The following is a 71098-nucleotide window of genomic DNA, read 5'->3' as shown; positions in this document are numbered from 1 at the left end:
ACCAAACAAACAAAAAACCCCCCAAACTAAAAGAATTTGCAAACACCAAACCAGCCCTACAAAAAATATTGAAAAGGGTCCTCTAAGCAAAGAGAGAGCCTAAAAGTAACTGACCAGAAAGGAACAGAGACAATATACAGTAACAGTCATCTTACAGGCAATACAATGGCAATAAATTCAAATCTTTCAATAGTTATCCTGAATGTAAATAGGCTAAATGCCCCCAATCAAAAGGCGTAGGGTATCAGAATGGATTTAAAAAAAAAAAAAAGACCTATTGATATGCTGTCTACAAGAAACTCATTTTAGACCCAAAGACACCTCCAGATTTAAGGTGAGGGGATGGAAAACAATTTACCAACTAATGGACACCAAAAGAAAACTGGGGTGGCAATCCTTATATCAGATAAATTAGATTTTAAGCCAAAGACTATAATAAGAGATGAGGAAGGGCACTATATCATACTTAAAGGGTCTGTCCAACAGGAAGATCTAACAATTTTAAATATCTATGCCCCTAACATGGGAGCAGCCAATTATAAAAACCAATTAATAACAAAATCAAAGGAACACATTGACAGTAATACAATAATAGTAGGGAAATTTAATATCCCTTCACTGGAATGGACAAATTATCTTAGCAAAAGATCAAAAAGGAAATAAAGGCTTTAAATGACACACTGGACCAGATGGACATCACAGATATATTCAGAACATTGTATGCCAAAGCAACAGAATACACATTCTTCTCCAGTGTACATGGAACAGTCTCCAGAATAGATCACATCCTGGGTCACAAATGAGGTCTCAACTGGTACCAAAGATTGAGATCATTCCCTGCATATTTTCAGACCACAATGCTCTGAAACTAGAACTCAATCACGAGAGGAAAGTTGGAAAGAACTCCAATACATGGAGGCTAAAGAGGATCTTACTAAAGAATGAGTGGGTAAACCAGGAAATTAAAGAAGAACTGAAAAACATCATGGGAACAAATGATAATGAAAACACAACTGTTCAAAATCTCTGGGACACAGCAAAGGTGGTCCTGAGAGGAAAGTATATAGCCATACAAGCCTTTTTCAAGAAACAAGAAAGGTCTCAAGTACACAACTTAACCCTACACCTAAAGGAGTTGGAGAAAGAACAGCAAAGAAAGCCTAAACCCAGCAGGAGAAGAGAAATAATAAAGATCAGAGCAGAAATCAACGAAGTAGAAGCCAGGAGAATACTAGAACAGGTCAATGAAACTAGGAGCTGGTTCTTTGAAAGAATTAATAAGATTGATAAACCCCTGGTCAGACTTATCAAAAAGAAAAGAGAAAGGACCCAAATTAATAAAATTATAAATGAAAGAGGGGAGATCACAACCAACACCAAAGAAATACAAACAATTATATGAACATATTATGAACAACTATATGCCAGCAAATTTGACAATCTGGAAGAAATGGATGCGTTCCTAGAGATATATAAATTACCAAAATTAAACCAGGAAGAAATAGAAAACCTGATCAGACCCATAATCAGTAAAGAGATTGAAGCAGTCATCAAAAATCTCCCAGCAAACAAGAGCTCAGGGCCAGATGGCTTCCCAGGGAAATTCTACCAAACACTTAAAGAAGAATTAATACCTATTCTCCTGAAACTGTTCCAAAACAAAAACAGAAGGAAAACTTCCAAATTCATTCTATGAGGCCAGCATTACCTTGATCCTAAAACCAAACAAAGACCCCATCATAAAGGAGAATTACAGAACAATATCCTTGATGAACATGAATGCAAAAATTCTCAGCAAAATACTAGCCAATAGGATCCAACAGTACATTAAAAGGATGATTCACCACAACCAAGTGAGATTTATTTCTGGGCTGCAAGGTTGGTTCAATGTCTGCAAATCAATCAATGTGATACAATACATTCATAAAAGAAAGAACAAGAATCATAAGATACTCTCAATAGATGCTGAAAAAGCATTTGACAAAGTACAGCATCCTTTCTTGATAAAAACTCTTCAAAGTGTAGGGATGAGAGTACATACCTCAATATCATCAAAGCCGTCTATGAAAAACCCACAGTGAATATCATTCTTAATGGGGAAAAACTGAGAGCTTTTCTCCTAATGTCAGGAACATGGCAAGGATGCCCACTATCACCACTGCTATTCAACATAGTACTAGAAGTCCTAGCCTTAGCAATCAGACAACAAAAGGAAACAAAAGGCATCCAAATCAACAAAGAAGTCAAACTCACTCTTTGCAGATGATATGATACTTTATGTGGAAAACCCAAAAGACTCCACTCCAAAACTGCTAGAACTCATAGAGGAATTCAGTAAAGTGTCAAGTTATAAAATGCACAGAAATCAGTTGCATTTCTATACACCAACAGCAAGATAGAAGAAAAAGATATTAAGGAGTTGATTCCATTTACAATTGCACCCATAACCATAAGATATGTAGGAATAAGCCTAACCAAAGAGGCAAAGAATCTGTACTCAGAAAACAATAAAGTACTCATGAAAGAAATTGAGGAAGACACAAAGAAATAGAAAAACGTTCCATGCTCATGGATTGGAAGAACAAATATTGTGAAAAGCAATCTACACATTTAACACAATATCAAAATGCCATCAATTTTTTTCAAAGAAATGGAACAAATAATCCTAAAATTTATATGAAACTAGAAAAGATCCCAAATAGCCAGAGGAATGTTGAAAAAGAAAACCAAAGTTGGTGGCATCACAACTCCAGACTTCAAGCTCTATTAAAAAGCTGTCATCATCAAGACAGTATGGTACTGGGAAAGAAACAGACACTTAGATCAATAGAACAGAATAGAGATCCCAGAAATAGACCCTCAGCTCTGTGGTTAAATAATCTTTGACAAAACAGGAAAGAATGTCCAATGGAAAAAAAGACCGTCTCTTCAACAAATGGTGTTGAGAAAATTGGACAGCCATATGCAGAGGAATGAAACTGGACCATTTCCTTCAGCACACATTAAAATACACTCAAAATGGATTAAAGACATCAATGTGAGATACGAATCCATCACATCCTTGAGGAGAACACAGGCAGCAACCTTTTCGACCTCGGTCAAAGCAACTTCCTCCTAGAAACATCACCAAAGGCAAGGGAAGTAAGGGCAAAAATGAACTCTTGGGACTTCATCAAGATCAAAAGCTTATGCACAAAGGAAACAGTCAACAAAACTGAAAGACAATTGACAGGATGGGAGAATATATTCGCAAATGACATATCAGATAAAGTGCTAGTATCCAATATCTATAAAGAGCTTATCAAACTCAACACCCAAAGAGCAAATAATCCAATCAAGAAATGGGCAGAAGACAGGAACAGACATTTCGGCAAAGAAAACATCCTAATGGCTAACAGACACGTGAAAAAGTGCTCAACATTACTCAGCATCAGGGAAATACAAATCAAAACCACAGTGAGATACCACCTCACACCAGTCAGAATGGCTAAAATTAAACAGTCAGAAAATGATAGGTGTTGGTGAGGTTGCAGAGAAAAGTGAACCCTCCTACACTGTTAGTGGGAATGCAAGCTGGTGCAGCCACTCTGGAAAACAGCATAGAGGCTCCTTAAAAAGTTGAAAATAGAGCTACCCTATGACCCAAAAATCACACTACTGGGTATTTATCCTAAAGATACAAATGTAGTGATCCAAAGGGGCATGTGCACCTGAATGTTTATAGCAGTATGTCCACAATAGCCAAGCTATGGAAAGAATCTAGATGTCCATCAATAGATGAATGGACAAAGAAGAGGTGGTGTATATATATACACAATGGAATATTATGCAGCCATCAAAACTCCAAAATCTTGCCATTTGGAAGGTGGTGGATGGAACTAGAGGGTATGATGCTAAGCGAAATAAGTCAATCAGAGAAAGACAATTATCATATGATGTCTCTGATATGAAGAATTTGAGAGGCAGGGCAGGGGTCACAGGGGCTAGGGAGGGAAAAAATGAAATAAGATGGGATTGGGAGGGAGACAAACATAAGAGACTCTTAATCTCATGAAACAAACTGAGGGTTCCTGGGGTTTGGGGGGGTAGGGATAGGGTGGCTGGGTTATGAACATTGGGGAGGATATGTGCTATGGTGAGTGCTGTGAAATGTGTAAGCCTGATGATTCACAGACTTGTACCCCTGGGGCAAATAATACATTATATGTTAATTTAAAAATTATGTTTTGTGGGGCACCTGGGTGGCTCAGTGGGTTAAAGCCTCTGCCTTCGGCTCAGGTCATGATCCCAGGGTCCTGGGATCGAGCCCCGTATCAGGCTCTCTGCTCGGTGGGGAGCCTGCTTCCTCCTCTCTCTCTCTCTGCCTGCCTCTCCGCCTACTTGTGATCTCTCTCTCTCTGTCAAATAAATAAAATCTTAAAAAAAAATTATGTTTTGTAATACACTGAACTGGGCTCAATCCCATGACCATAAGATCATGACCTGAGCCAAAATCAAGAATCAGATGCTTAATCAACTCAGTCACCCAGGTGCCCCAAATATTGCTCATTTTTACTAAAATTTTTAAAAAGGTGGAAAAAACCCAGAAAAACTTGATTGACAATAAAAAGAAGAGTAGGAATGAAAATAGTCCTAATTAATCCCAATAAACATAAATGAAAGTATTTGTTGGAAGAAAGGGATTTTAGATAGAATTTTTAAAAACAAGATATAACTTACTAATCAAGGATCATGTTGAGGGGCAACTGACTGACTCAGTCAGTGGAATATGTGACTTGAACTCAGGGTTGTGGGTTTGAGCCCTACATTTTGTGTAGGGATTACTTAAAAAATAAAATCTTAGAAAAAAAAAAGAATCATGTCTAAAATTTACATAGAATGTTTGAGAATAAAAAGATAGAGAAAGACATACCAGGGTGCCTGGGTGGCTCAGTTGGTTAAGTGTCTGCCTTTAGCTCAGGTCGTGATCCCGGGATCCTGGGATCGAACCCCTCACTGGGTTCCCCGCTCCACCCTCTCTGTCTGCTGCTGCCCTTGCTTATGTTCTCTGTCAAAGAAATAAATAAAATCTTTTTTTAAAAAAAGGGGGAAAAAGACATACCAGAAAAATACTCATGAAAGCATATTTTGTTTCCTTCCTCAAATGGCAAAATATCAGCCTTGGAGCTACTTTGTTAGCTTAAGTGCTTTGTCATTCATGCAATTCCCCTAGTTAGCACAGGGCCTTACACATAGAAGGTTTTCAATAAATGCTCACAGAGGGTCAATAGAAAAGTTTGGGAGAGTATTTGAAATACTCTTAATTTTACATATAAAGTGAATATGGGGTGGGAAATAGTTGACTTTCCCAAAGGCCCCGGGGGGGTCATACCGCCCCTGGCAAATAAACATCCTATGCTTTCCAGTTTACAGTGCACTCTTAAAATGTTTGTTTAGGTATATTTATGTAAATATATTTATGTAGTACATGTAAATACATTTATGTAGTCTATTATGTAAAATGGACTGTGTGCATTGAAAGTGTACAACTTGATGAGTTTTGACAACTGTGTATGCCTGTGAAAACACCAACACGATCAAGACACAACGTTTTTACTACCTCCAGGAGAGTGTTCCTGCCCCTTTGCAGTTTACCCCTCCCTTCACCTTCGGCCCTGTGTGATCATTGATCTGTCGTTTGACACTTAGATTGGTTTGCATTTTCTAGAATTTTATATAGATGAAATTGAACAGTACGTTCTCTCTCTCTGTGTCTCACTTCTTTTGCTGAGCATGATTTCGAGATTTATCCATGTTGACTGTATCAGTCATTCATTCCTCCCCGCCATCCCCTGCCCCCGAGTTGTATTCTGTTTGTGGAATTGTGATATACCACAATTGTTTAGCATTTGCCAGCTAACGAACATTTGGGCTATTTCTAGCTTGTGGTTGTTATGAATAAAGCTGCTTTGCATATTTATGGGCAAGTCTTTGTGTGGACAGACATACGTTCTCATTTCCTTTGGGTAAATACTTAGAAATGGAATGGTTGCATTGTGTAGTGTTTTGTTTTTTTTTAACAGCTTTATTAAGATAGAATCCACATACCATACCATTTGTCCATTTAAAGTGTATAATTCAGTGGCTCTTAATGTATTCACAGAATGATCTGGCGGCTGACAAAACCAAGATGGCCGCTAGATGTGCCACCTTCCTTATGAATGCCAGAGCCAAGGGCCTGTGCCGGTGAAGTCCTTCACCATCGGGGGCCTTGCTGTAATTCTGCCCCCACTCAGCCCCCACATCATGATCAACATCATGATCAACTGAGCCACCCAGGGCCCTTCTGAGATGATGGGAATGTGCTCCACATGCCAACCACCCTAGGATCCCCAGGTCCAAGCATGGAATGGCTGAAGAAACTATGAGGCCCCCCTTCCCTGTCAGAGGCACCCATAAACGTGTAAAAACCAACCACAAGGGGCTGGGAAGGAGAGAATGATGTGGTAGAGTTACATATGACCCACCAGTTACACTCCTGGGTATATATCAAAGAGCAAGGAGAACATATGTCCCTGAAAAAGTTTATACAGGAATGTTCATAACACTATTCATAATAGCCAAAATGCAGGGGAAAAAAACCCCAAAATGTCCATTGCTGATGAATGGACAAATTAAATGTGGGATATCCTTACCATGGAATACAATTCAGCAATGGTAAGGAATGAAGTAAAGATTCATGCTACAATAGGAATGAATCTTGAAAACATTTTGCGAAGTGAAAGAAGTCTGTCAGAAAGGCCACATAGGGTGTGATTTGATATGAAATGTCTGGAACAGGAAAGCCTATAGAGGCAGAACGTGGATCAGTGATTGCTGGGGCAGTGGAGGAAGGGAGCTGGGGAAACATAGAGTTTTGAGTGCTAAGGGGCGGGAGGGGGGATGGAAGTGTCCTTAAACTCATTATGGCAATAGTTGCACAACTCCGTGAATATACTTTAAAAACCACTGATTTGCACATGTCAGTCATGCTGTTATAGAAAATAAGAATAATCTGGAGTTTCTTGGAGGTGAGAGTGGAGCCTAGCCCGTGTTGACCAGTGTTCTGTTCCTTAGAGCCAAGTAGGGCTAAGCTAAGGGAAGTCAAGCTCATTGACTCCTCCACCCCTAGAGCTAGGGCAGGGGCCCTGCTAGTGGGTCCTGTGGGCTGCAGGGTGGCAGGCGATGGCACCCCAAAATGGGACGGTAGGAGGTCAGGATGTGCTGCCCCAGGAAATGCAGCCTTGGCAGACCGATCATGTTGAGTTGAGCTTGAAAAACAGCAAATACAGGGAGAGGCTTTCTTCAAATTCTCCCCATCTACCTGAAGACAGATTTTCCAAAGAAACTCAATTGTCATAAATCTTCTCGCTGGGAGTGCCATCAACCACATAAGATTGGCTCTTATCACAGGAGAGGAGTTTAGAAGTCAACCCCACACCAGACAAAGTAGGTCACAAACTATCATACCTCTCATCTGTTCTTTTAAGGGCCCATTCATCTTGCTGAAAAATCAATTTCCTTCCCCTAAGATCATGAACATCTCCCTTCCCCTTTCTTATTAAGATATTTAATCCTGAATTCTGAGCCCCCTTGGGGAGTTATTCATTTTCCCCCAGTTATCTCCCGTGTATCCATGAAATATATACATTAATAATAAAGTTCTGTTTGTTTTTCTCTTGTCACTCTGTCCTTTATTACCGGGGTCACAGCCAAGAGCTTAGAAGGGTAGAGGGAAATTCTTCTTCCCCTTCCACAGGGCTTCTGCCTCAGAGGAATTCCTCCCACGCCCTTCAGGGCCAGGAGTGAGTGCTGCTGGTGTTCCAGAAATGAGGAGGGCTGTGGCACTTTCTTCCCTTCCCAAAAAGCCGAGGGGCTCTCCCAGGACGGGTGTTTGGGGCGGGGGAGAGGATAGCACAGGGCAAGGGAGTATAAAGCAATTTCAGGAATTACACAACTTCTCTGGTTATGCATCTGGCATGAGGTGACATGCAGTGCAACTGGGAAGCAATGAAAGAGAGGAGTTTCTCTGGCTTGGAAAATCTTGTTGAGACTGGCTGGACACTGACAATGAGAGAATTGAGAGAGTATGGTTTGAAAGAGGGTGTGCCTGTGGGTACGCTGAACCACATGGAAGACACGGGAAGGTGGGTGTCCATTCCTACAAGGAGCTGCAGGCCATCAGCACGGCCACCATTGCTGGGAGTGTGATACTGGCCTCGAGGACTCTCTTCCTAAGGGGGACCCTCCATGCAGCGGTGCTGGGACTGCGCAGCCTGGGTGCCATGTATCCGACTTTGGATTCTGGAAGCCCATAGTTCCAGGACTGGATGAATGAGAATTGTGGACAGAACTTGCCCAACAATATAAAGGTGACTGGGGTCCCTGGCCAGCCCCGCAGTGTTGGTAGAACTGCTGAGGGAGCTCAATGTTTAAAAATCTCTGCTGCATCTCAAGTCTATAACATTTCCAGTGCATCCCAGCTTACGCAAAGGTTTCTGGGCTGTGAACAACTCATCTGTAAGAAAGCGTGTTCCAAATTTTTTTTTTTTTAATTTTATTTATTTATTTGACAGACAGAGATCACAAGTAGGCAGAGAGGCAGGCAGAGAGAGAGGAAGGGAAGCAGGCTCCCTGCTGAGCAGAGAGCCGGATGTGGGACTCGATCCCAGGACCCTGGGATCATGACCTGAGCCGAAGGCAGCGGCTTAACGCACTGAGCCACCCAGGCGCCCGCGTGTTCCAAATTTTAAGTCAACAAATCTTTGGAGCACAACATCTTTGCTGGCAAATTAGACACTTGCAGTAGCTGGGTCCCAGAAAAGTTGCTCTAAATACTCAAAGGACCTGAGCCACTTGTGGCCAGACACAATGTGGGAGAAGGCTCCCCAGGTCTTTCATGGGCAGCTGGAGGGGTGCCTGTCCCAAAGGTCCCAGCTTCCTTCAAGTCACTCTTTTTCATCTCACCTGGCTGTGACCCCGGTGGGACTGGGAGGACTCAGCATGCCCACAGTCAAGAACAGGAGATCCACGGGACCTCAGGGTCCCGCCTCCACATGACTCTGGTCCAGCTGGGTCCCTCGTGCCAGGACCACGTGCTTCGAGAAGAAGAGGGGAGCTGACGCAGGGACCACAGAACATCATAATGGCAGAAACTACCTCAGCGCTAAGAACAGAAGCTGTAATTACAGGAGAACAAACCCACAACAAATTCCAAAACGTGACCCTTATGATCTCCAGGCCGGAAAGGGGGAAGTTAAGTGGAGGTTCTCCGTATCCTGGTGAAAGTGACAGCATGAGGAGCGCTGTGCACTCAGGCTGAAAATTAAACAGATGCGAGTTTCTTTAATTCGAAAGCTTAATTATTCTGACGTTTTCCATAACTTAATCTGAGCCATCACTTCAACTTTAATTAGGCATAATGAAATGGATTATTTACAGTAACTAATATGACAGGAAAAACTGAGAGGTGAGAACTGGTAACTTGGCAACTGTTTCTTCTTACGTGTCCAGCCCGCGTTTAGGGAGGACCTCCTAGCTTTTCGCCTTTGCTGTGGCCCTAGAGATGTCCTACTAGGAAAAAATAGTATCGCCAGAGCATATCCAAGGGCCGGTTTCTTTCTCTTCGTTATCTTATTGCTGCTGGCAAGAATACGGCATGACTGGCGTTATCCTCCTGGATTTATAGAAGCAGAACTGAGATTCTGGAACGTTAGGTAATTTGCCTAAGGTCACACGGCAAAATGGGGAAAGGGGTCTCAGGTGGTACAGTGGAGGCTGGAAGGGGCTTGACGAAGGTTTGGATGCCGTGGCGAGGAGGAGGCCAGTTTTACTTTTGCTTCCATCTCATACTGGACCAAAGTCCCATTTCAAGGCTCGTGCAGCAGGAGCTGGGACTCGGAGAGCCTGGGGCCTGGACGTGGGGTGTGGTCAGGCCTCTCCCCTCTGTGAGGGAGCAGAAGGACAGGGAGGAGGCAGAGGGGAAGCGACTGGTGTGTCCACCTAGTGGGCCCTCATGGCTGTCTCTCTCGATGGGCCTTCCTCTGGCTCAGACCGACTAACTGGCCAGTGGTGACCTCTGAGTGGCCAAGTACTGGTTCAATGGTGGGGTGCCCCCACTCCTGCCACCAGCCTTGGGCTCCTGGGCACCCCTCATGTAGCAGGCAGTTTTCGAGTGTGAGGAGCAGGAGGGAGGGTCCAAGTCTGACTTCCTTCTGCTATGTCAGCTACTATCCACTCCCCCCCTCCCTCTGTGCCACAATTGCTCCTGCTCTGAGCAGAGGCTGGACCCCAGCCCACCTGTGTCTCACTCACCAGGCCTAGGGGCCTGGCCTGGGGCCACATTACTCTCCAGTGGGCGGAAGCCTCACTACCCCAGTCATCTTAAAGCCACAGACTTCTTTAAAGGCTAGAGGGCCGGTGGTGATGGGCGGGGGTCTATCACAGCCAGTCTGCCTTGAGGAGGGGTCTGGTCCCAACTCTGAGCCCTGCTCCTTAATTCAGAGCAGCAGAAAAATTCCCACACAGCCCCGGCCTCTGGGAATGACGAGATGCCTGGCTCCAGGGTGGTGGGGACCATCGCGGACATCGATGCTTACGGTCATCTTTTACCACCATCTCCGGGCTTCTGCTTTCTTTGCTCTTGCGGACTTTTAAGAATGGCTCTGTGAACTCACCAGGGCTGGCTGGTTGGCCTTTTGGGTACCATGAGGTCACTGAAGCAGGTAATCAAAGAACAAACAGTCCCATGGTGTTTGGAGTCTCCCTGAGTTACCAGCAAAGCCTCTGTTTGATTTCTCACATGGCAACAAAGCCAGGAGCTGCAGATGAGTGGCATCTGGAATAAAGTCTGGGTGTTGGGCGGGACTCTGCTGCTGGATAATATGCTGGAAGTGCCTACAGACGTGAACTCTCCAAGATGCAGGGAGCAGTTTTTCTCCTGGGTCTCCTGGGGGCCATGTCAGGTAGGGACGCCATGTTGCCGCCTCCCTCGGTCTAGTTACTATCACTGAGTGATAATGCCCCCAAAGAGGAAATGGCCTCTGGGAGGTCTTCTTCAAAGGTGGGCTCATTGGCATTGGTGAATGAGATGATGCAGCAACAGGGAGCTCTCAGAGGCTGGGGTGGGGCTGTCCTGGAGAAGAGGGGCGCCAAACGAAGCCACAGTCTAGTCTCTGGTCTCGCAGACTTCACTTTCTCTCCTTGCCTACTGGCCTGTGCCAGATGTCCTTCCAAGATATAAGGTTGGGAAAATGAGTTTCACAGCAGAGCTTTGTGTGTATGTCAAGTCAGCCTTTGTGGAGACTCTGGCTTTTCTCTGGAGCCTTCTGGAGGCAACCGGAAGTTGGCAAGTCATCCTATGGGAAAACCGAGGTATCAAGGGGCTCTTGTCTCAGCCTTGAGCAAAGAAAACATCTTCTGATTGAAGAACCAGATTCACTCTAGAGCGTCTTGTACTCCCGCTTCCTTATTCAAGAGTTTGGAGAATCTTGGGTGATCCTTTTAATGTTGTCAGGTTGGGTTATGGAAATTTAGCTTTTTAAATTCAATCTTATTTTTGAATAGGTAGTATATGCATAATGTATGGAATTCAATCATGCTAAATTTGCAGATTAGTTTGGGGTAATTTACATATTTGATGAGTTATATAGTAACACACTTGGAAGAGGTACATGGTAAATGCTTAGTAAATGTTAGTGATTATTACGTAGGACGTTGAGCCTTCCTGTTCGACAGTTCTAGATACTTATTCAAGTCTTTGTTTTCCTCTGGAGTAGTTTAAGATTTCCTTCACAGAGATCTTGCACATTCTGATTACATTTGTTTCTAGTTCTTCGATTTTTTTCTTTTTCTGTATTTGTGAATAACATCTTTTCTTCCCTTGTCTGTTTTCTTTTTTTTTCCTTTGTAGAAGTATTGTTTTATAATTTTTTAAAATTTATTTTCAGCATAACAGTATTCATTGTTTTTGTACCACACCCAGTGCTCCATGCAGTCCGTGCCCTCTCTAATACCCACCACCTGGTTCCCCCAACCTCCCACCCCCCCACCTCTTCAAACCCTTCAGATTGTTTTTCAGAGTCCATAGTCTCTCATTGTTCACCTCCCCTTCCAATTTCCCCCAACTGTTTTCATTGATTATCATACAATGGATGAATGTCTCCTAATGCCTTTTCTTATTAATTGTCATGGTTTTCCAGGTGCCTCTCATGCATTTCCCACGTTTGAAAATAATCAACATTTATACTTCTCCTTGCCTATTTTTCTGTCTTGTATTTCTTTCTCTTATCTAATTAACCAGGCCCATACTTTCAGGCTGTTGTTGAATAATGATAAGAATGTACGCTCTTGTCTTATTCGCCATTAAGCATGATGTCAACCTTTGGTGTGAAGCAGAAATGGTTTATATGTTAAGGAGATACTTTTGTTTTTTTTTTTTTTTCTGGTATTTATTTCTGAACCACAGTGGATTTTTAAATCAAATGTTTTTTCCAGATTTATTGAAACGGCCACTTAATTTTCCCCTTTGATCTGTTAATAACATAAGTAAATGACTGGGTTTCCTTATACTGAACCCTCTTTAATCTTGGGCTTCTCTTCCTGGCAGAGGGCAAGAGGAGCAGGGGATGTGAGGCCGGGTCTTGAGCAGCTCAGACTTTCCCTTGAAGCAAACATTTGAGATTTTCCCGGGATTATAGGCTTTTTGGACCATGATCATTTGAGTTAAGAGGTGACATTTGTTGCCACTGGGGGAAGAGTGAGGTTAGGAAGAACCCAGTGGCTCACGCTGAACATTATCATTTGGAACTTAATCATCAGACATGTGTGTGAAAGGGACAGATCACAAAGGTTTGCAAGCATATTTGAAATTCCTTGACAAAACCATGCTCACATCCCTCTGTTTCCAAAAGACCATGCACTGTACCCTGCTTTTGCTTCCATGGGGGCAAATCCTGGTTTGTTGAAGGTCTGCTGTGATGCAGGCTGTTTCCCTCTCACCTTCTTTTGTGAGTCTGGGAACGTGATTCTCATCCTGGCTCTCCAACACCAGAGTCCCATGGCATGGAGGGGAGGGGCGGGCAGCCACACTGGTAGCTGCCTTAAGGCTGTTGGAAGCAGGCATCACCATAATAATCTCAAACAAACTAACATGCTCCAGTGTCTTCTTTCCTCTCATTTTCTCTAAGTCCTCTGCACCCCTCAACAACCAAGTCAAGCCCCACCTCCCCCACGGAGCCTTCCCGGATTGCCCCAACTCCCAGTGGGTAGTCTTCCCGCCACACCATTGGCGCTCCTTTTGCCTATACACGGAATGTATGCCAAGGTTTGGTTACAGTGCCCAACACAGAATAAGTGCTCAAGAACAGGCAGCATGGGTTATAGAATTCATCTGCCACGTTTCCACGAGGAGAATGTGGGCCCTACAGTCACAGGTTTTGCTTCTCATATTGCTCTGTGGTCCCCGCATGCCACACATATATATGGGACTCAATAAATATTTGTTGGTTTCATTGATCATCATCCCTTTTGGGGTCTTTTTTTTTTTCATATTTATTGAGACCCCTCCAAATGCAGAAATTTACATCTCATGTCAGCATTTTTTTAAAAAAGATTTTATTTATTTATTTGAGAAAGAGACAATGAGAGACAGCATGAGCAAGGAGAAGGTCAGAGGGAGAAGCAGAATCCCCGTGGAGCTGGGAGCCCGATACGGGACTCGATCTGGGAACTCCGGGATCATGACCTGAGCCAAAGGCAGTCGTCCAACCAACTGAGCCACCCAGGCGTCCCTCATGTTGGCATTTAAATTAGCTTCTGTCCTTCCCACCTCCTACGAAGATGAGAGAAATGAAACCATTTCTCTTCAAGACTTTGCGGATGCCGCAGTGTCCCATTCCCCCCATGGCTTACACAGGAAGGCCCCAGGAGAACATAAACTAGACAAACCCTCCCAAGCACAGTGGTGGGAGAGTTGGGTTAAAACAGTCTTCTGGTTCCATCGGTTCTGAAGGAGCGAGCATCATTCACGAAGCTGGAGGACTTAGCGAGGACCCCTCGCTGTGTTTAAATCCACCACATCCTAAAGTTGTCTACATTTTTGAGAAAGTTCCTCCAGGAAACTAACTTTTATATCACTCTCTTGGAAATAAACAAATGCCAGGGTGTTTAATGAGAGAAGGGTTCCCCAGTAGCTAGAACATCCATGTGAGCCCGAGAAAGGTAGAAACCTCACTGGTTTGAATTTTCCTGGCCGAGCACCGGGTAGGAGGCTAACTCGTGTCTCTGTAGGAAGAACTCCTCCCCCAAGCCTGCCATCGCGCCTGGCCCCCTGTGAGGCAATGTTGGGAAATCAAAAAGAGGCCCAAGACTCAATGTCTCAGCCTCCTTGAGGAACAAGGAGCAACCCTTCCTTATCCAGGCTCCCCTCATTTGAAAAGTCAGGAAGATGGAGTCCATCTCCAGAAAATCTTGTTGGCTGATTAATACTGTATGGGGGGGGGGGTCCAGTGAACATTGCAAAAGGTTTCTACTTTTCCTATGGTGTCACTTTTCCTGTTCAGAGTTGACGTCAGAAGGAGAAAAGGTGTCCCTCTTCTTGGCTTTCCTCCCACCCCCTTTCTGTGGCAATCTGGCTGTCTTCCCCTCTCCAGCTCCAAGACAGACTACTGCTCCAAAACAAACACATCTTTCTCCTGCTACTTGTGACCCAGGGTAATGTACAGAATCGCAAGTAGAGTCACCGTCTTCCCTTCTGCGTCCTCCTATGAGCTCCCCACCATTAACCTTGCCTGGCATGGATCAGCCCTCCCAAAGAACGCGGGTGAGCGTCCCATCCAGGGAAGTAGATATCATGTAAATTAAAGTAGGAGAAGGCACTGCAAGTAATGAAACCACATTCTATAATGTTTTATGGTTTATCGAGTATATGCATGTTCAGGATATGGTATCTGTGCTGGGAGAGTGAATTCTAGCGGCCCGGAACTAGCCTGAGTTGCTTTGCTAAAATAAAGTTCCTGCCCAGAACGGACTTAGGGTCAAGGCCAGAAGTGTGCTGATAAACAGTGCTGCTTTGGAGCCCTGGGTCCAGGGAGTTTTGCAACGGTTTGTAGGGGCTTGTAAGCTTGTTCGTGGATAACGGTGAGATTGATGATTTGCACCTGGCTTGGAAGGCTCTGCCGCTGAGGCCGGTTACGTAACGGTTACGTAACGAGATGGTGCTTACATGACCAACAGAATATAAAAATGTCCAGCCGAGACTCTATTTTGGGCTCCCTGGTTTTGAGGCTACATCGATGGTTTCTGATCGGAGCGAGTGCATTCTGTTATGGCCCCGAGAGAAAAGAGGATGATGGAGGCTGGCCCCTGGCCTCTTCAGTCCTAAGGTCCTAGGAGGCAGCCCTCAGCTGTGGGGCATACGAACACACCTCCTTTCTCTGTAATAAACCATAGACGTGTAAGCTTTCCCTTCGGGTCCTAGGCGCCTTCTTGAGCAGTTAAGCTCTGTTTCATGGGCACTGGTGGTGTGGCACCACAGCGCTGAGGGACAGAGCTGACAGAGGGCCCCAGAGAAGTTAAAGGACCAGCCTAAGGTCACACAGTCAAGCGGTGGCAGAGTCCACCTTGAAGCAAGAGCTCTAGTTGCCAGTCCTGTGCTCTTTTCCCAATACTCTCCCATCTCTCTCACTACCGTTTTCAGTACTTACTGGAGAGAATGAAAAGGTCTTTATGGAGTGACAGTCTTGGGCGAGGACTGCTCTGTGTATTGAAGTCACACTGTAAGTGACAGCTGCTGCGGCCCTGGGTTGGGGAGAGGGCGACAGCACCCATGCTTCCTAAACCCCACCACCGCTTTGGTGTCAGAGGTCCCGGCTGGCCGGCTTCTGCCCCCACAACTGAGGCTGTGGAGGCCTTGTGGGTCCATTTCTGGCAAGGTGATGATTTTGCTCATTTGGAAACAAGTGAACACATCATGTCCCCAGATCTCTACAGCAAGGAAGACATTTGAGTGGGCTCAGTGACTGATAATAAATCTTCTGCGTGCTCTTTCTTTTTCAAAGTGTACGCTTCAAGCAATTCTAATTTGATCCTTAATTAAGATGCATGTGTAAATCAAATTCCATTAAAGCCTCCTTCTTGGTCTCCAGCACTCAGACCACCAGAGAAAGTTCGGAAGACCAGCCTTGGAAGGCAAGTGTGTGTAGTGTCTTAGAGCCATTCCCTGGCTTCTAACCTTCCGTCTGCCCCTGATCAGCTGAGTACCTTTGGGCACATTCCTTAAACTGATTATATAATGAATGGTTTGAACATTTGGTGAGTTTTGTGTCTTATTAAATGCTCTATTTTGGGGGCATGGACCCTAGGCACCAGTCGTTATTATTACTATGGCTATTAATGCTGCTCCTACTACTTTTTGTAATAACAAAAGGGCTGGAGGAGCTTGTTGTTGACCCAAGAATCAGGAGATCTCAGCTCGACCACCTTTCTTACCAGGGTTTTTGGAGGATCTGCCACGAAGGCTTCAGGATTTGGTGGCATGCCCCTGGCACATGTGACCTTGCCCTGGGAACGGACGCCACGGGCTGAAGCACAGAATATCTCCAGCAAGAATGTGAGCAGAGGGCTGCACGGGTGGCTCAGTCGGCTAAGCGTCCAACTCTTGATCTCAGCTCAGGCCTTGATCTCAGGGTTGTAAGTTCAAGCCCCCAAGCCTACTTAAAAAACAAAACAGAAACAAAGAGCGAGAGAGAAAAGAATGCCAGAAGAAAGGACATATCCAAGGATACAGCCTGGCTTTAGCCATACATGAAACAGGCAGTCCCCAACACGAAGTGCTTGAAGGGCACAAATAGACCCACTCCTGCCCTCAACATATCTCTTTCACTCTGCCACGCAAAAAAATGGTCATTCAAGGAGGACTATGGAAAGGTCCATAATGTATGGAGCCATGCAAAGAGCCCGTCCTTGGAGTCTGATGCCTTGGATGGGAAGGCTGCTTCTTTCATGGAATTAGTTTCCAGAAACCAGGGCTTATCGAAGTTAAAATGAACACAACAAGATTGATGGACACACTCTCAGCAGAGCAAACTAGGAGTGATTGGCAGGGGATATTTGAAGAGCACAGTGTATCTGACCTTCTCAGTTCATTGAAGGAGATGCAGCCAGGCTGGTGGCCATGGCTCAGGGCAAGGCTGCGGAAAGCCTCTCACCAAGCCCCCTCCCCCCACCGAGCCCATGTCAAGCTGATACTGCAGCACAATCCCTTATCTTGTTCCCCTAGACAGCCTCCCCCAGATTGCATCAGCATGACCTAACATCTGGGTGGAGGGGCCAATGTCATACCAGACCCCGGCACCATCTGGCTACCATGTCACCGGGTCATAGAATAACCATAAAGCGTTATGTGTGTGTGGTCACCTGACAGGCCTGTGACAGACTGTCTGTAGTAGGTATGTGCCACCTGTTAGCGGGAAGCCCTGGATGCTGCGAGCCAGGCCTCCCGTGGCCCCTCGCTGTGCCGCCTCAGGCATGTGGAAGGGTGACAGTGACACTTGCACCACGGGCTTGTTGTTGAGAACGGCTGAGATCAGGCAGCAGAGCTGCACAAAACCTGGCGAATAGGTGCTCAGTCAAGGCAAGTAGTTACTTGTTTGGGTCCGTTCATCTGGGCTGGGCACGTACCTAACCACAGGCGATTCTTGAGAAAAATCCAGTGAGCTCTATCTTTGCTTAAATATGAGCAGAGTCTTCCTTCCTCCTTGGCGGGAGGGGCCCGGGTCACTGGGGTGAGTGGGAGGGGACAAGAGAAGGTGGGGGTTTCCTTGAAATTACCAACCTTCCACTTTGCTTATGACCATCCCTGTCTTGCTGAACAGAGAGGAAACAGTCTGAACAGAGGAAACACCAGCTCAGTGGGCCTGGTGACTTCCGGCCGCGGGATGAGTGGGCGTTGAGGGAATGATGTCTAAAAAAACCCCCAAGCACCAAAGCAACTGATTAATTTGCTCATTTAAGAAAACTATTTGGGGGGTGGAGCGCCTGGATGGCTCAGCGGGTTAAAGCCTCTGCCTTCTGCTCAGGTCATGATCCCAGGGTCCTGGGATTGAGCCCCACCTCAGGCTCTTTGCTCAGCAGGGAGCCTCCTTCCCTCTCTCTCCCTGCCTGCCTCTCTACCTACTTGTGATCTCTATCAAATGAATAAATAAAATCTTTAAAAAAAAAAAAACAAACTATTTAGGGGAACTTCTTTCTTTCTTTCTTTTCTTTTCTTTTTTTTTTTTTTTTGCCTTGAAATAGCTTATTATTTGGCTCCCAATTTTTACCACGAGAATGCTATAATATTAAAGTCAATTTTAATAGATTAAAAAAAATCTATTCCCATCCATGTCACCCTAAACCTCAGCTGCTTTGTTATTTCTGAGCCCTTGCTCTGTCTGTGTCCATAACTGGAACGTTCGGGGAGCAAAAATAACTTATGCATAATGAACTTTAGTCTCTAAACTAAAATGATTTTAGATTTATGAAAGCTTGTACCAATGTGTTTGTATTTCAACTTTTCCTACATGGCCATCTACTTCTCTACATCCCTTCCCCCAAGTCTGAATAAAAACATTCTCTGACAAAAGCCAGCACTTCCTCATGGCTCATTTGTTCCCAGAAGTTCTACACTTTTTGGTAGGACAGATCCTTTTCCTGTCCCCGGAACCTTCCTCCCATTCCAAGTGGCTTGTCCCCAAGGGCTAATGGGGGCCAAGATCAGGAAGCTGGCTTTACTTCTTAAAGTAGAGCTTCAGTATAAATTTTGGTTTTTTACTTATTATTATTCAGCTCCGTTTTCTTATCTGTAAAATGGTGCCACTAATACTCATCTCTGAAAGGATTGTTTTGGGGAGTAAGTGAGAGAAAGGATTTTACATTGTGTGCTTACTTGGAACAATGGATAAATGGTTTTTTGACTTTGACTTTTGACTTTGACTTCCTAGAGTGGCCATAATAAACCACACACCGGATGGCTATGAGCAACAGGAATGTGTTCTCTCATAGTTCAGGAGATCTGAGGTCTGACATCAAGGTGCTCGCAGGATTGGTTCCTTCTAGAAACTCTGAGGGAGATCTGTTCTCCATGGACTTCCTAGCTTTCGGTGGTTGCTTGCTGGTCCTTGTTATCTAGCTGCATCAGTCCATCTTCTGTCTCTATCATAACATGGCTTTCTGCCTCCTGTGTGTGTCTTGGTGCCCTGTCCTCCTCTTAGAAGGATGCCATTTGGTGGGTTAGGGCCCACCCCGATCCAGAATGGCTGCCTCTTAACCAATTCGTCTGCAAAGACTCTATTTCCCAATAAGGAAGATTCGGAGATTTTGAGTGAACATGGATTTTATTTTTGGAGGGGGGATACTTTTCACACACACATACCCCCTCCCAAGAGTAACCATCACTATGGAAACATGAAAGAAAAGGACTTGGCGCTCTCCTCCACACCTGCAAAATCTTGCAGAGGATCAAGGAGACTGAAGAACATCCCAAGGCTTTCCTGGAAGAAACATCCTTTCTCTTAGATTGTAAAACTCTGGCTGAGACACAGCCCAAGGCAACGCGCATGCCTTCCCCGAGTCTCTCTCATTTCCTTCTTGTGAAATGGGAGTTAATCTGTCAATCAAGATGTACTGATGGGTCTTCAGCATCATGACAAACCCCCCCAACCTAGAATGTCAAACAATTGTCCTTGAGATTAGTTATGGATGCGGGGAGGTCTACCATGATTTTGGAGCTTGGCGGTCATGCATACTCAGTTTTGATGACCTCTGAATCAGACGCTGACACAGACAAGGAAAAGAAACTCCCATAAACTCCCCGGCCCTTGTAAGAGGGTGTGTCATAGCCGGCCATGGTCGTCCAGGGGGAGGTCTGCCCCCTGAGGCATCACGTTCTTCTTTCCCAAGCTCTTCACAAAGGCTGTGAGAAAAGAGAAGGGGCGCAGGCAGACGAGGAAAGCAGCAGCTTTCTTTACAGAATGACGGAAACAGATTTCATGGTTGTTTGGTGGTGGTCATTTTCTTGGCTCCTGGAAGATCCTGTATTTCCATTTCCAGTCCTTGGCAAGAGTGTCTGCTCTTGGGGAGTGACCAGGTTCCATCAGCGCCCCGGGCTACAGGTTGAAGCCACAGACCAAGCTGTTCAGTCCTTGTTCCCAGCACAAGGCTTTGCATTCATGCCATTTTGCATCCTTTTTAAACCCACAGGGAGAGAAGCGCTACACCTTGTCCACTTGCCGGCTACAAGCACCGTGGCTGAAAATTCTCCACCTGAGACGCCAGTGCACAAGTTTTCTGTGAACTTATCAGCCTCGCTGTCTCCTGTGATCCCAGGGTGGCCCCTGATCATCAACACGAGCCCCCTCACTGAGGCCTTCAAAGTGAACTGGCTGTCAGGCACCGACTTTGAGGCAAGCGCATGGCCCTGGGGGAGGTGTCCACAGAGACGGGTCCTGAAGATGAGGATGGATGGATTCTAGATAGCGGACCTGTTCCTTCTCTTTCCCGGGCTCAATCCCTCCTCTACTAGGACCCAAAAGGCCCGTGTGGGGCTTCCAAGATCTCTCTTTGAGAGAGGCCTCTAAATACTTTGGACCTTCTTTCTGCACTTAATCCAGTGCGATAGGCAATATGCTCAAATTATTACAAATTGTTACAAATAAAAGTCCTGTTTCTCATGGCCACCTGCCCTCACGGGACGTCAGCTGTTAGGCGTGTGCAGACTATCTAAATCCTTTGGGGGGGGGGGCATAGCGTGGGGATTCATCTCCTCCAAAGCCAGGCCCTGATGAACTTGTGTCTGTTGATTCTGCTCTTCTCGTATTCTGTGATTTGTCCAGAAGGAAATCTATGAGGAGACTTATTTAATATGGAAGAACACACCCTTCATAAAAATACAAGCCTGAAAGCCCAGCTGTGTTGTGTGAATGTTTCCTCTTGGATAATCCAGACCCCGTCATTCACATTCAGGAGCTGTTACACTCTGCTCTCTTTCCTAGTTTGTCATTTAAGTCTTTTCCAAAGTCGGTGCTCCTCCTTAGGTAGGACAAATCTATCTGTGTGTTTTCTATTGGTACCTTCGGAGGCCCTTCCAGGGATGCCTTTAGGATCCCGACGTCTGAACCCCCTACCCCCAACCCCTGCCCTTCCCTCCATCCGCATAGAGACCTCTGGCGGTTATCATTACCCCTGACGTGAGTCCTGCCTGACATTACCCTGGGGAACTGGTGGGACTCTGTGGGCTCAGCCTGCTTGGTCGAGTCTCGGTTGCCTCCTTGAGGTTAGGTATTCCTAAGCACAGCTGATCATGAGAGTCCTGAGGGGAGCTCTTAAAAAGCGTGCATGTCTGGACCCCAGAGCGGACCTGGACAACCCGTGACGTGCAGACAGAGCTCGGGAAGACAGTACTTTCAGCACCCCGGCGGGGGGGGGGCAGGTTTTTCGGTTCATACGGAGTGCACATTCAGCATCCGGTGTAGAGGCCCCAGCCCCAGAGACTGATTCTGTGACTCATCTCCCCTCTCTCCCTGGCCCTGGACATCTGGCTCGTCTTCCACAGCTGCTGCGCACCTGGTCCTAGAAGCCCCGCCCACGGCTTGCACGCGTGTGGCATGGCGTATATGCTGGACACCGTGGCGCACGCTTCATGTGTGTTTCCTCTTGTAATATCCAAACAATCTGATAATTTTATTGCTGTTCCTATCCGCTTTTCACAGGTGGAGGAAACTGAAGCAAAATTCGTTAAATAACTGCCCCGGGTGGCACAGCGCTTCGGGGGCGGAGCTGAACCTGGAACCCGGGCAGTCTGACTTCAGACCTCTGTCTATTTTTGAAAATGATATAATTCGTACAGCATGCAACTCGCCCATTGAAAATGTACAATTTGGTGGTTTTTACTGCATTCACAGACCATCACCACCATCTAGTTTTTTTTTTTAAGATTTTTATTTATTAATTTGACTGAAAGATCACAAGTAGGCAGAGAGGCAGGCAGAGAGAGGGGGAAGCAGGCTCCCTGCTGAGCAGAGAGCTGGATCCCAGGACCCTGGGATCATGACCTGAGCAAAAGGCAGAGGCTTAACCCACTGAGCCACCCAGGCGCCCCATCACCACCATCTAGTTTTAGAACGCTTATCCTGTTTCCCCCAGTCCCTGCACCCCCTGATCTCCTTTCTGCCTTATGGATTTGCCTATCTTGGGTGTCATCTATGAATGGATTCATATTGTATGTGGTCTTTAGTGACTGGCTAGTTTCCTTTTAGCCTGGGTCAGCTCTTCCTTCCTTTTCATGGCTGAGTCATATTCCTCCGTAAGGATAGACCACAGTTTGATTATCTGTTCAGCAGCTGACCAACATTGGGGTGGTTCTCCTTTGAGAACTCTCACCCTTATCCTCTAGAAGTTTATTGCCTTTGATGGTGACGATGACAACCGTGCAGTGGTCCCACCGCGCATTCTCTGGATTATGTAACCTCTGTTTATGACCTCAATTATGTTTAACTGGGGCAAGGAGTATTTGCTTGATTATAATCCCATGGAAACATAATCCAGTAGTGACCTCTGGATTGTCACTACTAACACTGACATTACCACCATTGCAAAGGATTTATTTCTATTTTCAAACTAAGATCACAGAGAGAAGGCAGGGTGGGTTGGTGTGTCCAAGATCATGTAACCACAACAGATGAAATACTTAACTCAGGTCTTCTGATGGCCAATCCTAGGCTCTTTCTTCCATGTTGCCCTGCGCTTCTGTTGCTGGTTGGTGAGCCCCCCTGGTCATGTAAAAGGACCCATCCTTTCCAAGTTTGATATGATTCCAAAAGGGCTGACAATCAAGGAAGAATTCCATCCTGTGTCTGACCTCTAGAAATGGTGACTTTCTTAGCACCTCAACTGATGTTGGCTCTAGTGTCCAGTGTACTGTCCGAGGCCTGGTGCCCTCCTGGGTGCTATGTCAGTAACTAGGAAGGGCCACACGTTCATGGGTCCTGAAGCATTGACTGCTTCTCCCCAGAAGCCACCCAATAGCATCAACTATCTCCCCACCCTGCAAGAAAGATCCTATTCTCCAACCCAAAATGCTCACAAGAGTTGCTTCTGCGGCCTACAGAATGGGTCAGTGCCATCCCCGTGGTGGAACTTGACTCTCCCATGGGCCAACTTGACACTCTGTAGGAGAAGGCTAGCGACAAGGTTTTTGGGTCTCTGGCCCAGAGGTCTGGTCACTGTTGGCCTTGGGACTCTGTTATACTAGGCTTTCTGAGGGTGACCTCTGATTTCATGCCAGGAGCCAGTCCTCTCTGCTTTTAAACACAGCTGCTGGGACGTCTGGGGGTGCAGGGAAGGTAAGGGGGGGTTAATAATAATGAGGCTAATGATAACAACTCTTATTTATGGTGCTTTGACCATATACAAGGAATCCCCCCTAAACATTTTGGGAATTCATTTATTTAATCCCCATAACAGCCCCACAACACAGTGTACTACTATTATTTACACGTTAGAGGTGGGGAACTGAGGCACGGGGAGGTCTCACCTGTCACACATCAAGCATAGAGACAGGTCATCTCTATGTATGTGGGTCCCAGGCTGACCCTTCTCACAGGTAGAGATGAGACTACGTCATTTCCTCTCTCAACCCTCCTCTACACTTTCTGCCTCCACCGCATGCACTCATTCCAATCTGTGGTTGTCTTCTCTCAACCAATCGAGATCTTGCACAGCCTCTTCCATGAAGTCTTCCTTGACTACACAGAGCTCACAATGAACTTTGCCCCTGATTCTCCACAGTATCCTGATCTAGCGTTTTGTTATAATCCCCTGTGTTACACTTCAGCTGTTTTACTGGGGCAAGGAGTATTTGCCTAATTATAATCATATGGAAACAAAATCAGGGAAAGGTAAAGGACTTTCTCAAGGTCACACCCATCAGGTCACACTGTCAGTCACGACAGTGGGATGGGAGCTAAGTGCTCTCTTAACGACAGGAGAATGAATACCTGCCTGGCCCCAGGCGTTTTAGTAAACAAAAATCTCCATAAGCATAATTAAGACATTTATGAAATTTAGTCCTTGAGGTCCCAAAAGGCCAGGGGCTCTCCGTGGTCTAAGCTGGTGGCAGGAGCATGCATGTAGGTCTGAGAGGTCACAAGTTGGCCTCCAGCTGGCCTCAGGAGGACCCTCACTTGTGGACCAGCTGGGTTCCTGCTGATGATTCCAGTGATATTTCTCTGGCTCTGGTTCTTGGTGTCCCTCCCACAGCTCCAAAAACACTTAGAGTGCAAGGAACAAGTTTCCACCAGTGGGAGAATGTGTGGAAACTCACTAAAACCCTGAACCGGCTGTTGATGTAAGTGTATATTGTTCCTTATTTCAGCAGATGTATCCTTCCCTTGTTTATTCACGGACGTGGCCTTGGGAAAATTAGCATGGGGTGCCGAGTCAAGATGTGACTTCACAACAATCCCAGGAAAGTGCAGTGGCTTAAAGACCAGAAAGTCCAACCATCTTCAGGGTGGCTAAGGGACTCGTCTAGATGCCTGCCCCAAGTAGTGACTGCGTTTTAACTCCTGGCTTTCCATCGCCAGTCAATGGAACCAGGATGCCGCCTAAATATTTTTCTTTCCTCTGAAAAGCAGCTTCACGCGCAAGAGTCCCTTCAGTAGAAATCTCAGGGGCTTAGGTTGGAAGGACGAAGGCAAAACAACCGGTTCCTCTGGTGGTGGGGGAGAGATGTTTTCCAGAATGCTGGTTGCTTCCCTCCTAGTAATGTCCCTTTGCAAAATGCATGCATACGAAACAGATCTCCTTTCACCTGGTTACTAAGAATTCTGCCTTTGCTTTTAGGTTGTCACCACAGGGAAGGAACAACTAGACTTTGAAACAGGACCAAACATATTTGATTTGCAGATTTATGTTAAGGATGATGTTGGTGTCACTGACCTTCAGATCCTGACTGTCCAGGTAACAGATGTGAATGAGCCGCCTCAGTTTCAAGGCAACTTGGCAAAAGGTAAGATTCACTGGGCTGTGCCGTGCAGCCCAGACGGTGGCATCACGGGGGGACCCTGGGGGACAGAGCAAAACAGAAAAGTAAGTAAACAAGCAGCTGTTTGCCTGGAACAGGCAGCTGCTTAATGAGCAGGGGATAAATGAAATGTCCTCCAGGACAGGACTCCCCAAAATAATGCCCAACAATGTACAAAGCCCCTCACCTCTGTGGTTTCTCTTGTGCCTCTTTCAGTCCTTGGTGGTGGTGGTGGGGGGGGATATTAAGGCTCAGGGCCCTCGAGCGGGTCATTCTGGAGGAAGCAGGGCCCAGCCCATCAGAGGCTCATGTGTGGTCATTGTGTGCTGTGGTCATTGACTGACCTGTTTATTCTCCCCATGGACTGGGGTGTGCTGCAGCATGGGGACCAACATACAGGACTGGAGCACAGGGTGACTTCCTGCGTGAGCTCTCCCAGGCTCATGACTTTGACCGTCATCCATACTCACAACCACCAGCTCTGTCAATTTCGTCCAGCTTCTCCTCTGAACTCCTGACTCCAATATCTGGCCATCTTATACCACAGCTCTGTCTGCCCTGTCTCATAGGCATCTGGGATGTTGTGAGGGGACTTTTGGAATGCCCCCAGGTCACCTAAATATGAGAACTGGTTGCCAGCGGAGCCAACCATGTGATTAGAAGGTTGAAACTTTCAGTCCTGCACTCTGCCTCACCCCCGCCTATGGGAAGGGGAGGAGGGTAGAGAGGGAACTCACCTGCCCATGGCCAGTGATGTCATCAGCCACACCTGTGTAATCAAGTCTCCATAAAGGCACCGAAGGGTGGGGTTTGGAGAACTTCCAGACTGGTGAGCCACCTCGCCCTTCCAGGAGAGTGGTGTGCCCAGAGAGCATGAAGGCTCTGTGCTCCTTTCCCCATGTCATGGTCTATGCATCTCTTACTTCTGTCTGTTCCTGAGTGAGACCTGGTTATAATAAAATCAGTAATCTAGTAAGCAAGTAAAATATTTCTCTGAGTTTTGGGTTCCCCTCTAGCAAATTCATCGAACCCAGAGGTTCGATGGTGGGAAACTCAGATTTATAGCCTGTGGGTCAGGAGCATGGACAATAACCTGAACTTGGAATTGGTGTCTGAAGTGGGATGGGGTGTGTCTCATGGGGGTGAGTTCTTGGTCTGTAGAATCTGAAGGCTAGCTCTGGGTAGAAAGTATCAGAATGGAGTTGAATTGTAGAACCCCCAGCTGGTGTCAGAGGATTGCTTGATGCTGTAGGAGTATCCCCCACACATTAGAACTGGTGTCAGAACACGACATTGCAAATTTAACATGCCTCCAAATCAAACTCTTGACTTCCACTCCACCCCTCCCCCCCACTCCAAAAACCCTGCTTCTCCTGTCTTTCCCATTTTAGCTAATAGCACCAATAACCTTCCAGTGGCTCAGGCCAAACTTCAAAGTCAGCCTTGATTCCTCCGTCTTTCACACCCAACATCAAGTCCGTGAGGAAATCTTGCCACTTCCAAGTCTATGAAGTCTGACTGCCCCCTGGCATCTCCATTGCCACCAACACAGGCATGTCACTAGTCATGGGTCACCCGCCTTACTTTGACCTTACTTTTACTGTGATGGCGATGGCAATGGCAAGCTAACCAGCCTGCCTGCTCTGCCCTTGCTCCTGTCAGTCTATTTTCTGCAGAACAGCCAGAAGAATCCTGTTGAATGTCAATCAAATCAAGGCACGCCTCTGCTTCAAGCCCCGTAAGAACTTCCCATCTCTCTCGGGAGCAGTGCCAGAATCTCAAGGCATCATCCAATCTGCCCCCTTCCACCCCTACCATGTCCTCTTCCACACATCCCCCCCCCCCCACTGTGGCCCCCATACCACCCTCGCCCGCAACGTCTCAGTGGATCTTTGCTCTTCCCCTGTTATCTCTACGATCCTCATCTCTTTAAGAATCTAGACTCAAGTGTCGCAAAGCTTCCCCAACCACTATTTCACACAACACTCCATTCCCTGATTTTCTCCAGCACCCAGCTCAGTAATGTTTACATATTTTGCTCATTTATTTTATTGTCTGTATCGTCCCACTGTCATGCAAGCTCCGTGAGAGCGTGGTTTCGCGTTGGGAGGACCGCTTTGTCCCCAGTGCTTGGACAGATCGGTGTCCGGTACGGAGTGAGGACTCCGTAAACACCGTTTTAAATGCAAGCGCAAGCCGTGATAGAGGCGAATGAGAGCTGGAGCTCAGATCGAAGTCAGGCGGGGCTTGAATTTGTATGCTCTCACCTCCTTCCTCGCTGAGACAGCCTCCTAGTTCCCGCAAGCCTGTTTCCTTGTCTGTAAAGTGGAGAGAATTGCAATACCTACATACAGGGGGTTATGACGATAAAGGAGAAAACATAAGCCCTCAGCACAGTGGCCCCAAAGAGTGAGCTGGTATGCACATTCTCAGCCCTCTTGCGGACGGATGGGTGTTGGGAAAGAGAGGCCGGGGGGGTGGGTGCAGGGACCCCTTGGGCCAGGCTGCTGGGGCCTCCTGGTGCCGGGTTCCCCCTGGCTGCCCAGAACTCTGAAGGAGATGAAGCAATTTCTGGTCCCGTTCCTGGGCCTCTGCAGCCCTCTCCCTTATTCCTGCTGCAAGTCCTTTCAGCTGATGCGCTAAGTGCCCTTCAACAGGTGACCGTAGCATGGTTTTGGAGGAATTTGCCCGTGAACATGGATCAGGAACATGGAGGAGCCGTACCGGGAGGTTCCTCCCCTAGATCACCTCTCAGCGGAGGAAACACGATCCCACCTCGCCCCCCGCCCCAACCCAGTACTTCATAAATTCCCATGAGCTGTCTGCTCATGCCAGGCGGCGGGGAGCTGACTCCCAGCCTTAGCCCCACTTCCCACCACACCAAGTGTGCTTGGTTCTCCTTGGCTGCGTACGGCCGTCCTGGTTCTTTAATTCCTCATCGGCTTTATCTAATAAAATGCCTCTTCTTACACTTTGGGCGCTGATCTAGGTCTAGACCTCTACATACTGGAAGGAACAAACCCGGGATTCATTTACCAGGTTGAAGCCTTTGATCCGGAAGACATAAGCCGAAACATACCCCTCAGTGTAAGTCTCCTTGATAAATGAGTCGGGCTTCTCTGTGCTGCCTTTGACACGGGAGCCTGGAGCCTCGGCCGGGGGCTCGGGCAGTGGTGAGGGGAGGAATAGGCTATCCACCGCCACGGCTAGAGCACGGGGGACGTCGGAATGGGTAAGGGAGCTCTGGCCGTAGACACACCAGATCAGACTCGTGAACTTCCCATTTCTTCATCTATAAAATGGAAGCATAAAAGCACCTACACACCGGGGATTTTAAGTATAAGATAATGCACGTAAAGCCACTTAGCACAGGGCCTGGCATATTGAAATTGCTCAGTATTTTTAATTCTAAGGTGCTAAAAATCCAGCTGTATTCTTTTAAAAGTAAGCAAAAAATGCGTACCCCAAAGACCGGCATTAACACTTCATTTTCGAGAGGTGATGTCAAGCTGCTTGGAGCTGAGTTAGAAAGTAAAAAATAAAAAAGTTAAAAGAGAATCCCAGAAATTCCAAATAAGAGGGAGGAAATCCCACAGGGGAAATTGGAAACTGGGTCCCGGAACTTCCCCTCTCGTTTCATTCCGGGACAGCTGATCACTCTTCTTCCTAAATCCATTTCCTTCATGCAGTTATCAGTGGAGCTCTTGTAAACACCAACCCTCAGGCGAAGGAGCCTGTCAGCTTGTCCCTGGGCCAGGACGCTGTGGCTCCTAGCTCTGTCCCCTCAAGTGGTCCACGCACCCTGCTGCTGGGGAGCCCAGGCTGGAGAAAAAGAAAAAGAAAAACAAAAACAAAGCTCACACCAGCCAGCCAACTAACCTTGGAGCAGGCATCATTCCTGCAAAGCCCGCCTTACAGAGAAGGGCATATTTGAAATATGACACTCAGGGAACTGGTAACGCTGGGAGGCTGTTTCTGCTGTTGGAGGCTTGATTTGCAGCTTCAAAGGGGCTACTTTTTCTAACAGGAGGACTTGAGCCTTGGAAATAACCTCCAGGACCCATATAATATGGTCTACAGGGTCTGAAACAGCGCTGTTTTCAAATTAGCAGACACATTTTGAGTTAGGGAATAGTCTGTTCTTATTAGAAGATGACTCTTCTGTCCCCAAAATTGTTTATTCAAGGTTCTATTTGCATGAGTAAGTGGAATAGGCAAACATTTAATGGGTCCCTACTGTATGCTAAGAACAATACAAGGTGCTTTAAATGCGAACTTACGAATAGCATCCTTGTTATATCAGTTATAAGTATGCTTGTCTGAAAATAACAGAAAACCACAGTGGCAGAGGTGGGATTTTTTCCCCCCTCCCATTACAAGAAGTGCAGAGGAGGGCAGGCAGTCCAGGGCTGGTTTTGTCCTCTTTTTGTTCACCTCATGATCACAACATGGCTGCTGCACCTCCAGGCTTTAAGTTCCAGGCAGGAAGAAGAAGAAGAAAAAAAGCGGGGGGTGCTTGGGTGGCTCAGTGGGTTAAAGCCTCTGCCTTCGGCTCAGGTCATGATGCCAGGGTCCTGGGATCGAGCCCCACATTGGGCTCTCTGCTTAGCAGGGAGCCTGCTTCCCCCTCTCTCTCTGCCTGCCTCTCTGCCTACTTATGATCTCTGTCTGTCAAATAAGTAAATAAAATCTTAAAAAAAAAAAAAGCAGGAAGGGGTACAAGGTGAAGGGAGCAGGCCAACCCAGTCTGTATCTCAAAGATCCTCCTGGAGGCCCTACTTCTCACCAGCCAGAAATGTTGGTCACTGTTTTTTGACGGTGACCAAACGAAAAGGAATTTTGGATGGGTCAACAACCCAGAATATAGTACCTCATTTATACATTTAGTTCTTTTCAACACTTACCAAGAATCCACGATGTGCCAGGCTTTCTATTGGATACTTGGGGCACAAAGACGAGAAAGACCCATCTTTGTACCTCCAGAAGTTTACGGTCTGGGTGGGAGATGTTCACACATACACCAGATTATTAGAATTCAGTAAGGCAACTACTCTAAAGATATACAAGACACAGTGGGGGCCAAGTGGAAGGAATCTCAAGTGTCAAAAAAATGTTTATTTTTAAATCTCCATCTTTAAATTATCTAGAAAGAATAAGGTCATGGCACCCCTTTAAAAATGCCTTGTAGATCAGGTTGTTGCCCTTTCTGAGGAAGGGAAGCAGCCCCACGTGGGGAGCAAATGCTGGAGCAGTGTTTTTCCCTTGGGAGAAAACAGTGCGGTCCAAAGAGGTCTGAGAGCAGCTGCAGAGGCTTGGGACCTGGAACTAGGGGGCCTGCACCTGTGGGTTCTACAGTGGGTTTAGGAGTTCTCTGGGGAGGGGGGCTCCCCACGCAACAGAAAGTGTTAATCACACCTGCACTAGCACGGACAGCTGCCCAGACCTTTGACAGTCAGCCTGGAGGGACAGTGAGCACAATCCAGAAGGAACCTTTCTCAGACGAGAAAAATGTACTAACAGTTTAGGAAGTGACATCGTGTGGCCTTTGTGCTTAGACATTTTATTCTGGGCGCTTGGAAGGTATGAAAGGATAGACTTTGTCCTATATAAGGAGAAAGGAACTGGGTTGATTTACTATGACCAAACCCGTCCTTGTCACTGAAGCCCGTGGCTGTCCGTTGAAACCAGCAGACGAACTTTAAAAAACGACAGCTATCTGGGTCCTGCCCCCCAGGAGTCTGATGTGGTTGTCCTGGGGTGTGTCCCAGGCCTCAGGCTTTTTGGGGCCCCCAGCTAAATCTCTTGCACAGTGAGGACTGAGAACCACCGGTTTAAGACATGGCTTCCCAAATTTCCCAAGTCTCTCTCTTGGACTTTCTTTTTCCTGTAGGTCTGAGAGGGGCCTGGGAGTCTGTGTATTTGCCAAATCCCCCAGGACAAGTCTTTCGGTCAGCATGGCTGGGAGGGCTTTCTCAGAAGGTGTTAAGGCCCCTGCTTGAGAATATATATAGGCCACTTTAAAAACAAAAACAAAACCAGATTCTGACAGTTAAGGCGGCTGACTCTTGTTCTCAGCTCAGGTCCTGATCTCAGGTTCGTGAGTTCAGGTCCCACACTGGGCTTCTTGCTAGGTGCAGAAGCCTACTTTAAAAATTAATTGATTAATTAATTTAAATAAATGAAAAAAGCACAGATTCCTGGAACACAAACTTCCCAGGTGATTCTGATGCTTTGTACCCTTCGAGAACCACTGAACCGAAGAAACAAGTGGAGGCTTTAATGAAACATCAGAGCAGGGCCAGGAGCCACGGCACAGATCCTGCTGTTGCCGTTGGGGCTCTTCCTGCAGGGCCTAAGCCACCACTGGCCCTGCAGGGGGACCAGCTGTTGAAGCTGGGGCTCAGGACACACCCCAGGCCTCTGCTCATGAGCTGCGACCAGTGCAAGGTGAATGGGGTCAATTCGTCCCCCAGGAACTAGCCCATCCCCAGGACGGCAGCTCCTGCTGGGCCCACAGCACCACCTACCCCACAGCAGATAGGGTCAACACAGGGGGCGTCTACCTGGAGTACCGTGACCTAAACCATGTCATTTCTGTGGCCAGCTGGCTTGTCAGCCATGGCGCTGAGGACGGCATGGTCCAGAATTTGTGCGGAGAACCCTGGGGTGAAAGTGAGCCTGAAGGAGGATATTGAGCCATACTTATAAAGATGGGAACGGTGCCCATGACAACCTTCCTGCTGGGGAGTCCTCTCTGTGTGGGACTCCTCTAAGACACAGGTCTTCAGAAGAGTGGTGTTTGAAAAAATGGCATTGTGCCCCATGATCAGAGGGGAGCCTGTGTTAAGGATGCTGGGTTGGTACTGCCATGGTCTGAAGGATCTGGGGTTGATAGTCAACGTATCTGGCGGCGGGTCTGGTCACGGCACTTTGCAGCAAGCTGGGCACTGGCTGCAAGGGTGGTCCTGAGGGAGGAGTCTGAAATGGGATGGCGGGGCCTCCTGGCTCCCCTGCCGCCATGACTGCAGTCAACCCTCTACTGGCAAAGGTGTGACCTGCAAGATAATTATGGGATCTTCGTTCAGACTTACCACCAGTTCTTACATGATCTTGGGATCACAGTGGAGGTGGAGGGAGAAGGTGCCCATTTCAGATGGCCCTAAACTGATGAATAAACTACGCGACTTCCCACAAGGAAGAACGAAACAAAACAAGAACAAGAACAAACCAGCAAAGCATGAGCGTGAAGACACCTTGGCTTGGTTTGTGCCTATCAGCTTTCCTGGTGGGTTCCAAGGAGCTGCCTTGCCAGTGGGAACCGCTAAGGAGGAAGAATGAATTAAATAGCTCTAGGAGGTCTCCAGAAACCCCTTTAATGACAAATCCTACAATCCCTACCCACCTTAATAAATTGAAACTCTGCTGCAGATAACATGCAAGTGGGGCTGATGCAGAAACCGCTGGTATCTGCTCCCTCCTTTCCAAAGCAGTTGTAAAAGCCGGTAGTTGTACGTTGTTTGGACCAGCACTGCCCACAAAGCGGGCTTGTGAGCAGGAAATGACACCCGTGTATGCCATTTTAAATGCTCCAGGAGCCACATTAAAAAATAAGATGGAACAGGTGAAATTAATTTTAATACACTTCTTTGTTTAATGTTTAAATATGTTTGTTTAATGTTTAAATGCTCTTATCCAAACTACTATCCTTTCAACATGTGACCAACATCGAAATGATTCATGAGCTGTTTTACCTCCTTTTTCTTAATAGTAAGTCTCCGGGCTCATCGTTTCCGTTATGCTGATTTATAGCTCGTCTCCTCTCAGACCAGCCCCACTGTAAATGCTCGGTCATCACAGGTGCCGGTGGCTGGTGGCTCCTGCTATAGGGAGCAGGCTTGGATCTGGCAGCAGCTCCCCTTCTCTGGGCGCCTTCTGTGTCCTTACGAGTTCCGGGAGGACGTTCTCAGAGGGATGTGTTTATACTGGTCTCGGAATGGTTTGTCTGCGAATAATCATACCAACCGGCAGTCCTTCTCTGGGCCCCCTCCCCCAGCGTTTTCCCTACCTCTTGAAGGAGGTTCAGAGAGATCCAAGCCCCTCCCACCCAACTCCCCCACTCCACCTCCCCCTCTGCTCAGCGAGGGCCACCATGATGGCAGGGAAGCCTCCTCCGAGACTCTCAGGACGTTAATCAGTTTCGCAGCTGGAGGCAAAGTGATCTAGGGCAGCGATTCCTCCATTAAGGAGCTTTCTCTCAGCCTTTCCATTAGCGAAGGACTTTTGCATAAAGTGAAATGTGCTTTGTCTTCACTGGGGCAGACAAAGGATGAAATTAAAAGAGCAATGACCTTGCTACTAGCTGAGCTACTGGGAGGGCAACAGGGGAGTCATTCTCTCCCCGCTCCGGCTTGCGCCAGGCTGAGATGCGGCAGCGAGCTGTTCTTGCCCTCTTCTTGGGGATAAGGTTGTCCTTTCCGCTGTGGGTGCTGGCTGGCTGGGACTTTTTAGGTGCACTGAGCAGCATTTTATTTCCGGATGAGGGAAGGAGCTGAGGCCTTTGCCTGGGCCCTGGGAACTCTAGTGAGAATCGAGTTCTCCTGGCCCAGCCCCTGCTCCTTCCCTTCTAGCTTGTTCCAGCAAATTCTGTTCTTGTTGTCCCCTTGATTTCCCAAGTGACAGCACCCTTCCCGCTCCCCACATGTCTCTACCCCCCCACCCCCCGCACACCACTTGTTCGTTGCCCTGTGGCATCTGCCTAACTCAGGAGTCTGCAAAACACGTTCTACTCCAGGTTCTTCTTGCTAAAATGCTCAAGAAAGGAAAAAGTAGCTTTGGACAATTCCCTCTCCACATACAGCACCCCTGATGACTCTTCATATGTTGGGAGAGACACTTCTTCGAATAGATGGAGTCTGTTGTCCTTAAGATCAGTGAAGCCTGAATCAGAAAATAAGACCGAGGCAGATTTTGGAAAAGAAATGAGAGATTTCGAGAGGGTCGAATCCTTGGCAGCCTTACCAGTAAAGGATTCCGTACCTATAGCATTTTTCGTTTGTAAACGTGGCTCTTAAAAACATTCGAAGGCTTGCCTCTCACCCGCTTACTCGCCCTCATAATAATACTGTCCAAGCCAAGTTAAAGGTTCACAGTAGGATTTTTTATGGTGCTTTTTTTTTTTTTTCCTCCCAGGCACTCTTCCCTCCTACTTCTATCCCCCACTTCCTATCTCTGAGCTGGGATAGGGATGGAACCAGGGAAGAAAGAGGAATCAAGGCTTTTATAAAATGTCCACCTTACACTGAAAAAATGCAGTGGGAACGTGGCCCCATATTTATAGCCCCCTACAGCCCCATTGGAAGATGATGCTGTGTGCTGTGCGTCCTCGGCGGGGGTGGGGTGGCGGGGGAGGGCAGGGCATGATCTTGGGGGCTTGCTGACCCATTGGCATTCCTGGCCTTAGGAGGCAGAAGGGTCCTTCCTCCCCGCTGGAAACATGACCCCTGGAAGTGGACGGCTCTGTTCTCGGGAGACCGGAGGCTGAATTCTTGTCACTCTGTTCCACGGCAGGCCTGAAAGCCACGGATGGCTGCCCATGAGCACAGGTTGGATCAGAATTTGCCCGTGGCCCCGGCTGCAGTGAGTGAACTCCGCCCAGGTGGTGTGCTCTGCCCCTACCCCCCCCCCCCACCAGCCCCCAGGAGCCTGACATTTCAGGAAACTGGGCCAGCTGCCTCTCACCCTCCTTTCTCCCAACACTAGCGACACTAGCAACACGATGAAGGGGGAATGGGGCAGAAAGCTCGGGTTCTGTTGTCTTCCACACTGAAGACATTGTGTCCCGGAGCAAACTGTAGCTGGCAAGGGGCTGCAAAGAGAGAGACCTGGTAAAGGAATATTCCCAGTGGGGACACTCCGGCGCTTGTCTGACAAGCATCTGTGAACCGAATTGATCTGATTACTCAAGACTTTTCTTAGCCGGTGGTGCAGCAGAGAGGGGCTGCAGTGGCTTCTCATTCTATTTAATTTCTGTTTTCCAAGAATGAATACCAAGGGAGCAGCTTTGATTAAACAAGCCTTTAAAAAGGGGAGTGAATGCCAGGTTTTACAGAAAGCTTTACCAAGTTGCTGGCAAATGGCCACAGGACACAATATTTTTAGTCTATGGATATTATCTCCTTTCTAAGTACAAAACTGCTATTCCCATTAACTCAGGCTCGTAGGTTCAGGGATAAGGAAATTAGCCTGGTGTTAAAAGAAAAAAAAAATCAGGATTCCAGGAAATCAGCCTCTTAATCAAAAAGAAAAACAAAATCCCCCCACGTTCCTGATTCTACAGTCGCCCACCCTTTCTGCCTGCTGCTGTTCGGTTTTTCTTGTTTGCTCAGACCTAGGCAGAACTGGGGGAGATTTCATAATCAAGCCTCGCCGTACCGAAGTAAAACAGATTTTTTTTTTTTAATTCAGCAAGATTTTCTTTGTTGTTGCCTTTTTGTTTTTTTTAAGATTCTTTAGGGTGGGAATGCTGGTCTCCGGTGGGACATAGGCAAAAAGAAAAGCCTGGTATTTAACATTTCACAAATAGGTATTGATTGAGGAAAATATTTATTGAGCATCTTTCATATGTTAGGCATTAGAGATGTAGTAACGAATAAAACGAAGCTCTTTCCCTCATAGATCTTACACTCTAACTGACAGTGGTCAGTTAATTGAGGGATTACCACGTGCCAGGCACTGTTCTAGAACTTTATGTGATAACCCCTTCGACATGCTCTTTTATTATTAGTCTTTGTTGCACAAGCTCTCACAGCTGCAAAGGAGTAGAACTGGGATTCAGACTGAGCAGTCTGGCTCCAGAGACCCTGCCCTTGACTCAACCACCCCCATTCGTGACTCTTCAAAACAGTGAATTCTAGATGGGGCGAAGTTCCTCTTCTCTGTTTCCATCATATCCTATGTTTGTCTCCCTCTGAGCACGTCTCCCACTTTTTCCCTGTATGTTCCATCGGTTGCCCATCAGTTTTTGGAGAGCAGGGTCTGTCTGTCACCTTTGTATCCTGAGATTTTCTCCTGTTTGAGACTGAGCAGAACTCTCTTTTAGGGGATACATAGAGGAGAGATAGATAGGGGACCTTTCTCCTGAGCATTAGACACTCTGGAAAGGCATCCCGGTCCAGGTGCATAAAGTGAATGCTCCCCTGGGTCTATAAACCTTGCCATCACATCCAGCTTGCACCTCTGATCTATGGATATGGGAGGATTCTCTGCAGGGAAGGCTCAGCTCAAAGGCACAGAACGGCTCTGTGTACAGGCAGCTGCTGCCCAGGCTGTGAGCTGGAGAGAGAGTGGGGGGGGGGGGTCTTGGGATTTAAACGTCATACCTTTGAGCACTGCCAAGCTGTTTATACAATCTGGGGGGCTGGAAGAAGGGTGCTCCTTGGTGCTGCCCATTCCCCCTTAAAAATGGGTAAGAACCACTTAAAGGACCAGCAAGAATGACCTAGTAAAGTAAGCCCTACAGTAGAATGTGTGCCATCATTAACCAACTGGGCTGTAAAGGAAGAGTTAAGAATATGGGGAAGGGCTCAAGCTGGAAAGGGAAAGAACGAGAGAATGTAATTTTGACTAGAGCATCATCTCAAAATTTTTTTGGAGGGTGTACGTTTGCATAGAAAAGAACAGAGGGCTATTCGTGAAAATCATAAGATTTTACAGGTGACTACTCTTGAGTTTCTTTTTTATATTTTTCTGTCTTTCCTATTTTGTGTGTACAAAGCATGTTTTATTACAATTAGGAAAATGTTTAAAAACCTCCTAATGGCCCCAAACGGGATCGTTAATCTCTTTTCTGTGCGTTTGCTCTTCTCCTATGGGGAGCTTAGCTGTGAACGCACAACAGAACAAATCGCTGGGTTGGAAGCCTTGGCTGGCATTTCCTTTGATTCTAGACTTCAGGGGCTGTGGCTCTGATTGCAAAAACTCCACTGATTATCTGATCCAGAGATCTAAGGCCTGGAGGATAGATCCTCTCTCATCCTGGTAGGAAATAATCAAACCTTCAAACCTTCAAGCCCTTTGGGATAAATGGCCATAAACACGGAAGCAGTGCTTTGCATTTTCCAGTGTGGCTTCTGATGGAACCCTCATGATAACATAGAGGAGCGGTTGGTGGTATCGTCCCTGTAGGACAGACAAGGAAGGGACCTGTCCCAGATCCCGTGGTGAGGACCAGAACTCGGACTCAGCTCTTCCGATCCAGGTCCTTCACCCGCCTTGTTGACGTCATCACCGCAGCGAGAAAGCAATCTTGGTGAACAACGCATGGATAGCACGGGGGTGGTCTTCCCACGGGCTGCCCTCAGGGGGCTATGCAAATAAGCTTGTATTTTTGTCAGAGCAAGTGTGGCTAGTCAGGGGTCATCATGGGAGCTGGGCTGGGCACTGGGAGCCATAAAGGACTATACTCTCAACACCCCCAAGAGGCGGAGAGAATTCACCCGTGGCCATAAACCTGAGATCAGACTCTGAAACAGCCCTCGTAGCTACAAACCAGCTTCCAACTTGGACTTGAGGTCCTGCTAAGTTTTCTCCTCTCTCACTCCTGTCCCTTCACTTTTCCCTGCCATCATGCCAGGGAATGATGCTTGTGAACATGTTTGCGCCCTCCTGTATCATAAGTTCTTCCAAGGGTAGAGACCAGGTCTTACTTACGTTAGTATCGACTTATTGCTTAACACATGGTAGCCATGTTTAAATAGTGCTGGTCAAAGCCAAGACCTGGACTCAACCCCAGACATTATCCTGAGAAACACAAGTGAGAGACGGTGACAGGGAACAGGAGACTGGACTCGGAAGCAGAGTGCCTAGACCGGGAGCCTTCACGCTCGCTCTGTCACTGAAGCAGGACCCAGGGACCATCTCCTCAGAGTGTGGCTTCTCGGGTCAGAGGCTCAGGCCAGCAGATGCAGAACTTTCTTGCTTCAAGGATCACTGAGTCTGAGAACTGTGCATTGGGCCTCATCCTGAAGCATCAAGGATGTTCCATGGGCCAAGAATATAAAACAGGAATGGAACAAAATAGTCTCCCCAGAGAAAGAAGAAGAGGCACATTCAGTTACATTCTTTCTTCTCTTTGTTTTTTAGTATTTCCTGATCGTCTCCTCAGTGAACTTCAGGATGTCTGCTAATGGGACCCTTTTCTCCACAACAGAATTTGACTTTGAAGCAGGACACAAAAGGTAGCCTTTGCCAATGACCTTGGTTGAAGTCTGAGGGTCGAGGAGCAGGCGTGGGGAAGCGAGGGAGGCCCCGAGCAGATTCTGCTGCCTTCCTGCTGAGTTCAGAAGGTAGGGAGACCCCCAAAAGGAAGAGGAACTAAGGCATTATAGGGAAGGCCTCGTTCCCCATCGCAAATCTTCATCTCCACATAATAAGAAGGGCGGGGTGGGTTTGTAGAGACAAGGAAGGGGAAGTGTTAACCTAGCAGTTCTGACTCTGTATGTGCATCTGGAGGACGGTGGGCAGAATGGGGCAGACCAACCTTCCCCCCTCATCCCAGTCCATCTTCCCCCCACTCCACTTTGAGGTACTGTCAGCAAAGCCTGAGTCCCTCACTCCGGGGGGTTTCCCTGACAGTTTCCTTCTGCTTGCGGGAGTGAGAGATAGCCAAGGGCTCGAAGCCTCCACAACGCTCCAGGTGAACATTGTGAATGTCAACGATGAAGTCCCGCGCTTCACCAGGTAGGCCTGAGGGTGTGTGGGGCTCCATGGGCCACAGCCGCCATCCCTTCTGGGTGGCCCGGCTTTCTCAGACGCATTTAATATACACCAGAGGGATGCCCTTTGCCCTGGCCCGGAGGAGAGACAAGAGGCCTGAGATCTTCAGTGTCTTTTCTCTGACCTCCGGACATCCCCCTGCCAGCTTTGCTTGCCTTTCCTCTGCACCATGGGGTTGTGGGTATGTTGGGGAGTGGGGCTGGACACGACGCCCCTGCTGCGGGGCTGGCCGCTGGACCTGTGTAGGAGGCAACGACAAGGCAGGTACTATTTTTTTTTTTTTAAAGATTTTATTTATTTATTTGACAGAGAGATCATAAGCAGGCAGGGAGGCAGGTAGAGAGAGGAGGAAGCAGGCTCCCCGCTGAGCACAGAGCCTGGTGCAGGACTCGATCCCAGGACCCTGGGATCATGACCTGAGCCGAAGGCAGAGGCTTTAACCCACTGAGCCACCCAGGCACCCCAAGGCAGGTACCATTTACTAGAGTGTCCAGCATGAATAATAGTCAAGTTCAAGGGCATGCGCCATCAGTCAAGGGTCTATAAAACCCACTCTCAGAATGGTGTCCTCTCTGACTGAAGAGAGGTCTCTGACAAGGGTGCCTAAGAGTATTGCCCATAGTGGGGTGTTCTAGATTTATTCTTGCCATTGTGGGTCCAGAAGAGATCTGGTGGTGTCCTGGCCCCCAGCCCAGGCCCAAAGGGGACAGTCAAGCCTGTTATAGATTGGGATCCCAGAGGGAAGATGGGATTCTGAGCTGGAAAATGACTTGCAAACCACCCGGCCTACTGCTTGCCAGACTCGCCCCATCCCTGTTGCTGAGCTGGGCTCGGGAACCAGCCCGAGGGAACGGTGAAATCACCAGCCTGGTGAGTGATAGTAACCGCTCTCGTGGCTGTGAGTAAAATACAGAAAGTTGGGGAGACTCCAACAACAGAAAGGCCCCGGGCCCCAGAACTACATAGAACGTTTGCAAAAGTCTTCTGCGGCCGGCAGGTATAAGGCCTCCCTATGCACCGGATAAGCTGGTCCCGTTTGGCAAAACACAGCACAGTTGTGAGCCTTCTGAATGCGAGGAGTCTGCAGCCCAGGAGCCGTGGGTCCACGTGGAGGGAAGAGCAGCAGACACACCCGTGTCAGGCTTTCCAGCGATGCCCGTGGCCCCATGAAGCTCAGAAGGCTGACACGATCCGTTTCTGCGGACGGGTTCCTCTGGGAGCCCAGCTCCCGCGGTTCATAACGAGCTGTGACATCCCCGCCTGGATGCAGACTCCAGTACTCACCGGCACAGCAATGCTGACTCATCGGTAACCCCCAGGGGCAGGCGACGGCCATGCGGTCTGCTGTGTCGGGCCCCCCCCACCACAGTTCCAATCTGTGACATGGGGAGGCAGGCTAACAGGGTTGCAAAGGGAGAAGTAAGTTCTCCCAAGGGGCAGACTGTCTGGTTTGGACGACATCTTCCAAAAGAAAGAGAACGTGGCCTTGGCTGGTTGCTGGGGCCCCCAGAGATGGGTCTGGAACTTTGGTTCTCCTTTTTGGTTTGAGAAATGATCCTATTAGGCTCCATGCCAGACAAAAGGTCTGTGTGACCGTTTAACCGTTTCGTAACAAGTCATCGGGCTTTAGGTCAAACAGCAACCCGTGGGTGTTGGCAGGGATGGACCTGTAAGAGCCTGTCCCTGGAAGGCCTGGGGCAGGGTGGGGGGCTGCCCTGACTTCACCCACGGGCTCATCAAAGTCAACCTTGTCCCTCAGCCATCCGTGGTTTGCAAGAGTCTGCTTGGTTTCAAAGTAGGCACTGACGTGGAGGGCTTTCCTGGTTCCCTTGAGCCATGATCCTTCTTCCCCTTCCAAACCAGTGCCAGGATGAGCCATGAGTTCTTTAATTGAGAATTAACACGATTAAACCCTCAGACTGATTCAGCTACACCGAGTTCGAGGGTGACGCAGAGCTGGGAACGTGGAAACAACCGTCCCATCTTTACTAGCTGGTAAAGCCCCGCACTGAATACAGCCAAAGAGAACGCCCTTTCTGTGGCGGAGAGCTCACTGTCTTACCCCTGGGTGGGGGCAAACCCCTGAATGCCCTGTGGCCTCCCGCTGTGTACTCGGGGATCCTGCTATTATTACAGTCGAGCACCTTTTTGTAAAAGTACTTGACTTCCATTTACCCTTTACAGAGCAAGCACCGTGCTTGCTGCTTTGTTAGAGCACTTCACCTTAGACTGCAGCAGTCTCTCTCCCACTGCCCGTTTCTTCGGTATCTCCCTGCCATCGTTTTTAACCTGGTGCCTCACAGTGCACGCACACTTTTATGCACCTACTGCATATGCATTCGTAACACTGAAGCCATCCTCTGGGATTCATACCCTTCCGTGTGAGTGTGGCCAGTGGCCCTTGTCTCCCTCTCCCCTGGGCCCTGGTAGCCCAGTGTTATGGGGGGATGGGCAGTAGGAAGAAGATGAGGGGATGGGGATATAACGGTATCAGAGCTTGACCCCATTGGCTGACTGCAGGACCCCTGGCTGTATAGGTCTTAACTGTGGGCTGAGGGTCCCCCCTTTATATACACTTGGGTCTTGGGTCCCCAGACCAAATAAACCAAAGATTTTTTGCCTTCTGCCAGGCTAACTATCAGGTGAGCCAAGGAGAGAATGGTGTACCTAAGAGATAGCCTCACCAGTCCCCTTCACGGGACCTGCTTTCCTGGAGTGTCAGGTGGGGGGCAGAGGAGCCTGCAGAATGGTGTGCCCTAAGCACCGGCTCTGTGGACATTCCCCACAGTGGACGGTGGGTGCTGACCCGCACACTGTATGGGCTGTAGCTGCACCCCTGGGCTCTCCCCCTGGAGGCCAGTAGCAGCCCCTGCCTCCACTTGTGACAAACAGCACAGTCACTCCCAACTGAGAACCACTGTCTTGGAAGAAGGGGAGTCTCCTCCCAAGGTGTCCTCTGTCCTAGGACAGCCTGGGTGTCTGGGGTTGTCACCTCTGGTGATTCCTTGTAAGAGCTCTTCTCAAACTTTGAAGTGCAGACAAGTCCCTTGGTTGTCTTGGGAAAACGCAGCTCTTGATTCTGCAGCCCGGAGCTGGCCTGAGTTCTGCGTTCAGATCCAGAATCTCCAGGGGGACCTATGAGACATGCAGGGACCACACTGGGAGCAGCAGGGCCAAGGGGTGAAGGTGCGCAGGAGCCGTAGCAGTCTTTTTGTTCGAAGTTAACAGAAGCCACTCAAAGTAACCAAAGAAAAGATAGAACGCGTTAGAAACAGAGGCTCTCACATCAGGAACATAAGGGCTTAGTACAGCTCTGGGAGCTGAGGCTACCTCCCTCTCTCCTCCCGCTCTGGGTTTGGCTCCTGCCACCCCTGCCTCCTTGGTCCCACTCCCCTTTGTCTACTCCTCCCCCACATGGGCTGCAGCCCAGATTCACCGAGAAAGGCGTCAGGCACGTGGATCAATGGGCAGTGTCAGGGAGGCACTGGGTGACCTCTTGGCCTGAACAAGATTACTGTCCCCCACACTGGAGTGCACCGACAGGAGGTCACCTCAAGAATGGGTCACCTCAAGACCCAGAACCCAGACAGGAACCCCGGTGAGGGAGGACCTGGTCGCAGCCTCTCTCGGCCGGCCTCGATCTGACATTAGTTGGACATTCCCTCTCCCTCTCCTTTCTCTTCCCGTTGGTCCCATCTACCCTACGAGGAGGATGAGACAGAACTGCAGAAAAATCCTGATCTCACCAAATGAATGCGGTCATTTAGACCTGAGATATAACGTTTCCCTCTTAAGGAAGGGAAAATCCAAACTTAGGAAACTGGTAAATCAGGGGGTGATGATTTGTCCCACTGAAATGACTTTCCCTCAGCAGAAGGATTTCCTGCAGGATTATTCTAAACAATAAGCCTCCCTTGGTGCCTTCAAAATTACTCAATTTACCCAAGTCATGTTGTTAAAACTTGGAACCTATCTGCCTCACTATCATCCTGTCCCCAAAGCAGTGGAGGCCTGAGGAAGATGGGTAAGTCGGCAATTTGGGGTTATCTCGTAAGAAGTCACCGTCGGAGGGCAGTAACCTTGGCGTCTCTGTTCAGAGAGCTGACCTTAGGAGAAATGCAACTCAGGGAGGTGTGCAGGTTCTGTGCATCAATTCTGCTTCTGCAGGCAAGACAGAACAAAACGAAGAAGACAGAGAAGAAATAAAAGTACTTATCGTTTATTGACCATCGTTTCTGGTGGCAGCCAGGGGATGAGCCAGGAACCTGTGTCCAGATGGATTTTTAAAATCACTCAGGGAGCTTTTGCACAAGAATCGGAGAGGGAGAGAAGGTGGCCGGATCGGCCAAGCATCCCGATTATAAAAGACGTTAACGCCCAGGCCGTTGTGAATCGGTGTCAGGCATGTGCGGTGTCAGAGGTCGAGGCCGCTGTCCATGGTGGCAGCCGCGGGGACGTGATCTTTGGAAACGCAAAAGCCTGTCCCCCCTCCTTTCAGCGGTGACTGCTTTCTCCGAGCCTGCGGATGCAGCTTCAGAAGCTCGGGGCTATATTTAGCACAAACCAAAATACCCACCCCGCAGACTCCACCCTCCCATGCCCCTGAAAATGAGCTGTGTCTGCTATATTTCTGCTCAGCCTGGTGCAAGTGTACACGATTGCCGAGGAGCTGGCTTCAGGCACCATTGTGGCCAGTGTCACCGCGGAGGACCCCGACGATAAGGGTTTCACCAGCTTCCTGCTCTACAGCATCACGACTGCTAGCCGCTATTTTGTGATCAACCAGTGTAAGTTATACACACACACACACACACACACACACACACACTCACCTTCCTGTGCACCCTTTCAGCCATTTTGATTCTTTCACAAATATTTCATCTGTCTTCTGTTCTGGGGCATGCCCTTCTGTTGAGAGTATCGTAACACATCAGGGTAACGGATGCATTAAAAGCAGCTGGGATAGGGATCGGGGAAACTGAACAGGGTCCCAAGGTGACCAGCTATGTCCCTCCTTCACCTTTGAAGCAGGTGTAAGAATGGGTTAGTTCACTACCCTAAGGGTACCTGGGAGTCTCCTGAAAAGAAGATCCTGACCGACACTGTCCACAAATAAACAGGACAGAAGCCACGTGTGTAAGTTTAAAGTCCAGTAGCTGCATTTTTAAAAAGTAACAAGAAACAGGTGAAATTATCTTCAATAAGGCAGGTGAGTTATCCCAACATAACCAAAATATTGTCATGAAGTGTAACAAATATCTTAAAGTTATTAATGACGTATTTGACATTATCACTTACTGTACCAAGTCCATAAGTTTGCTGTGTATTTTATAGTGACCACACATCTCCATTTGGACTAGCTACATCTCAAGCGCTGAAACGTGGGGCTAGTGGTTACCAGACTGGACCGTGTCATTCTAGAGCAATCTGCCGGGCTGCTGGGAGTTATCTTCCCAACTAAGTATGTCAGTGCAGAGGAGAGCTCTCCCTCCTAGGACAGCCATCTTCTATTGGGGTCTTCCCATATGCTATGTACTATCTTAAGTTACCCACATATATTCCATTGTAAGTATTCAACTCAGCACAGCAACCCAATGAAATACTGTAACCCACACTTTATAGATGAGGGAACTAAGGCTAAGAGAGAGACTTGGGCTGGGTAAATGACTTGTCCAAGACAATGACTTGTCTTCAGGGTACGGAGCTGATTCAGACCAAAGATTGTGACCCAAGAGACCACTCCTAGGCGATACCACCTCGTAAGTTCCTATCACATTCTTCCAAAGGACTTCACTTTACATAATGACTTTGTGGAGGCAAACATTGGACAGTCCCAGAAAGACAATGTGTTATTTGCCCCATCGGCTTTACAGTGAAGGATGCCTGGTCCCAGGAGAGGCAGGCTTAGGCAATAATCGTGCTCTATCTCTGAGCACTGTCTAGTCCTGTCATTAAAGACCTCACTCAGCTAATGGTGTAAGCATGGACAACCATGGTTTAGAATTCTGTTCACGCTAGTACTGCAAATGCAACTTTTAAGAAATGCAGTGGTTTTGGGGGGCATCTTTATTAAGACTCTGGTTGCAAGTAACAAAAATGAAGGCAGGCCAAACCAGGCATGAGAGGAGAAAAAACAGATAGGGGAGACCTACCAACAGGATCCTGGCGATCCCATGAGAACAAGTGTGTGGGTCACTGCAAGGGTGGGGACTGGCGCTGCCCCGCCCACCACAGTGGCAAGAGTCCTGGCCCCCGATCCGTAGCTCCACTGTTAACCTGCCTGGTGGGTCTCGGTGACCTGTTCTCCAGTGAGAGAGTGCAGTGGGTCGAGCTGGAGTCGGCTGTCTGCCAGTCTATAGCGGGCAAGGCCAACCGTGAAGTTTGAGGCAACAGGTTCTAGAAGGGTCAGGCCGGGCATCCCAATCGATGTCCAATACAGGAAGTTACCTGAGTTTTTAAAAACGTGTTTGTAGAGAGGGTATTTTCCCTGCAAGCCAGAACGATCTTTCCAATTGTCTCCAAGTCTCCAAAGAGTCGTGTTCTCACCTTTGCCTTCTCAGTGACCGGTACAATCCACGTGGCCCACAGGCTAGACCGAGACGCAGGTGAATTAAGACAAAATCCCTCCATTTCTCTGGAAGTTCTGGTGAAGGACAGACCCTCGGGAGGTCAAGAGAATCGCATGCAGATAACCTTCATCGTGGAGGACATTAATGACAACCCGGCCTCGTGCTCCAAGACCTCCTTCAGGTATACTCACGGGCTGGGCACCGCCCCTCCCCCACTCCGGCGCTCCGTGGGGCCCCAACTCCTCGGCTTCTCTGGCAGGAACCGAAGAATCAGGGGCATCTGGGACATGTCTCAACAACAGAAGCCCACCTGAGGTGTCCGATTTCGGAGACGGTTTTCCTGTCTTGATCCTTCTCTCTTCCCTCTCTTCATTTTCTTTCTTTTTCCTTGTTTCCCTTCTGCACCTTCGTACTCTGGCAAAAAAAAAATATATATATATATATATATATATATATATTTTTTTTTTTTTGCTCCCTCCTACAGCATGTTCATCTTTGTTGGCGAAACGTACCACAGAGACTCCCTGGGCTGTGCCTTTTCTTTTTTTATTGCCGCTGGTGGCCAGATGGTGCTGTTAGTTAGCGGTTATAACAGAGACCTGAGACTTAGGATTAGTAGCTAGGAGCTTCCCGAGAAACACATCACCAGCAATAGGAATAAATCACACCATGTATTTACTTAAAACAAAACAAAGCCTCGAATTCACCTTACACAACTTAAATTCTGGTAAACCAAAGGCAACGGAAAGGGGGAAAAATACAGAAACAAGTTCTTTTGTACATTTTGACCTATGCTTCGTGTCACACCTCTTGGGTGTTATTTAAAAATAAAGTCCCTAGTGATTCTGTGTTAATATGCCTTTTGGCGAACAGCACTGTCTCTCTACTAGCTCTTTGTCTAAATGTCACCCGAGTCGCTCCCGGGGTTGGCTTCCTACTTGCTAGTCTCCAGCTTCTCAGGACCATGAAGGTGGCTCCTCGTGGGGGTGGGAGGGCACCCCACAGTGATGCTGGCTGGAGCGTTCCCTGCGTCTGAAACAAGGCTCAAGACCAGAGCATGTCCCCCTTTAAGATGTCCCCGTGGAGAGTCTTCCTCTGAGGTGTGACATTTGATAGGTCCTGCAAGGTCACTTTTTAAGCTCCAGGAGACTTTGGACACAGATCTAATCCACAGTGTGGCCATGCAAAGGACCATAGGGCAAAGGACAAAGATTGTTGAAGGTTGGCAATAGAACTATGAATTCCTTTATTACGCTTATGATTGTCTCCCTGTTTTCTCAATGGGTGAGCTCTGCACGATGCTAAAAATCAGTGTGGCCTGGAGTCTGGCAGCAAAACAGTTAAATCCAGGTTTAGACAGACCCTATTTGCCCCCTTCAGATGCAGCTTCCAGACTTCCCCACCCTGCTCTGTGCCCCGGGAGTATGGAAACGACCTACACGGATATGAATTGGCTCCCTTGCCCTGTAGCTTCTGCTAGGCCATTGGGAAGCCCTAGAGCAAAGGGGAGCGTAAAGTCAGGGTATTTACCCCCCTGGTTCCCTGCCTGTCAGCTGGAGAAGTCCCTCCACCTCCTGAAATTCCCAGATTGCACACAGCAGTCTCTCCTCTGGCTTCAGGAGCTCCCTCCTGGGGCTCCTCTGGGCCAGGAGGAGGTAAGGGAACTCGGCCCTCAGGAGCTCTGAGATACTGCACCATCCCTGGGGATTTCCATAAATACCCTGTGTCCACCTTTGTAATAGCCCTTTACCAAAGCCCTTCCTAGAATCATCCGAAATTGTCATCTGCTTCCCGCTGCGGCCCTGATCAAGTCAGGAAGAGCCTTGACCATGCGATGGGTTTCTATTCCAACCCTAACCTCAGAGTCTGTTTGGTGGGTGGGGCTCGTCACCGTGGGGTAGTTCAGACTGTGACTTCTACACTATTCCCCCATAAATGGAACCTACCTCTGTTAACCGAGCCTGGGCCCTGGGGATGGAGTCGAGATGCTGTGCAGAGTCCCACTTCTACTTTCTTTGAAAATCTAAACCTAGCATCCTTGGGTGGTTCTAGGGCCTGGGGGCATTTTCTGTCCTCGTGCTCTGCCTTTCGAGGCCCTTCTGCTCTTCCTCGTTCCCCTACCCTGAGAGGTGGAGGGCGTGGGTTGAGGGGTAAGAACTCTGGAAAGCAGTGACTGGTGAGGACTGTGCTGTCTCCAAGCTTCCTTGTCCATTTCCTCCCCTCCCGGTGCACTTCTGGCGTGGTCCCAGCTCCCCTGATGTGTGGCTTGTAGACTGCATTCCATATTGGTTGGGAAAACTACAGTTTGATGATCTGAGGCTGTGCAGGCCACCCCTTGCAGAGTCCCGCTCTTGATAATCTCTCCAAATTAGCCCTGAAGGTCAATGCCAGGCAGAAACTAGACTAATTGCACTGATCAGTGAAGGTGTTGAACAGTGTTCAAGACCCGCTTCTGGGCTTTTCCAACTTGCATCCTGTGAAAACCAGGATCTGAGGAGGGGCAGATCCTCTGCAGGGGCTCCTTCCTCTGCAGCCTCGGGAGGTGGAAATCTTTATTCCAGAAACCCAGCCTCATTTGCAAACTCCACTGGCTGGAAAACCTGACCCAGCATCACCCACCCCCAATCCTTACCACCTTCCCCATTTCCACATGCCGGAGCCCACAGGTATGTCCAAACCAAACAGAAGAGGACTGACAGCAGCTCTGACAACACATCCTTGAATATTTATTCCTTCTCCAGGGCTTTCGGCATGGTCCCTGCTGGGGAGTTTGGGAGAGCAGGTGGAAGAGAGGGGGACGGCGCCCACACCCAGTGGGTTGGAGGCAGGTGGCTGCGTGCCCGGCTCCCACCTGCCCACGTGGGTCACACGGGTCCTGCAGGCGCTCAGGCCAGCCTGGAGATGGAGACAGCCCCTAGCACAGAGGACCCTGCGGCTTTCCCAGGCTGGTGATGAATGAGCCCAGGGCCTGATGGAGGCATCAAAGGCGCCGAGACAGCCCCTGCTCTGGTTGTAAATTGCCCTGCGCTTGGCTGAAAGCGCTTGGCAAGCTGTTTGTGAGCCAGAGGCGGAGAAGGTCAGCGGGCTCAGACTGCGGCTGGGCCAGTCACCTGTGTGCAGGGAGGGAACGTGGTCAGATGGCTGGGAGCAAGGGCAGCCGGCCTTTGAGGCAGGCCTTGATGAATGAGGGGGAGTGGTTTTCCAAGTCATGCATTTGGGGGGAAAATAACCAAGCGTCAGGGAGGAAAGAATGAGAAGAACATGCTAGGCAGCCCCGAGAGGCACAGTGCCTGAAACATCTGGCTGCAGGATGTGGGATTCTTGGGAGGATGGAACACTCTGGCTTCCAGAGTCGGAACCAGGGTCTGGATCCCCCAAACCATCTGATATAATAAATAATACTGTGTTTTATCAGGGAGGCACTTCTTGGGAAGAAAATGGGGGAGAGCTAGACAAGGCTGGGAGAGTCATGAGACCGCAACACAAGACTGGCCTCAGCGTAGGGAAGTGGGAAGGAGGGTGGACAGAAATGTTCTAGCGTGCTGTGTAGGCTCTGGAAGGTTCGGCTAGGCATCAAGGAGTCCTAGTGCCAGAGTCAGCTGTCCTCGGACAGGAATGAGCCTGCCTTAGCATCTGTCACGCCTGGTCGCAGGCATGTGGCCTCACTGCCTATGAAGCTGTGAATTTCAGAGCACTGTAGCCTAGGGTCTGTGGTCAGCTACGTTCCTTGTTTGAGGGTCTTCTGGACACATTCTCGTGGCAGCCACGATACATTTTCATGAGAGATAACTGACTGAGGTAGACAGCAAAAACCAAACCACACACCAGCCACAAATTCCTCAGCCACACGGTTCCTCCCATCAAGGGATGGGTTTCTCTTTCTACTCCTTGGATCTGGACCTGACCGTGTCAGTTGCTTTGGCTGCTGGAACATTCACAGATTGGATGCAGCCCAGGCTCGAATGGTGTGTGTACACGGGACTTGCCTTCTTTTGCTACTTTTGGGAACCTGAGACGTCCGTGCAAAGAGCCCGGACCCATCTCATGGAGGGTTATTGGCAGCAGGAAGCGGACGCCTCCTGCCGACCTGCCACCAGACATGTGACCAAAGGCATCCTAGACGAGCCAGACCCAGCCGAATGGCCAGACAACAGAGACTAGAAGCAAGTGAGACTAGAACCCAAAGAACTCAAGGATAGCCCTCAGTACTGCAAGAAATAACAAGTGCCCCGTTTTAAGCCACTACGTTTGAGGCTGGTTTGTTAAGAAGCAAAGGTGACATGATTTATGTCTAGATTACAGATGGGAAACCTGAAACTTGGGGGCACAGTCAAGTCCCTGAATGAACGGAAGCCTGAAGGGATTAATCACACTTCCTTGCCCCACTGCCTCCCCGCCCCCCAGCCCCCGCAAGCGTGGCTGGACCAAGATGGCTCTGGGGTGTGGGCAAATTTCCTCATTTGTGCTACTGGAGTCAGCTGAGGTTGGGACCCCCGAATTCCACCCTTAATGAAGCTCTCTTGGGTGAATGACACTAATGTGTTAGGGGGCCCTTTTATGATGTCAAAGCCATTAAAACACAAGGGGCAGAAATCCTGAGTTGCAAAGCATGGGAGGTGAGGTGGGTAGGCACCGGGCGATTTTCCCTAACCAGGTCCTAAACCCCTGGCAGGCAGGGCAGGTTTTCTGTTTCTCTTTTATCCTTCTTCATGGCTCTGCTAGTCTCCTAAGTCACCATTCACTCAATCTATGGACATTAGCGAACATGCCAAGAAGAGAGCAGACAGATTTCTGTCCTCCTGGAGCTTACATTCCGGGGGGAAGCAGGAGACAAATGGGATAAATAAGTAACTGTGTAGTAGATGGGAAAAGGATACGTGCTAAGAATTTAAAATAAACGGGGGGAGGCAGAGAGGGATCAAGGGGCAGGAGCGGCTGACATTTGAGAGAGGGGCCCCAGCCTGGCTGCCTGAAAAGGCAACATTGATTGAGACTCAAGAAAGTGGTTGAGCAAGCCGGGTGGGCGTTTGCGAGGAGAGCCTTGCACATCTAGCGGGATGGCCTGAGCCCACACTTCCGGGAGCACCGGGGAAGAGTTTTAGAAGCACCCGCAAGCCTGGTGGCGGGAGCCAATAGGGAGCATTGTAGCGAGCGAGGAGTACAGACAGGCGAGGCGAGGCAGGGCGTGCACATCCTGAAGAGCCTCTAGATCAAAGCGAGGACTTGGAGTGAAGTAGCATTCATTTGGGATTAGGAGCAGAGGAGTGGCGTGACCTGACAACGTTTTAACGGGATCCCTCTGGCTGCTGTGTTAAGAAGAGTCTGAAAGGAGGCAAGGGCAAAGCAGGGAACCCATTAGGTGATGACTGCCGTCACTGTGGACTAGCTTTGAACTGAAATTAAAAGCAGAGGTGTCAAGCCTAGGGCCTATGTCAGGAGGAACACTCAATCACCATTTGTTGGGGAAAATATTGAATCGTGTCTTTTCGCCAGCATTATGGTGCCTGAAAGAGCAGCCAAGGGGACGTTGCTTCTGGACCTGAACAAGTTCTGCTTTGATGATGACAGCAAAGCACCAAACAACCAATTCAACTTCACCACGCCATCTGGAGTGGGGAGCAGCGGCAGGTTTTCACAGGATCCAGCTGGCTCTGGGAAAATCGTGGTCAGTGAATGGTCATTGCATCATTGAAAGGGCATCGGGGAGGCTGGTGTAACACGCGTAGCGCTTTTGCTGCCCTGTAGAGGGAAATTTCCAAGGTAACTCCCTCTCAAAGCGACTGTAATTGACAGACTTAATAGTGACTCCGTTTTCCCCATTCGCTCTTTATTTTACCCAAGTTCCAGGAATCATTTGTTATGCATAGTTGTGCCTGGGGTGCTAAGGACTGGATGCTTTCCTGCAAAGATTGCAGCTGGCGTGCCTGTTCTGTGTGCCCCTCGCGGTCACGGTCACGTTAGCACTCTGGGCTCCAGCCCTTTGGTTTACTTGAGTGCTCGTCTCTGTCCCAGAGGGGTGTGAGGGGAGAGAAAATCCAGCGCCTTGACTGTGGGACATGAGGGAGTAGGGGTGTGTAGATGCCCCCCTCCGCAGCACCTCCACAGGGGCACAAGAGCTGAATTGGAAGACAGAGGGGCCTGAAAGGCAGGTCCCAGTGAGCTGTGCAAGACCCTTACCTACAGGGCTTCTGCTGGAGGCTGTTGGGGAAGGAGGAGAGGAAAGTGGAAGGGCAGAGCGGTCTGGGAGGTGGGGGGAGGTCTTTGCATCAGGGATAGAGAGCCTCAGGGAGAACAAGCAACCCACTAGGCGTTCTCTCCACACCTCCCATCTCAAGCCCTTCTTCCACCCCCAAGAAAGGCTTAACAATTTTATGCACACATGTCAACTAAAAAATAATTTCTATTTTTTCTGTTTAGGAAATTAATACATCTTCACTGCAGAATGTAGAAAACACAGAACAACATTACCATTCAATGTTAACCATTATTAACATTTTGATATGTTACCCTCTTGTCTTCTTCCCTATGCATAGATTTTTATGTATATTCCATACACATATGCATAAATATTTTAAAGGACAGAAATATCCCTGCCTATAGGATTCTATGTCATGCTTCTCTTCAACTAACCTGAAGTGGTGAACCTGTGCTGTTAGGCAATAGTGCCTGATGAACATCTTTAAATATAGATTCTCTCTCCTGGTAAATTCTTTTGAATAAATTCTCTAACAGTGGGGAAAGGTATGGATGTAACTTGTTACAACTCCTCTTACAGGCAAAATGCATCATAGGAAAGGTTTTGCAATTTACATATCCACTAACAGTCCATGTAAGTGTCTCTGTCAGTTAATTAAAAGGATTGTTTATTCTGTGTAATATGCTATCTCTCTTTTAATCTAGTTGGTTGGTGACCTAGATTATGAAAATTCAAGTAATCTAGCAGCCGGCAATAAGTACACCGTGATAGTCCAGGTGCAGGACGTTGCCCTTCCTTACTATAAAAGCAAGTATCGTTTTGATTTATTCCGTGAAGCATCTTTGAGTAGCAACAGCTAAACTGTGTTAGGCAGCACTCAGTAGTAGGCTAGGCATTTGTGTGCGAAAGCAGACTTCAAAAACCCGAACACTTGGGAATCAGTCCCACCTTCTCCTGTCCTTTGCCAGACACTTTGGATCTGTCTCTGGGTCTTTTCTTCGTTGTCACCTAAAATCGCAAGGATCTGCTGCCCCTCCTGCCCCGCCCCCCTCCCCTAGTAGTGCTCGAACGCAGAACCTCCCTTCCTTGGCTCAATTACAACACTAAGAGCCTTTTAAGGATCTTTCCATCCGGCTTTTGTCTTGCCCCTTTCCAGGGCACCCTCCACATCCTGACAGTGATTTTCGGGAAATGCAAATAGCATTATATTACTTCTTCTTTGGAAGCCCTCCGAGTGTCTCCCCGCAGCTACCAAGTTCAAGTCCAAACTCTGGCTTGGCACACAAGGGCTCTCATCTCTGGCCCCTGCCTAACTCTCTGGCTTCAGCTCTGGTTGCCCATCTCTGGGCTCCCCTTTTCCCAAACCGTAATTTCCCTGAGACAGTCCTGCAGTTCTCGACCTCGGTATCCTTGCGCATGCACAGAACCACCCCGCGCCCCTGTACCCCCGCTCAACGCTGGCCCACGTGTGTAACCCTAAACATCCCTATGAGCCAGCTTCTTGCCCTTCCTCCGGTGTCCGCGGTGACCTGCACCCATGTTCAGCCAAAGGTGCTAACTACTCTAAGCATCGTGAAGGCAGGACCCATGGGTCTTCTTCACCTTGTATCCCCTCCGTTTTGCACGAAGCCTGGGACACAGAAGGTGAATAAATAAATGTGTGTTGTAATTTAATTTTTTTCCTGTGTCTGCTTTCAGACAACATCTACATTTATATCTTCACAAAGCCCGAAGATGAGTTTCCTCTTGCCTTTGACAGGCCGTCCTACGTATTTGAGGTGTCAGAATTAAGGCCAGGTAAGGAGGCGACAGGACACCGAGGGCAGTGCTCTCCATGGCCCGTCATCCACACACGCCTTCCATGGAGTGGAAACTGCCTTCAGCTCAGGGGCCCTGAGTGTGCTTGCATGCGGCAAGTCACAGCTCATTCGTGTTTATTGCATCTCTTGTTTCTTTTTAAATTGATCTCACCGCTGAGGAGCTCTTCAGATGAAACCCAGATTTTGAAAACTATTGTTTAAGCCGTGTTTCTCCGAATCCCTGATTGCTTCCTTGTCTGCGTGCCTGATTCCTCTCATCTTCCCTTTTTGTGATCTAAGTTCTCCCTTGGTCTCCACTGTGATTTTTATCCTGCTAGAGCAGAGAATTGAAATGTAAAAATAGAGAACAGATTTCCCGTTTGTAGATTTCCTTCATTTAAAACAACATAAGATTCTCGTCCATAACTGGAATCCCCGGAGGCCTCTTTCGTGCCCTCTGTCGACATCTTGGTTTCTGAAGGTCCTTCCTCTCTTCCAGCTTCCGTGAGTCCCCATCTCCCCTGACTTCAAAGGGGGACCATTACCTCCAGTATAATCCCACTTCAGCCCTGCTTTTGATCCTTTACTCATGGATACTTCCTCTTTCTCTCTGTTCAGCCAACCAACCCAAACACTCCCTCGACAGTGATCTCTTCTCCATATTATTATCTGTCTCGAGGATGGTCTCCATTTCCTGGAGTTAAGTTTTAAACAAAGTGCAAAAAGTCTCTGATGAGAATGCTTTTAATTCCTTATACCTTATCCAGTGGCTACCAGACGCAGCAGTCATTGGCTTCTCATGCTTCACAAATCATATCATGATTATCGATCACCTACTTGGGGTTGAGCACTTAGCACTGGGGCTATACAGTTAAATAAGAGGTTTCTGCCCTTGAGGAGTGCAATGTACAAGAAAGATCTACAGAAGTGGCCAGCCAGAACTCCAGCAGCCCCACCAACATACATTGTCAAATAAGCAAAATGGAACAGCCTCTAAAAGTCTGTAGTCATCGCTGCTAAACCCTTTTAAAAACTTTCTTTGTCATCGTGTTCTGAGGGTGATTCACACTCACTACAGATCATTTGAAAGAGACAGCGCGGCATTAGACGACACTGCTGTCACCAGAGCAGGTGTGAGATGTTCTCTGCGGTGTTGCTTATGATCACGTGATAACTGGCTTGCTTGGAGTCTGTATAAAAGCTTGGCTTATAGGGCCAATACCTGGTGTGTATTCATTAGCATAATTTGGTTTTAATAGAATTGAAGACATATACAGAATTTGAACAGGAGAGAGACCTCCAAAATTCTGTCTGCCCGTGGCGGTGGGAGTGTGGGCTCCTGTCGTTTCCCCTCCCCCTCGCCCAAGCGGGACTAATCTCAGGTTCTTTATTCTTCCAGCTCGAACCCGGGTTGGACTAGTGCACGCCACCGATCAAGACTTCCCCCAGAGCAGGGTCGTGTATTCCATCTCCACGGGAGGAGCCAGCCTCCAGTACCCAAACATATTTTGGATCAACCCCCAGACGGGAGAACTCCAGCTGGTGACAAGAGCAGACTACGAAATGACCCCCATCTATATTCTCAGAATCCAGGCCACCAACGACGAGGACAGCAGCTCAGTCACTGTGAGTGGTGCCGTGGGTGTGTTCACACCAGCCTGACCCGTTGACTTAGGATCCTTCTGGCACCTTCCACGTGCAGCTGTAGTGATAAGGAATCTTGACAGGGCACATCCCACAGATGTAAGGGGAAGTGACTCGTGGTGTCCAGGACGCCACACTTGGACACAACTAGCAGGGCTAGGAAACAAAGAGTGCATCCATAGGTCCAAGTTTGTGGGTGGCTGGGAGGCATGCCAAGATTGATGACCGACCACTGCGCGGCCGGCTTCCTCCCATTACCCTTTAGATCTCTCTTTGCTCTGGCAGTGGGCTGGTGGTGAGATGCATGCTTCCAGAAGGGTGGTGTGGTTCTATTGCTAATAGTCCTGCTGTGTTCCTACCCCTCCCCACATCACATCAGGTGGAGTAGGCCTTCACAGGATGTGGCTTGACCCAGGGCGGGGTGGCTTCTCAACCGTGGTGTTGCGTATCTGCTTAAATGTAGATGCTGAGTCAGCGGGTCTCAGTGGGCCTCGGAATCTGCATTTCTAATACATTTCCACACTTCCACTGATGCAGCTGGTCCAGGGCCACTCTTTGAGTAAACTCTTTGAGTAATACTCTTTGAGTATTAAAGAGAGTAACTCTCTTTAATAGTCTGTGCTGTCCATGGTTAAAATTACCTGGAGGTAATATGATGGCCGCAAGGACAAAACTGTTTCTTGGTCTTTCCCATTAGTAAAGTGAAGGAACATGAGGCAAGATGAACTCTTGGCTAGCGGCAGGCAGCCCCGTGTGATCCAGAGAACGACTGTTCAGTCAGGAGACGGAGTTCATTTCTCAACTTTGATCCCAATTTTCCAAGGGGGTCTGAGCAAGGCTTATCTTTGTGTCCCAATTTCTCTCTCTCTTAAATGGAGAGTCACCTGCTAACCCATCACCTGAACAATCCAGTTCCTCTGATGACTGGCTTTGAATTAATGGGACATGTTTTTAATGATGTGCGAGGCCCGGCGCTGCTGAGCAAACGACGTGCTAAGTCGCCGATAATTGTCATGTTTGTTTGGCTGGGTTTTTGAAAAAATGAATGGAGTCCACTTTGGGAGCTAACTGGAGTGAACATTTCAATTTATTCCTGGGCTCAGAAATAGCTGAAATCCCCACATTTCAAAGGTAGAATGAATATGATTCAAAATTCATAAGCCTTTAAAAAGGGTGATGATCACATAAGTCCCTTTCAGGGCTGACGTTCAAGGATTTCGTGCTGGCAGGCGTCCCAGTCCATATTCCAATTCACCAGGCATAAAAGACGACGAGGAAACAGAAGAGGCTGGCTCCTGCTCCTGGCAGGTTAGGCCACCGGCTTCGTGTGGTGCTCATAGCCCAGGTCGCAGAGGAGATCCCGGCTTAGCCCGGTCGACTCCTTCTATCCCGGTGCTTCTCAACCCTGGCTGCATATTAGAATCAGCTGGAGAACATTTACAAACGTGCCTGGGCCCTACCCTCCTGAGGGTCCAATTCCCCTGGTCTGGAGCGAGCCTGTGAAAGCAGGAGAACCAGTGTTCTATGTGCCGAAGTTAAAGACAGAACTTCCAATTCGAAAGGGCAATGGACAAGGGACAACGACAGGCGGTCACTGTGAATTCGTCATCAGTACTGGAAAAACAGCTCTGCATCCTGGGGGGATGAGCCCATGTTTCTTAGATGCCTGTGGGTGGGGTGGTGAGTGAGTGTGCACATTTATGGTGTACACGAGAGCACACACACTCGCAGAACAGAGGTTAATAGCCCAGGACTTGGAATAGGACTGACCCGAGATCAAATTGCTTGAACTGTGCCCCTCACCAGATGGGACGCCCTGAGGTCCACTACCTAATCTCCCTAAGCCTCAGCTTCCGCATCCGGAGAATGGGAACAACCTCATCGTCCAGCTCAGGGGAGGCTCCATGAGAGCCAGGGGAGGGCACCACAAGTACCCTAAGTTCTCTGTGAGCGTTGGCTGGTAATCATGGCTGCCTTCTTGCTGTTCTAGGTAACTGTGAACATCCTTGAAGAAAATGATGAAAAGCCAGTTTGTATGCCAGACTCTTATTTCTTGGCCATCCCAGTGGATCTGAAAGTTGGCACAAACATTCAGAATTTCAAGCTGACGTGTACCGACCTGGACTCCAGCCCCAGGTCGTTTCGTTACTCCATGGGCCCAGGTACACAGTTTCCAGGGGCTCTTGTTGTTAGAGGCCTCAGCAGCTGTTTAGGGAGAAGGGGCTGTGTGCTCACACACTGAATGGAGCACAGTGTGTGTGTATGTGTGTTGGGGGGGGTATTTTGAATGAGGGAAGCAAGGTTGAGGAGCATAATGGTCCCAGACCTTCAAGTCCTCTGGCTTCCCCATCTCACCTAAGTCTTCCCAGACTCCCGTCCGTGGTTGCGCAAAGGCCCCAGGAAGAGTGAACCCCACGGATGGCACCCCCCACCTTTCACAATTCCCACCCACCATGGTGCATGAACCATATTAGTATAGTTTAAATTTGGGGAGTCCCCCTCCTCCACCACCTCTTTTCCTGTCAGCCTGCCGTGGGGGCAGGGAATCCCAGTCCTCTTTCTGGATAATAATAGATTAAATAGATTAAATGCATTCTGAAACGTGTCCTCAGGAATTCTCTTTTGCTCCATTCACTTTCTCTCTTTAAAAATATACCACTGTGGGGAGAAAAAAAAAAAGAGCACCCCTCGATGGAAATGGGAACAAAATAGCTCATCTAATGAAGGGCTGGAGCCAGAGATTGAAACCCAAATAAGCAGAGCAATTCCATGGAAAAGAGTACAAATCCATCCCAGCTGCCCCAGCAGAGCAGGAACTCCGAGGGTAGGGAGCCTTGTGAGCAGGCTGTGTCACAAAACCCAGGGGCAGAGACTGCCTCCGACGGCAGTCACCGAAGATGGAAATAATCCGTACTGAGAGCCCTCGGGCCTTCATGGAGCTCCTCGCTGCTAAGGGAGTAAAAATTACATCACCTCCTGTTCCATTTACAGGTTTGCCGTCGGTAATGAGTCTGGAGCCACCAGAGGACTGAGCAGGGGCTGCTTGGGTGGGAGCCTTTCTGCCCTGGGCGCTCTGAGCTGGGAGGCTTGAGCCCCAGCTGCACTGTGGGGGAGGCGGGTCCGGGGTGGATGCAGGAGGACCTGGGACCATGACCCCCTGCGAGCCAGGAGGTACCACTGCTGTGGCTACCAAGGTGGCCAGCTAGGTTCCACTCAAGACAATAGAGTGAATTTGACCTAAGGCTGGAGACGCAGCCTCCTCTATCTTCTCCCTGCCGCCCCCCACCCCGCGGGTCTGAGTGTGAGTTACACACTGTTACCAAACAAACGCTGGCAATGAGAGTTGGCTAGAGAGGCTGCCCCAGGACTATTACTTCTCCACCTGATGCCCGGAAAGATGGCAGCCATCCTCCTGGGACAGGCATGCTGCTATTCTTTTCTACCTCATTCTTGCTGCAGCCTCACTGCAAGAGTTTTTGGCTTTGGTTTTGTTTTGTTTTTTTTTGTTTTTTGTTTTTTTTTTAAGATTTTATTTATTTGAGAGAGAGCATGAGAGAGAGAGAGAGAGAGAGCAAGCATGAGCAGGAAGAGAGGCAGAGGGGGAGGGAGAAGCAGAGAGTCTGACGAGGGGCTCCATCCCAGGACCCCAGGATTATGACCTGAGCTGAAGACAGATGCTTACCCGACTGAGCCACCCAGACACCCCGCAAGAGCTCTTCTGTTCCCATGAGATCTCTGGTGTCATTATGGCCCCCGTCACATCACTGACCTGGTTCTGGTGTGTCAGAAACACAGCCGACAACTGAGGCATGGATGTTTGAGGAAACGATGGAATGCGGTTTTTGTCTAAACCCTTTTCTCACTCTCTTTTCTTTCTTTTCCCCAAATCCTTGTATCACACCACCTTTAGGCAACATCAACAGTCATTTCACCTTCTCTCCCAGTGCCGGGTCCAACGTTACAAGCCTGCTCCTTGCGACACGCTTCGACTACGCCAGTGGGCTTGACAAGATCTGGGACTACAAACTACTTGTCTATGTAACTGACGACAACCTGCTGTCTGGCAGGAAGAAAGCTCAGGCTCACATTGAAACAGGGACGGTGACGCTGAGTATTAGCGTCATTCCTCACCCCACCACAACTGTCACCGCAACCCCCGGGGTAAGGGCTCTGGGTCCTTGTGATGCACAGGGATGGAGCCCCTTGACCCAGGAGAAATATAGGATGGGCTGAAAAGAGTTGAGGTGCTAGGATGTGGCAAGGAGCGCCAACTACAGGCTGGACTGGAGCAGTCACTGGGTGGTAGACAAAGTTCGGAGTGAGACCTTGGATTCGTAGACCCATTAGCGTTCCCTGTGTTGTTAATGAAGAATGTGCACTTTCACACCGACTTGTGACAGATCAGGTATTGACCTTGTATGGTTGGCACAGGAGTCAGTTTTCATGGACATGTGGCCAGCAGCTACTGTCTCAATCGCTTCTGGGCTTGCTCTTAAGAGCCACTGTGAGTCAATGTCCATAAACGCAGCTGCTTGTATGCTCTTCTCCACTTCTTTTGAAGAGTCCCTATGCACCAACCTGTACCCTACTGCCCTCCCCCACGCCAAAAAAATTCACTGGTTCAATCTACAAATATCAATTCAACACCTATAATACACCAAGCTCTTTGGTGAACAAGCCAAAAATGATCTCGGCTGTCACGAACTTCCAATAGATCAGTGGTGCCTAGACCATCAGCAACAGCATCACTTGGAAACCTGTTAGGAATACAAATTCTTAGGCCCACCCCCAGAATACTGCCCTTGCGATGATCACCATGACCTCTAGGGAAAGATAGTGGAACCTGGAGTCCTCAGCCACGTCCCCAGAACCACTGGATCAGAAGCTCCGGGAGTGGGGGCCCAGCAATCTGGGACTTTAATAAGGCTCCAAGGGGATTCCAACGTGCTCTACAGTTTGAGAGCTGCGATCTAGAGAGGGAGACAGATGACAGACAGGTATCCAAATTCATTCATCCACTGCAGATCATAGTAGATAGTAGGAAGCAAGCAAGCAGGTGCCCTAGTAAAACCAGTGTGATGAAGGAAGGGAGAGGCTTGAAGTCTGACAATAGGATTATCTCCTCCCTCTCCTTGGAGGGACTCTAACTCCTGTTCCTAGGAAAGATGAGCCCTTAGCAGGCAGCCCCACACATGCAGTGTGCTAGAGAAGAAGTCATCAGAACCTAGCTACCTGTGACCAGTGGTCAATTTCTGCTTGTCAGAGTCCTAACATGAGCTGGTGCATGTTCATCTCCCGTGAGTAAGGAGCTGCCACCCTTCTGGGGCTTGCATGACCTGATGGTGACATCTCCAACCCCCAGATCTCCATACCTTGTTTGGGTCCTGTCTCCCTCTCTAGAAAGCAGATGCCAAGCTTGAGGCTTCACTGTGCCATTAGCCCTGTGTTATCTGGCAGTGCAGCTGGCAGCAAGGGGACACGGCAAAGCCTACAAAGTGTTAAAGAGAACAACTTTTGTGGTGCATGCCTTCCCAGTGAGAGACAATGGCTATATTCGTCCCAGGGTTATGCCATGATTTGGCAGGGAAAAAAGCCAATGGGATTTTTAGCGTTTGGGAAGGGGAAGAAAGAGAGTAAAAATAGGCCTGGAGTTGCTTTTCAGTTCCCTAAATTTTCTGGGTTTTGATCTCCTGGGTGCTTGGAAAGACTATAAATAAGGGGACGGGTTGAAGCAGCAAAAACTGGGAGCACACGGATGCCCCAGACACTTGATGTGAGAGAGGGCTGATGTCAGAGATGGCTCCAAAACCACCCTCCGCTCACGCCCCCCTCCCTCTGTCATTCAAGCCCAGGGTCATCTACCAGGTCCTGAGAAAAAACGTCTATTCTCCATCAGCGTGGTATGTGCCTTTTGTCATCACTTTGGGTTCCATATTGCTTTTGGGACTCCTGGGGTCCCTGTTCGTCCTGTTGGCCAAAGCCATCCACAGACACTGTCTCCACAAGACTGGGAAGCACAGGAAACTTCCGTAAGTTGTCAGTGGGCTGGGCCCTTTCCACCACTTCCTTTAGGACACTGTTTCCAGCGATGTCAGGAGAGGGAATGGAAGGAATTGGGATTTCTCTCCAGGGTAGGGAGAGAGCCTAGAGTGAAGGAAGAAGTGAGTTGGGGGAAGGAACCCCAGCTCCCTTCAGTCCTGGTTCCCTCTTCATCACCTGCTGGGCCAGGAAATGGCTCCTTTGGTTTTCCCTGCCACCTGCTCAGTCCTTGATACATTCCCAATGAAACCGGGGCTTCATCCTCCAGTGGCCTTGCCCTGGATAAAAGCCTCATTTTGAGTAGTGATAGGATATGCTATGCTGGTATTTGCAGAATATCTAAAGGATGGGAGGGAATTAGAGGAAGCACAGAAAACTGATAAGGGATTTAAGCTTTTGGCTCCAGTGACTCATTGGGCTTTTGCGTGACTAAATCATCATTGTTCATTTGCATGTGACCCCAATCTCTCACTCTCCAGAGCTGGAAGCAGCGGCCGTTTCCCCTCCCTCTTGTTTCCTCCTGCTCACTCACGTGCCTCTTACCAGGTACTCCGTGGAGTGTCTTTTCCTGGCTGAAGTGAGCCACCAGAGTGAAATGGAGAGAGAGCGCGTCGTTGTTCCAGGCTTCCCCAAGACCCAGTTTCTTGAGTCTCAGAAGCTCCCACCATGACAGCATGATGGTTCTGAGCCTGGGCTTTGGAGAGGGACAAGGACCAGTTTGGATCTGGGCTCACCATTTTCTATATGGCCTCAGATCAGTGGCGACCTCTGTGAATCTCAATTCCTTATTTGAAAAGTAGACAATCAAATGAGCAAAGGCAAAGGAAACACTTAGCACTGTTCCCAATGTTGAGTAAATGCTTAATATAGTGTTTGTTGGGGCTTGATGCATTATTTTTTGTGGCTGAGTCCCAGTGAGCTCAGGATTCTAGATTCGAAGTTTAGCTCTATGCTCAGGTATCTCGGGCAGTTGGAATCCAAGTTTTGGCACAACGAGGGAGAGATGGGACTTCCTATACCTTTTAAAGTTATTTTGCCGATTACCGAGTACTGTCAAATAATTTAAAATCTATGGATGAAAAGCATGTTCAAAAGTATAAGGCATTAGCATAAAGATGTGCATTGCATTTTGCCATATTTATTGGGGAAGTTCGTTGCTATTGGCAACCTTGACTTCAAGGTAAGAAATCCGTGAGCATCTGCTGAAATTAAAAGAGACATTTTTGTTTGGGCTCTACTCACAAATTGATTTGGAAGAAAAAATTGGCTCCAAAAGAGTGACACTTAAGCTTGTAAGGATGGTTGGTGCTTCATGACAGGGTTTGGACAGAAGTCCTTAAAGGAAGTCATCCACTAGACACCACAACTCTCACGTAATTTGTGGTTACGTGTACCTTGAACCTGGTTGCCTTAATTTACATCCTAAATATTAATTGTTTCTGACATGGTTGACTTAAAGAAGAAAAACTGGCTAGTAATACAGACTCAGGCCTGGCCTCTCTGGAAATTAGGTGAACTATATGGCAGCCAACGTTTGTCCAACAGCAAAGAAGATAAGAGAGTTGCAAAATTATGGAACCCAAGGTTATCCCAAGAAGGGGCTTAGCAACCTAGTCCAGGTCTTCCTGTTATAGGAAAACAGGGTTTATGCCAGCTTGGAAGCTTCCACTGTGAGCAAAGCCTTCTGCTCAAGCTGGCTATTGGGGAGGAAAAGGAGGCGGGAAGAATTGCTGGGCGCGCTGGTCATGTCCTCCTCACCTGTGCTGTCAGAGGAAATACATTCCCTCAAGTTCGATAAGGCAGTAGTTTTCAAACTTAGCCAACTCCCAGAACCTCTTTAGTTCCCACACCAACAGTGATGGAACTGCTCTGTTTGGAGCATGGATGGGAGCCCAGCCTTCACTTTAGTCCCCAAGCCTGGCCCCTCTTTTAATCAGTCCCTGAATCCCAAGGAACACAGTTGCCCAAAGGCCCCAAGTTATTACATGTGAACCAGAGCAGAATACTCTCGGGCTCATTCTTGTCCATCTCTCGTTTTTCCCCATAGGGTGAAGAAAGGAGGTAAGTACCACGCCGATTCCCTTTGACGGTGGCTGCTCTTATTGTTGGGTCTTTGCCTGTTCTCTCGTACTAAACAGAAGGATTCCAACTCAGCAGAGAATCGGGGTGTAGTTCTGTCTCAGTGCGTTTTCAATCACGTCTTCTGCGGCTGAAATGATGCAGAGGTCAGATGTAGCCAGAAAAAGGGCAGGGCAGGGCGCATGGTGCCATTTGCGCACTCAGATCTCTCCTCTGAGTCCTGCCTGGTCCCTACCCAGGATTGCCTCCTTCCAGCGGAACGGAGGCACATAGAGGTCTGTTCCCTGCCAAGCAGGCCAGGAGTGAAGAATTCTGCATGAGTGAGACACAGACTGTATCTACTGGCTGTTGCACATGGAGGGGTGGGACAGCACCGGAGGACAGCGAATGCTCTGTATTGGACAGATGCCTCTTTTGCAAGAACAAATAACACTTTATTCCCAGATTGTAACAGATTTGATCATTTTCACAAGTTATTTGGGTCAGGCGAGTGGGAAAGGAGGGCGGGGTACAGCTATATGGGGGGGAGAGCTGGGCCGCTGGTGAGTTGAGCAAGTTCCCACCTGAACAAGGACACCAAGCCTAGGGGGACGACAGACCCAGCCCCGAAAGTTGCTGCCTTGAGGGGAACCCAGGCTATGGGGAGAGACAGGACAGAGAACTAGGAAGTGTGTTTAAAAAAAAAAAAAAGCCCCTTTTTAAAAAAAGATTGTATTTACTTATTTGAGAGTGAGAGAGCACGCACGAGAGGGGTAGGGTTAGAAGACAAAGCAGACTCCTCACTGAGCAGGAAGCCTGGTGTGGGACCCAATCCTGGAACTCCAGGATCACGACCTGAGCTAAAGGCAGTTGCTTAAGCAACTGAGCCACCCAGGCATCCCCAAAAAGATTGCTTTAATCACTCAATCCATAGGCATGCCTGGATGATATGCACAAGGCACTAAGTGGGGTTAGAAATTTGACTATAATGGTTATTGATCACATCAAATGAAAAGATTTTAATGAGGTCTTCGCAGACTGTCACCCACCCTAGTTACTTTATAAAAAGGGCACGGGGAACAGATGCAAAGAATCCTCACAATATGAACAAATGTATCAACTGGATCTTTCTTTCTTATCTTTCCGTGAAAAGCTTATTACCCGGGTCCAGTAATAGGAGTAAATTGGGAAAAGAGTAACATTCCAAAAAAAAATTCTGTACATTATTATATGAGTGTGCATGTGTGTGTGTGTATTTTTCTGAGAAAGCAGAAAACTGTCAATAAACATTTCTACAGACAGGTGGCTGGGTGGCTCAGTGGGTTAAGCCTCTGCCTTCGGCTCAGGTCATGATCTCAGGGTCCTGGGATCGAGCCCCACATCGGGCTCTGTGCTTGGCGGGGAGCCTGCTTCCCCCTCTTTCTCTGCCTGCTGCTCTGTGATTTCTCTCTCTTTGTGTCAAATAAATAAATAAAATCTTAAAAAAAAAAAAACATTTCTACGGACAGAGAATTCCTTGTTGGGTCTGCAATACTAGGTTCAAAGCCTGTTGAAGAGAAATCCCATTGTGGAGGTAGAATTTTAAGGTCAATTTAGTGTCCAAGGAGCTTCACTTCTATCTGTTCTACTCCCTGCAGAAATGAAGGATACGAAGCCAGAGGTTTTGGTGGTAAGTGTGGGTGGCTGCGGGGCCCCTGACTTGGGTGACATGTGGTGGGCCGCTCCCATCCCCTCTCGGGCAGACCCTGCCCCAACCTCATGGGCGAGTTTATCATTCAGGGAGATGCCTGCATTTGGCCACTGGAACAGATTGCTATGTGACGGGCCCCTGATAGAATTTGTTCCCTCCACTGAACATGTCTGCTGATATATTTGCAGAAGAAGTGGATTTCATAAATATTGAATAGTGGTGTTTATTATCTACACCAGCTTCCCGGGAGAGTGAGTTGGGGGGAGAAGAGCTTAAAGACCAGAACGGGAGCCTCAGCCTTCGGTGGGATTGATTTTTTTTCTTTGCTGTTCCACAACCTCGTGGAAAAGCGAGGGAGATGGGGTGGTGCTTGGGCCACAGGTCCGCTCGGCTGGCTTGGCAGTATGACCTTGCAGTCTCCCTCAGCCTGTTTAAGCCTTGGATTCCTCACCTGTAATAGGGGTGTGAGAACACCTGCCCTGGGGTCGCAGGTGAGGAACTACCTTGCAAGCTGCTGAGACTCACACAAATGCCAAGGTTTACAAGATAGCTGGAGAGTCTCCCACCGCCCCCCACGCTAACCTCCTTGCTTTCCTTTACTGAACCTGATCTGCCCACTGGGAAGTGACAGAACTTGAAGGTGACCCCCCCAGTCTCCCTCACCCTGATAATAAGATTCTTTTATGATCCGAGACCGATAAATGGGGGGAATGAGATGCACAATGATGAATGCTATTCTGTGCTCCAGAATTTCTGCTTCAGGTCTGGCACCTAAGTGCTTATCCAGATGAGCCTGTCTACACTCGGGAGGAAGAGGGGATCTCTTAAGTCCCCTTGGTGATGCCACTCAGAGAGCACTTTAGAAATATGTACTATTAAATTAATCAATTAAATAAGTAAATCTCCATGGCCATAAAAAGTGTTGAACTCTTCGCATGAATAAAACCCATATGGTCTCCATTTCCTCTGTCGTTGGAGTTGGGGAGCTGTGGGCCAGTACGTAGATGATGGCTGGTGGGATGAGAACTGGTTTGGAAAGGCCCCCTAGACGCCAAATACCGTCCTCATTAGCATGCTAGAGAGGGGCAACTCCGGAGGGCACATTGTGAGGGAAGGGAATGTTTCCATGGGGACAGAGGTCGAGTCCCGGGAGGGTGGAACAGAGAAGGGTGGAAGGCGGGGAGCTGGAGCCCAGGGCGTAGGGAAGGCAGGCCTGGCCCAGATGCAACACTGTGTTGGCCTAGGCAAGGGGATACAGTCAGAGCCCACAGGAGGGAGCACGTGAGTTTTCCATTCTGCCTGCCTTGCCTACTTGTCTGACAGATCCCACTGAGGCCTAAAGGAGGTCTCAGCCAAGGTTGTGTGGCATTCCTGCTCTTCTTTCTGTGCAGCTTAGATAGTATTTACTTGGGATGCTTTCCTGCCTCCCAAGTTGGATTAGATGTCCTCCTGTGCCCCCCTCCCCAGCACGTCAGAGTCCTATGGTCCACTTTATCACCCTATGCTGTGCACATGTTAGCAGGGCCTCCCCTGATTGCAAGCTTTGTGCACACAGCCCCCACGCCTGTCATGTTCACTATTGGGTCCCCAGCATCGAGCACGTGCCTAGAGAGTAGACAAGGGTCAAGAAGGCCGTGGGTACAGAAAGCAGCCAGCTGTGATGATGAGCAGCCTGGCCTGGCAGGGTGTGTGTAGAGTTGGGCTTCAAGCTGTCTCTTTCTCCTCCTTAGGAAACAATCCACATGAACTCTGTCTTTGATGGAGAAGCCATCGACCCAGGTAATGAAGTGGCAATGCTGTCCATCCAAAAGGAGTTGTCTACAATGCCGGTGGGTAAAGTCATGGAGGGACCCTATCCAAGGTCCTGCCCTTGACTCCGTTTGTCCCTCCTTTTGATGATGTTGCCTTACCCTTCTGGCTGTCACCCCGGGGGGAGATGGCCTTGGAGCTGGCAGATGCCCGACCACAGGTGAGGTCTTCCGTGGATTTCCACGGAAAGCCCCCCGCCCCGGCTGTCCTCCCTTCCTAAATGGCAAACCAGCTCAGGGGACTGGTGCCTTCTGCCTACCGTTTGGCACGACCTCCTCCCCCAGTCCTTTCTGAATGTTCCTAACCCTGTCCCATGGGCGGTGAGAGAGATGGAGCAATGACATGCTTGGCTCCCTCTCCCACTAGATCAGGGCCAAGAATTTCTTCTCGGTCGGCAAGATGAACATAAGGTAAAGCTGGCCCCTAGCGCTCCCCTCACCCCCATGAAATCAGCTCCAAATTTAGCTCCTTTACACACATCCCTCCACTCACAAAGGCTCAATTATAGATGTGAATAAAGGGAAGGAAACCAAACTCGGGAGGCAAGAGTGTTGGCACGTTGCCATCCTTACACACAAGCCGCTCGGTCCTTCTCGGAAGGATGGCTCCTCTCCAGGAGAGGCTGCTGCTGCTGCTGGAATTAAATTTCCCTCTATTATTAGGTACTTGTTACCATAATGTGCCCACATTAGCATAAGTGCTGGTGGGATCCTCTGCCGAGAGGCCACTCAGGCCGCACGGAAATGACAAGAGCAGAGGGTGGCCTGAGACTCCGTCTCCTGGGGCCAAAGCCCAGGAGCCCACGGCTGTTATCTACATGTGTGTGCTTGAGAGAAGGGGACAAGAAAGAGAGGCGCCAAGCGCACTATGCGAACAGGCACACCAATTAGTGTCTGCCGCTCTGACTCCGCCAAGATGGCTTCCTGTACCAGCTCCATGTCTGTGCCTCCAGATGCCCGCTAACCCAACAGACATCAGAATCAGAGTCCTGTTCTCCTTATCCCGGGGACTTCCTTCTTATACCTGGGATTCACGGGGTTTTTAAAAGAAACCCATCAGGGGCGCCTGGGTGGCTCCAACGGTGAAGCATCTGCCTTTGGCTCAGGTCGTGATCCTGGGGTCCTGGGATCAAGCCCTGCTTCTGGCTCCCTGCTTACCGGGGAGCCTGCTTCTCCCTCTGTGCCCCCCTCCCCCCAGCTCAGGCTCTCTTGCTCTCTCTCTCTCTCTGCAAAAAAATAAATAAAATCTTTTTTAAAAAATCAGAACATAATGGGGAACCGCATTAGAAACTGAACTGAATTTATCCAATGTGGACGTGGAATTCAAGATTTATGTGGCTTTCTAACCCTGCAACCAGGAGCCTGTCCTAAGCCCATCTATCTGGGGAGGCATGATATTTGCTACCCATGTGGTCAGAGTCCTAAAGCTCATAGAAAGGGCAGACTGGTGAAGATTGTGCCATTCACGGGCCTGCTTCCTCTCTCCACGACTCACCCCTCCTTGTGCCTTTCCTCTTTCCCTGGGGTTAGAAGGGAATGGGGTGGACATAGGGGAAGACAGCATTTGAATTCCCTCGTTTATGTGGTGGTTATATATTTTTTTCTCCTAGTTACTGGGGCAGTATATGAATTCAACTCAAACACGGGAGCCAGAAAGTGGAAAGATCCCTCAACCCAAATGCCAACATGGAAAGAGCTTGGCCCCCAGGGAGCTGCTCCCTATAGAGCCAGGCCACCGAGGAGCACCGGTGAGCAACATGGGCTGAGCAGCAAAGCCCCGGCTGAGGACAACCCAGTTCCAGAAACCAGGATGACAAGCCCGGCACCCCAAAGAGCAGAAACCCAGCCCTCACAATCATATCTTCCCCCAAACTGCACCCAGGAAAGTAAGGGGTTTCTGGGTGCAGGCCCCACATCGCAGCATCGGGGAGGAGAGTTGAGTGTCCCTGGGAGACTGCCTCTCCCTAATTCCCACGTGGGCAGGGGTGAGAGCAACAGGGGTGAAAACATGGGCTGAAGGACTCGGAGAACCAGGGCCCCAAATGGGATGTTTAAAACACATGTAGTTGCCCTTTTCTGAGAGAGCACAGGAGAAATTTCTTTTGGGTCTCTGTCCTCTGATCAGATAAACTGTTAACTTTTGGATGTGGAATCGTGTTTCTTCTTTGTGTTGACTGCTGGGAAGCTCTGTAGGAAGCACTCGGGGATTTCCTGATGAAAACACAGGGGCACCTGGGTGGCTCAGTGGTTAAAGCCTCTGCCTTCGGCTCAGGTCATGATCTCGGGGTCCTGGGATCGAGCCCCGCATCGGGCTCTCTGCTCTGCAGGGAGCCTGCTTCCCCCTCTCTCTCTGCCTGCCTCTCTGCCTACCTGTGATCTGTCTGTCAAATAAACAAACAAACAAAAAAAACAACAACACAGAGGGCTCCCCTCCCAGTGGGTTTCACCACAATCCCTTGCCCTTAGTGTAACACTGCTCTGATGGCTTCCCTGATGAACACACCCAAAGCCACATACCTTCCTAAGTCACCTCAAATCTGTTTCAAAAGAAGCAGAGCAGTGAAAGAAAAATGGACACATAAATAATGAGATATTCATCTGGGAAGAAGAAAACACAATGGATGCCTTCTTGTATTCTTTTTTTTTATGGAGGTATAACTTATAGTCAGTCAAGTGCACAGATCTAAGCCATTCCGCTCATAGTAGGCTCCCCTCTGAGGCAGCCGCTATTCCGATCTTTATCATCATAGATTATTAGTTTTTGCCTTTTCTGAATTTCTATAAATGCAATCACACAGAACATGCTCTTTGTGTGTGGCTTTTTTTTTTTTTTTTTTTTTGAGATTTAGTTATTTCTCTTGGTGGGGGGAGCAGCAGAGGGAGACAGAGAATCTCAAGCAGATGCCCCATTGAGCTCAGAGCCGGACTCGGGGCTTGATCCCACAACCCTGAGATCATGACCGGGCCGAAACCAAGAGTCGATGCTTACCCGACTGAGCCACCGAGGTCCTCCTGTGTCTGCTGCTTTTGCTGGGCATCACATCTGTGAGCATCACCCACGTGACGCTGTAGATTAGTCATTCAGTTCTCTCCGCCGTGTGTCCTCTTTCACAGCAGGACCATGCCTCGGTTTATTTACCCATTCTGCACTTGGGTGGCTGCTTCTGCTGTTTTACTATTATAAATCCCATCGTTATGAACTTTCTTGTGCACATTTTTCACAGCTCATAAACCCCTGTTCCTTCTGAGCATATTCCTAGAAGTGGAATTGTCAGAGCTGTTGCTGGAATTGGCCCAGAATCCCAAAGTGGGTGGTTCTGATGTGCACTTCTCTCAGCAATGACTGAGAGTTCTGATGGCTGTACTTCCTTCCCCACACTTGGTGTTGTCGGTCCTTTTCATCTTAGCCATCCCGGTTAAAACTTCTCTTGAAATGAAATCACTCTTTCTCAAAGCTGAAACAACCTCACCATCCCACCTCCCTGCCCTGTTCCTCCCCTACCTCCTGCCATTGGAGGGAACCACAGGACCCAAAGTGGAGACACAATGGGAAGCTCAAACCAACCATACAACTGGGACTTTCCCCAGGGGGCATGAACCATAGCAGGATGGAGCAGAAAGTGGAACTTTCCAGTATGTGCCTAGTGGAGGCTGAGCAAGTCTTGCCATAACTCTATGTCCTGCTGCCCCGCCCCCCGCCAGCTGCTATGCTCCTAGTCCAATAACCACAAGAAAGGCCCAGGCGAGAGTCTATTAGAGCAACACACCCCCTTCTCAGCTGGGGAGCCAGATGCGACCTCCCCAGACCCACGATCCCGCAAAAGCAGAACCTCGAGGGAGCAGCTGTGCGTCTACTGTGTGCTTGTGCATCAGTGTGACTTCTCAAGAGAAAGAAACATTTTAAAAAATGCCCTGTCCTGGCCTAGAGCAGGCGTGATTTATTAATAAGGGTTGGTTGCCAGGGAACTCCCCTGAATAGATTTAAATTTCGCAAAAGGAGGCAGAGCTGTTCATTTGCGGAGGTTAAAGTGGGTGAAGAGGCTGATTACCCATTTAAGACTCCACAAGTCTGGGGAGCTCTGAGCAGAATGCCTTCCTCAGAAGCTCTCAGCCTCAATGCAAGTAAAATGAGGCTCAGAGAAGGCTGAAGGGGGTTCTCGTAACTGTTTACGAGCCCATTAAGGATGATTAAAAGGAGAGCAGTGAGCAGCTGTTCCCCCCTTCTCCAGAGATGACAGGGCAAGCGGGAGCTGGGCTTCTCGGCCAGGAGAGATTTAAGTCAGGCACAGGGAGGGACTTCCTGAAGGCTGGGGTCTGCTGGAGGAGCTCGGTGTCTTCCCTGGTGTCTGGCAGGAAGAGCCACTTGCCCTCCAAGCCCCAAGAGGAGAGCCCGGAGGAAGCCAAGGCACGGGGTTAAGAGCAGCACCAGGAGAGGCTTTCTTTG

General features: G+C 48.6%; 1 protein-coding gene across 1 annotated transcript; it reads left to right on the top strand.

Annotated features, from left to right (window-relative positions):
- Positions 1 to 10859: 10859 nt before the first annotated feature.
- On the top strand, positions 10860 to 68799 carry LOC111155287 (cadherin related family member 3). Its single transcript, XM_022515423.1, has 19 exons — positions 10860 to 10982; positions 20257 to 20459; positions 24898 to 25063; positions 28068 to 28165; positions 38219 to 38313; positions 38711 to 38815; positions 43490 to 43638; positions 45412 to 45601; positions 50914 to 51085; positions 52321 to 52423; positions 53315 to 53413; positions 54815 to 55041; positions 57050 to 57221; positions 58970 to 59220; positions 60907 to 61088; positions 63146 to 63159; positions 64794 to 64825; positions 66577 to 66625; positions 68265 to 68799. The coding sequence occupies exons 1-19, from the start codon at positions 10937 to 10939 to the stop codon at positions 68669 to 68671; spliced, it is 2760 nt and encodes a 919-aa protein (XP_022371131.1). The 5' UTR covers positions 10860 to 10936; the 3' UTR covers positions 68672 to 68799.
- Positions 68800 to 71098: the final 2299 nt, after the last annotated feature.

This window comes from Enhydra lutris, unplaced genomic scaffold (genome assembly GCF_002288905.1).
Source record: "Enhydra lutris kenyoni isolate GAN:26980312 unplaced genomic scaffold, ASM228890v2 scaffoldscaffold40, whole genome shotgun sequence".
Lineage (NCBI taxonomy): Eukaryota > Metazoa > Chordata > Mammalia > Carnivora > Mustelidae > Enhydra > Enhydra lutris.
This window is presented reverse-complemented; position numbering and strand designations above follow the sequence as displayed.

What these genes read in the sequence shown, in the direction of transcription:
- LOC111155287 (XM_022515423.1), top strand. Translation starts at nt 10,937, where the DNA reads ATGCAGGGAGCAGTTTTTCTCCTGGGTCTCCTGGGGGCCATGTCAG. An exon ending in TCAAGGCAACTTGGCAAAAG is followed by an intron (nt 25,064 to 28,067) that starts GTAAGATTCACT and finishes GCGCTGATCTAG; the next exon opens with GTCTAGACCTCTACATACTG. An exon ending in TCGTTACTCCATGGGCCCAG is followed by an intron (nt 57,222 to 58,969) that starts GTACACAGTTTC and finishes CACCACCTTTAG; the next exon opens with GCAACATCAACAGTCATTTC.